General features: G+C 33.1%; 2 protein-coding genes, 2 long non-coding RNA genes and 1 other non-coding gene across 5 annotated transcripts; 4 read left to right on the top strand and 1 right to left on the bottom strand.

Moving 5' to 3' along the window:
* The first annotated feature begins 2,704 nt into the window (after window positions 1-2,704).
* LOC128033921 (protein ALP1-like) lies at window positions 2,705-3,254 on the top strand. The gene is made up of 2 exons (XM_052622423.1): window positions 2,705-2,924; window positions 3,016-3,254. Exons 1-2 carry the CDS (start codon window positions 2,798-2,800, stop codon window positions 3,252-3,254), a joined length of 366 nt encoding a protein of 121 aa, XP_052478383.1. The 5' UTR covers window positions 2,705-2,797.
* Window positions 3,255-6,508: 3,254 nt separating this feature from the next.
* Window positions 6,509-16,277, top strand: LOC105776322 (uncharacterized). The gene is made up of 2 exons (XR_001127956.2): window positions 6,509-6,944; window positions 16,139-16,277. It is a non-coding gene; the product is annotated as an uncharacterized LOC105776322 (long non-coding RNA).
* A 13,861-nt stretch (window positions 16,278-30,138) lies between these two features.
* Window positions 30,139-32,308, top strand: LOC128033922 (uncharacterized). The gene is made up of 4 exons (XM_052622424.1): window positions 30,139-30,220; window positions 30,493-30,545; window positions 30,717-30,912; window positions 32,238-32,308. The coding sequence occupies exons 1-4, from the start codon at window positions 30,139-30,141 to the stop codon at window positions 32,306-32,308; spliced, it is 402 nt and encodes a 133-aa protein (XP_052478384.1).
* A 5,008-nt stretch (window positions 32,309-37,316) lies between these two features.
* Window positions 37,317-38,394, bottom strand: LOC105775032 (uncharacterized). Its single transcript, XR_001127641.2, has 2 exons — window positions 38,052-38,394; window positions 37,317-37,620 (listed from the first exon to the last, which is right to left on the bottom strand). It is a non-coding gene; the product is annotated as an uncharacterized LOC105775032 (long non-coding RNA).
* A 9,476-nt stretch (window positions 38,395-47,870) lies between these two features.
* LOC128034285 (small nucleolar RNA R71) lies at window positions 47,871-47,977 on the top strand. Its single transcript, XR_008190415.1, has one exon. It is a non-coding gene; the product is annotated as a small nucleolar RNA R71 (small nucleolar RNA).
* Window positions 47,978-72,089: the final 24,112 nt, after the last annotated feature.

The following is a 72,089-nucleotide window of genomic DNA, read 5'->3' on the forward strand; positions in this document are numbered from 1 at the left end:
GGTGTAATATGATTTTTTTCTTCTAACTAAGCTATCTATATGTTTATGTTTAATTGTAGGTCCAAAGTTCGAATTCTATAGTCAAACTTATAATGTTTCATCGTAACATTTTAAAAAGCAATAATATTATTGCAAAATTCCTACAACTACCTTTTATCAACTCGTTATAGTCATTAAGTTCTATTGTTGGTTTTGAACTTATCAAAGTACATTGTGTTTGGATCATTTATTAAACATAATTATGTATTTTTCGCTAGTAATATCACAAGATAGATAATATCGAGATAGAAACAGTTTTAACCTCTGAGGTGGGTTAGCTTTGATACACATGGTTAGTTACATAGATATCAAATTTATTATGATTTCAATCTTGTAGGTAAGTTAAAGTACTTGTACATTACAAATTCATGTTTGAAGAGGTTATAGGCGATAAAGATTTTGTTGGTTTGTTCTGGACATTGTTTTGATAGTCTGCTGGAAAATGTTATTTTAGTTTGTTAGTGAGTAGAAGATGAAACTGTTGTGGAAGATGAAATGTTATTTTAGTCTGCTGGACCTTGTTCTTGATTTGTTAGTCAATAGAATTTGTTATTTTAGTTCTTTTGGACCTTGTCTGCTGGAAAATTTTGACTTGTTCTTGATTGGGACGAGTATAGGATTTGAAGAGCATGTGTTTTGAACATAGGTCATGATAATACAAAGGAAAAAGTCAACCATTAAAATAAGCAAGTAATTACTTTCAGGTTCAATTAGCATTCAAAATAAGCTTTCCTCATTTGCTTTCAAAAAAATGCTGATATAATATTGCTAAAACTTGTAAAAGCAAGTAATTAATTTCATTAAAATACCTTTCCTTTTAATTACTTTTCATGCCCTTCATGATGTTTTAGGGTGAAAGTTTGTAATCTATTTACCAAAGCTAAATTATAATTATATCTTTCTTTATATGACATTTCACCGACCAAAGTAAGCTAATTTAATGTGATTAATTGCTCTCTTTTTATTATGGTTTACGTCACTATCTCTCAAACCATATTCATTTCGTTTACTTTTGTCTCTAATTTTTTTACATTGGTATTTAAATTATTTATCGATTACTATTTTTAGTCAAATAATTTAACAAGTTTAAAAATAAATACTCCATCCGATTATTATTTTTATTCATATTTAACAATCTTATTGCTTATCTAGTTTATGACTTGTATAATATTTGTCATGAGAGCAATTTTAAGTTAAAATTGTCACTTAATCCAATTTAACAAAGTAAAAGGATTAAATTTTAAAATTATAAATAAATAAATTAAATTTTAAATGTGTAAAAATATAGAGACGAAAGAATAATTAAACCAAAAATGGGGCTTGTGACCTAATCTATCAAAAAAAATTCTTCATGCAAAGAAAGGTTGTTATTATTTAAAATAGTACAGGTAATTTATTATAAATTGATGTTTAATTAAATTATAAATATTATGATACTAATAATGAGAACATTATTAATAACATAAATATAATTGTAATTATTATAATTTTTATCTTTAATATTAATAATTTGAAATTAATAATAAACATGAAACCATTTGTTAAGTATTAATGTTGATATAATTTTATGTGAGAGAATTATATTTTATATTAATTAATAAAATTATCATATATATTTAAAATATACGTAAAATTAAAAGATTATACATACACCAACAATGTTTTTAGGGTAAATAACATTAAACCAACAATTATACATACACCAACAATGTTTTTTAGGGTAAATAACATTAAACCAACAATTATACATACACCAACAATGTTTTTTAGGGTAAATAGCATTAAACCAACAAGTAATTTTAGGTCAATTATACATACACCAACAATTAATTTTAGGTCAATTATACATGCTTTATAATTTCTTTATTGTTTGGGTGATTCATAAAGAAATGAAATTAAAGTTGCAACGATATCATTTAGTATCAACTATTTTGCTTCGTGTGTTCTAAATTTGTATTGTTTATTTTTATTTGATAATGTGTAATTGCAACTTCAATTCATTGATAGTGTATTATAATTTTAATATGTTGCAGTAATGGCTCGTCTGCCATTAATTGCACAAAGTGTGAGGCGTAAAAGAATTGGTCTTGCTTTGACATTATGGTTGGAAATCTGTAGAATTGCGATTTGGTTCTTGTTTAGAATGGGTGCCAGCCTTAGCCTACAGACTTATCAACCAAGGATTAGGTCCTATACCTTAGATTTTTATGCAAAACGGGATTGTGTGAAGAGGCTTGTATATGCTAGTGACGAGACTTGTATTGAACAAGTTAGGATGAATAGAACTGCCTTTTGTAAACTATGTGAGATGTTAGAATCGATAGAGGGATTGAAGTCGTCAAGGTTCATGCTTGTTGATGAGCAAGTAGCAATGTTTTTACATATCATCTCCCATCACCTGAAAAATTGAGTTATCAAGCATCACTTTAGAAGGTCCGGGGAAACTGTAAGCAGAGAATTTCATAGTGTTTTAGATGCTGTCATACGCTTACAAGATGTCTTATTTAAAAAGCCGGAGCCAATTACAGCCGACTCTTCTGACACAAGGTGGAAATGGTTTAAGGTAGTAAACTGAGTTTTATATATAGCTTGTACAAGATTTAGTTAACTTAGATTTAAATTAGTATTCTAACACAAGGTTTTATATCATGTGATATAGAATTGCTTAGGTGCTCTTGATGGAACCCACATAAAGATTAGGGTGCCAACAGTTGATAAACCTAGATATCGAACCCGAAAAGGTGACATAGCAACAAATATGCTAGGTGTTTGTACACCTGAGATGCAATTTGTTTATGTTCTTCCTGGTTGGGAAGGTTCAGTTGCCGATGGACGGGTGCTCCGAGATGCCATCAGTAGAAGACATGGACTAAAAGTTCCTCATGGTACAGTGTATACTTAGAGGAATTTGAATTATTCATTAAGATCAAACTTTGTTTGCTGAATTAATCATTTTTTAGCCAATTTATTTTATAGGTTGTTATTATCTAGTTGATGCTGGATACACAAATTGTGAGGGATTTCTTGCACCATTTAGAGGACAGCGATATCATCTGAACGAGTGGCGTCAGGGTTATCAGCCAAGTTCTCCGCAAGAGTTTTTTAATATGAAACATGCCTCAGCACGTAATGTCATTGAAAGATGCTTTGGCTTATTAAAACTTAGATGGGGAATACTTAGAGTCCATCGTTTTATCCTGTCTGGTGTACAATAGAATTATTATTGCATGTTGTTTGCTCCATAATTTTATTCGAACCCATATGAGTATTGATCCCATTGAAGCGGAGGTGGGAGAAGGATTACCTACTAATGTGGTGGATGACGATGAACCGAATATCACAAATATTCATCCATCGGATGCTTGGGCAACTTGGAGGATGGAACTAGCCAACCAAATGTTCGATGAATGGCAAGCATCTAGAAATTAGTTAGGTTTAGGGACAAATTCAGTTTGAATTAATTTGTTGATGCTATTTTATGTAACTAGTTTATGAAACTTTGGTGGTCTTTGATTAAAATTCTGTAATATACTAAACTTTGTTGAATTATAATTTAATTATCTTTTCATTCAGCATGTGTTATAAATTTAAATTTAGTATTGAACTACCGATATAATATTATAAACTGTTCACCCAACAATTAAATGATATTCAAAATAGTAAATAATGTTAATTTTTTTTCTTAAGAACAATATGTCAGGTGTTCCACCAACGGGTGCTTCTTCTCAAGCTTCTCGAGGAAGCAAAAGAAAATGGGTTCCAGAGGAGGATGCAGCCTTGGTTTCTTGCATGGTGGATTTGCACAATGTAGGAACATTTAATGTCGATCTAGGGTTCAAAGCGGTTATTTGAACGAGCTAGAGAAAATGCTAGAAAAGGCTTTACCAAGGGCAATGTTGAAGGCGAAACCAAATATTGAATCTCAGATTAGGTGCCTAAAAAGGGAATGGTCAGTCGTCTACGACATGCTTAATGGTCAAAACAACAATGGTTTTGGTTGGGACGAGCATAGGCAGCTCGTTGTTGCTGAAGATGCAGTTTGGGAATCATATGTAAAGGTAAAATGTATTTCAAGTATTTATTTGTTTTTTACAAAACTTATAACTTAAATGATTTCCTCATTTTTTTTAGAGTCACAAAGAAGCCTCTCAGTTCAGACATCGTTCTTTCCCTTACTACAACCAGCTTACTGCGATATACGCAAGAGATCGGGCGACTGGGAAAGACGCTCAAACAGCTGCTGATGTTCTTGAAGAAATACATGCTGAGGATGAACATACTACAGATATGAATGAAGAGAGAAACATATTCTATGACTGCGAAGCTGAGGTCTCTTTAGACGACATGGATGTTTCTAGTATAGATCCGCGAGGAGATAGAGACCAAGGGGGTTCCTCATCTTCAAACAAGAGAAAGAAGAAATCTGATGCTCGTGATAATGTGTATTCTTCATTTGAGGAGGCTGCCACCTTGTTGGGGGAAAAAATCCAGGCCGTTGGCGATAAAATCAGTATGAGTATTGCCTCCGAGGTGCTAGTTCAGCAGAAGTCAGAAGAAAAGATGGAAGAGAAATCTTCAAATTTATATTCAGCCTTATGGTCAATTGAAGGTTTAACCGACGATCAGCGGTATGATGCTTTGAGTAAAATTCCCGATCATCCAACTCAAATGATCGTTTTCTTGATTTACCTTCTTTGTCTGATTGGAATGGGTCAAGATTTCTTTCTCACCATTAAATATCAATGTTCAAACTTTTGATGTTGTAAAACTATATAACATATGGATTATGATGTACAATTTCATTTTCATCTAACTTTTCTTAGTATAAGTTAATTATGTTTATGCGAATATAATTCTCAAATTATCTTGATCTTAGTAAATTCATAAGAACATTTATGAAATTATATTTAATAATAATTATTTTAAATTGTATTTAATCATATATTTTAATTAAAATATATTTAATATTAATTATAGTATCATATATTATGATTTGAATAAATTATATAAGAATATGAATTATTAAGAATTTTATTAAATTATATATTTTAATTAAAATATATTTAATAAAAATTATGTTTAAATATGATTAAATTATTTATTACCTGATAATAATAATCTTATTAAAATTTAGATAACAATAACAATAATCATTTACCAAAACAAATTTATGCTAATTATAAGAATATTATTAAATTATATATTTTAATTAAAATATATTTAATAATAATTATGTTTAAATATGATTAAAATATTTATTATCGATAATAATAATCTTATTAAAATTTAAATAACAATAACAATAATCATTTACCAAAACAATTTTATGCTAAGGGTATTCTAGTCATTTTAGTTTTTTCCATTATGCTATTACACCTCTATTCCATTCAACCAAACACAAGATTACTATTACGCCTCTATTCCATTACATTCAACCAAACAATTGGATTAACTATTACACCTCTAATCCAATACACCTCTATAAATTAACACGAACAAGTTTTAAAATAATATAAAATAAAATAAAATGAATAGCATGCAAAGGAGGAAATTTAAAATTATCAATATGCAATAAATTACATGCATAAAATTTCGTCATAACAATATATATACGAGTTTGCAATAGAATTAAAGGAAAATAAAAGAAATACTATGTGAAATTATAATATTAAAATAAATTTTGAAGCAAATATATATAATATATATAATATACCAAATAATATACATACATTAGTCTAAATAAGTAATATATATATATATATATATAAAGTGAAAAGTTTAATAATAATATAAATAATAATATATAATGATATAGAAGTTTAATAACATATAGTAATATGTATATAAAAAAATGAAAATAAAATAGAATAAAGGACTAAAATACAACGTGCGAATTACATGGAGGGCCAAATGAGAAAATATTCCCTCCCTTCTATAACGCTTTAGTATGGACTAAATTGAATAAAAAAAGCAAATGCACGCCTAAATTTAAAAGGGAATAAAACAGTAAAAAAGGACCAGATCGCAATGCGCCTGAAAGGAGGAAGGGTCGTCTGCGCAAATAACCCGAATTACAGAAACACGCGGATCCTTCCTCGGGTCGGGTCACCGCGCGGGTTATTGAAGCTTAATGGCTAATACGGCGCCGTTTTAGGGCCACTGGAACAGGCCCTAAACGGTGTCGTTTTATGCACTAAATAAAATACCCTCTTAACCCTCAAATCAGAACCCTAGGCTAGCTTAAACACCAGCCCCCAAAGCCACCCTTTTTTTCTTGCGCCGCTTCACAATCGAAACCCCCCCAAATTCATTCCTATCTGAACGGAGGAGGGCTTCATCGACGTACCGACCCAGGTACCAACTCTAGTCCCCTTCTTCCTTTTATTTTTGTTTTTCGTATCAAAGAAAGAAGAAAAATCAAAAGAAAAGTGCAGTAGAAAAATGCAGAAAAAAAATAAAAAAGAAAAAATAAATGGTCAATCACCTTTTCAAAAACTCTGTTTTTTCTTTTCTCTCAATATTTTCTTTTCTTTTGTATTCAATCTGTGTATCCAAGAGAATCCTCTACAGTGTTTTTTTAATCGGCCTTATATCCGAATCCAATAGAAGAGAAAAAAATCAAAATCAAAATAAAAGAATAAAAATCCATCCCTTTTCTCTGCTATTTTTTCTATTTTATATTTTCTGTTGCTCTTGTTGGTGTTGTTTGTCTGTTTGCTTCGCAGGTACGCCAGCTGAAGACGCACGTGGCGTGGACGGAGGTGGCCGTACGGAGGCGCGTTGGCTGCGGCGCTGGAGGCTATCAGAAACCCTAGGGTTTCTGTTTTCGTTTTGGGCTTCAATGCAATTGGGCCGGAGTATTTGGGTTTGTAACCGGGTTTGGAGATTGGGCTAATTAGGCTTAGGTTAGGTTTGGGTTTGTAACCGGGTTTGGAGATTGGGCTAATTAGGCTTAGGTTAGGTTTGGGGTAGGGTTTGGGTCTGGTGTTGGGTTTCTCGGGTTTGGGTATTGTATTGGGTGTTAGATTAAAACAATTTGGGCCATGCTGGGCCCATGTCTTTGGACTTTGGACTTTTAAATGTTGATTTGGTTTATATTTTTTTGATATTTTTTGTTTATTTATTTTGGATTTGGGCCGCGTAAATTGGGCCTGTTACAGCTACCCCTCTTTGCTCATTGTCGTGTAGCAGGAATGAAGCAAAGACTAAAAATGGCCAATATTGCCCGGTCACACTGGATCTTGGTGATCTTCTTCTTTGAGTTGCCTCATTCCAACCTACTGCATCTTCAAGGTATAGGAATTGGTGCTTCGATCCACTCCACTGTAACATCAGGGGGATTGGATTCGTAACTCGTAACTTTGGAAAGTAAGATTCGCCATCGTGGATTTAGTCTTTTTAACTGCAATGTCGGGGAAGCAAGATTCACTGTTGTGGCTTTAATATGCTTTACTGCACTGCCTGGGAATGTAAGATCTGTAATTCTTCAGTCTATTCCACTATAATCTCAGGGAGATAAGACCTGATGCGATCTACTCTACTGTAACTTCAGAGAGATAAGATCCTTTATTTTAATCCGCTTCACTGTAATCTCAGGGAGATAGGATTACTAGCTTCAATTTGCTCCGCTGTAATATTAGGGAGATAAGATTTCAAGCTTCAATCTGATGCGATCTACTCTACTGTAACTTCAGAGAGATAAGATCCTTTACTTTAATCCGCTCCACTGTAATCTCAGAGAGATTGGATTACTAGCTTCAATCTGTTCCGCTGTAATCTCAAGGAGATAAGATCTGAAATTCTTCGGTCTATTCCACTCTAATCCCAGGGAGATAAGACCTGACGCGATCTACTCTACTGTAACTTTAGAGAGATAAGATTCTTTACTTTAATCTGCTCCGCTGTAATATCAGGGAGATAGGATTACTAGCTTCAATCTGCTCCGCTGTAATATCAGGGAGATAAGATCTGAAATTCTTCGGTCTATTCCACTGTAATCTCAGGGAGATAAGACCTGATGCGATCTACTCTACTGTAACTTCAGAGAGATAAGATCCTTTATTTTAATCCACTCCACTGTAATCTCAAGGAGATAGGATTATCAGCTTCAATCTGCTCCGCTGTAATCTCAGGGAGATAAGATTTGTCACCTTCGATCTGCTCCGCTACTGCTTAGGGAGACCAGATCTGTCACCTTCGATCTGCTCCGCTACTGCTTAGGGAGACAAGATCTATCCCTAAGATCTGTCACCTTCGATCTGCTCCGCTACTGCTTAGGGAGATAAGATCTGTCACATTCATCTGCTCCGCTACTGCTTAAGGAGACAAGATCTGCAATTTCCAACCTATTCCACTGCTGACCAGGGAGATAGGTTATTGTGATTTCACCGATCTGTTCTTTGGGGAACATGACCTGTATAATTCGTTTATGAACTTAATTATGCCTAATGATTAGGATGTCATGATCAAAATGTATCAAATGCTCCTAACTAGACATGTGTGAATGGTGTTTGCATGAATACAAAATTTTATTTTTCCGAGAATAATCCCGCTTAGGTTGTCATTACTCGAAGTTTATTAAGGCTTTGCGACTGACGTGCTGTAATGCGTTCTCGCTTGACCAGCTTCTTCAAAGAATCACTTAGTCAGATTGCCCCACTGTAAACCTTAAAGTTTAATTTATGGGGGCGCAAAATTTGTACCATCATTCTCCCACTGTAATCCAAGGGTAGAAATATGATTTTCCTCAATCCTCTCTTATCACAATTCAAGGATACATGATCTGAATCATTCTGGTTCCCTACACCATTCCCAGTGTGTCGTACCAAAGACTTATGTGCAAATGAAGGCTCTCTTCTCCGAGGTAACCTCTTCCTATTGCCTGATGATCATTGCTTGCTTGTTCATTTAAGCCTTGTCATTAACCCGTCATCTTATCATTTTGTTCAACCAATGCATTTGACAACGAAATTCAAAGAGAAAGTCTAAATTTAGACTATTCCTTCTCAAATTTCCAACCCTTAAATTTGGTGTGTTCTAAATAATAGTCCTGTTTCAGGCTCCTATATTATTTAGAAACGTTTCAGAGTAATATGCAAAACTTCCTTTGTGAAAGTTTTATTAGTCCATTAATCATTATTCCAATGCAACATGTTTGCAAAAAAAAAAAGGGTCATAATCAATGGATAAGACTAAAGTTGGTTCTGAGCATAGCTCAAAAGAACAAATTATCGAAAGTAGTAAAGAAGGATGACAAAGGAATTAATTGGGAATGTATATCTTGGAAAAGAAAAAGGTATTCCAAGAACAACAAATAATATGAGAATTGGGTGCCCCAGATATCGCAGCTTGAACTTCTCCGTACAAACTTTCTGAAGACCATTTTGAGTTGGACATGTGTTTAGGAGATCTACAGTGCTTTGTCGATGCCCCAAAATGTCGCTTATCCTTTCCTGTTGATTCAGGCATAGCAAGATCACCACATGCCCCAATCTGATCAAAATTTGGATTGCTCTGATCACATCATGCCCCATTCGATATTTGAGCTGCCCTTTTCGGGTTTTCAACTCAAATCCCCTTTGGCCTAAGGTGCCATTTGCGGGTTTTCCCCTTAGCCTCACCGTCGTCACTTTTCATTTTTCATTTTTCATTGTCATTTTTCATTTTTTTTGAAGAATCAAGGCACTCTTTGCAGGCTTTCATCTTGGTCCCTTCTCCTTCTTAAGGTGAAGTAATTTTTGACTGAATCTGAGTTTACAGGATTTGGCGAGTTTTACCATCTATCCTACTCAAGATCAGAGCTTCTCCGGAAAGCCTTTGGCATCCATTTTCCTCTAAAACCCTTTTGTGTAGGAAGAATCTTTATCTAGATTAGGTCCCCCTTATGGAATTCTCTGAGGTGACCCTGTTCATTATGGGCTCGTATCATTTGTTTCTGGTACATCCAACCCTAAAGAATAGCTTTTAACCTCTTTCCTAGGTTCGACTGATTACATCGCGATTGGATCCATTCTGCTTCATCCAACTCTAGCTCAACTAATACCCGGAGAGAAAGGATTTCAATAGGTAAAACTACCTAAACCCCGCAAGCCAAAGAGAAAGGTATTACCCCGGTACAGATGTTAGACAAGCAAGGAAGACAAATTGTAATTTCTCATGCCAATCCTTGTAAGTCTCAGTCATTTTCCTTCAATTTTTTATGTTCATCTCTAGGCAATTCAGTGACGAATCACAGTGTCCACTTCTGAATTGATTTCAGACCTCAGCTATCGTGCTATTGTCCAAGTTCAATACCATCTTCTCTGGAATTCTATATAAGCATATGATGACATTGACATATGAAACAGCCTCTAATGATTTCAAAGATGAAGCAATGCCCATTAGAAGTCTTCGATAACGGTGATGACCATGCCCCATTTTGCTCAAAATTTGAGTCGCCCTTTTCGGGTTTTCAACTCAAAACCACCTTTGGTCACTAAGCGCCCTTTGCGAGTTTTCGCTTTGGCCTCTCCTTTTCTTTTTTCTTTTTCATTCTAATTTTTTCATCTAGATTTCTCTTTTTTCATTCTTCTTTTTTTTTCTCATTTTCATTTTGATCTTGATTTTGATTGATTTTTCTTTTTTTTTTTTTGCTTCTGCTTTTGACTTTGATTTTTCTCTTTCTTTCTTTTTTTTTGTTGAATCTGGCCTCATAGAATTTGGCAAGTCCTTGTTATCCCTTTTTTACCAGAACTATTGCTTCTCAATAAAGTTTTACACATAAGATCTTCCACTTTCACGTCGTATGCGAAAGATCTTTTGGTACCAAATTTCTTTCATAGAGCCTTCTGGGGCGAAACTACGATAGAAAGCTTTGGATCCTCCTCTTCCAATAGGATAAAATCCAACAAAACTTGAAGAGGTGGAAACTCGACTTCAAATGGGCAAAGCTATGCTGAGCCAACGAGAGAGGCATTGCCCCGGCAATGAATTGCATCACTCATACTGCAAATTTCTGACATCGCCCTATTGTGCAGATTTCATTATCAGCGGTTAAACCGGGCATATCCTGGTATAACCATACAAAGGCCTATTTGAACTCTAGAGGTGACTCGACGAGGCCCTACTTTGTTTCTCCAGCCATGCACGTTTCTTTGAGGTCGCAATCTCTATTATCTCCTTATAGGGTAAAATTTCCTCTCTACCATCCTCAACAAGTCAGAAGATAGGTTACAATCCATGAAATTTTCAAAGTCACGAAATCCCTCTAAACACATGCATCGTTCAAAAAGAAAATCTAGGTCTGTAGCAGAGTCATTCACGTAATTGATATCTGGGAACCCATAATAAGTACCGAAGAATGTACAAAAGAATGTATAAATTCATGAATAATACAATATGATTATGAATGAATGAATGATGTGGAAGAAAATCCAAAAGAATAAAATAATCAGAAATAATTATTCGAAAAGAATGAAATAACATTAGCTTGAAAGTGATCGCAAAGATGTATTTCACTAGAATAATAACGTTCAGACATTAGCCTATTTCACAAAGGAAATCTCTATCATTTTTAGGCTAAAAACAACAAAAATGTTCTGAACATTACTCTAAATAAGTTCTAAAAACTACAAGGCTTTCTTCCGTAGTCTAATTGCTTAGAGCACTCCCAAATTTATAAGGGCGGATATCTAACAAGATCCCTTCTTCAGTTGCTTTTCGTCGATGTGAACATTTCCCACTCTTCTCCATGCATTGCATTCACCCCATTGTCAATCATGATTGGGTAGCAGATTTTCTACACGGGAGGAATCATCAAATTTGACGACGCCCATACTGATAAGCCTTTCAATTACTTTTTTAAAGGCAATGCAATTTTCTATGGAATGCCCCGTATTTTCCGCATGATAATCGCATTGTGCATTTGCGTCGTGCTATCTGGGGTATGGAGGCTGTGGAGGTTTTGAGTAGAGAGGGGCAACAATGTGCGCATCGAATAAGCTTTGATACAGCTTCTTATACGACATGGGAATTGACGTGAACTGGAGGTTCTCGGTGCCTTGTTTCACATAAAATTCTTGTCTTGATGAACCTTGTTGATTAGTAACCACCTTCCCTGGTTGGTTCACTGTAATTGACTTGTTGTATGTACTCACATGGTTCACTTCATTCTCCTTTTTCTTTGGGACTGACCTTCTATCATCCTCCTTATTCCCCATCTTCTTCGGGGCCTTTGTAGTATCTAGGTACTCCACCCTCGATTGCTTTATTTTTGCTAGGTTATCAATAGCAACAGGAAAATTGTTCCTCCAATTGGATCTTAGGCCCATCAAGCAACTCACTGGTGTTACTGTACCAGTCTGATATCGTTGAGATTTGATGGTAAAGAGTGCCCCTTGTGGGCGCCTATCTGGCTAGACCTGGTCACTTGTCGGAGTACAATCTAGGGAATAGGCGAGATCCTCATTATCAACCCCAAAGTGGACCACCGGGTCTTTCATTTTTTCTAACTCTCTAGCTAGCAGTCGGTTGAACTGGCTCATCATGGTTCTCTGTAATTTTAGCATCTGATCTCTCATCTCCTGTTGAAATTCTGTCAATTGCTCCTGCATCTGGATCTGCATTCACTCTAATTTTTCCAACCTTTGTTCCATGTCTCTAGCTTGGATACCATAAGGGTGTTTGGTTGGTTGGTTTTCCAGATTAGCTGAGATAAATTTACTCAATTAGACCCTTTCAATGGACTTTAATGCATGTAATGCGAATGCATGAAATGTATGCCTAAAGAGACGTTGATTCTGATCCAATTACATTTAAGAAACTTTTCTAGAAAGCAAATTCTTTTACATAAAATGGATACATGTACGACCTCACCCTCATATTCCAAGAAACAACATCGATCTTTTTCTTCATCCACACTAATTTCCAATAGACGTCACTGCTAGCTCCTTTTCTTGATCTTGGTCGCGATCCATCATCTGCCCCTCTTCAGAAAGCTCGTCAGCTTCTTTAAGGGAGTTGGAACGTCGAAGGCTCTTAGGCGATCACCTGGAATCCTTAGGCTACGGAGCAAGGTCACAAACTCTTCCATCGCCATTCTTGTGTTTCTCAGAATATATTCGGGAAGTCGTATTGTTTTCCACTTTATCAAGGAATTCGTATTCCATGACAAGCTTTCTAATTTAGTAATCGGACTTGAATCAATACATTTTTCCAAAGATACAAATGCAATGCAATCATAATCAAAGCACAACAAAAGGGGTTAGTACAAAATAGAAGCAAACAAGGAAAACAGAAAGTACCTAATCAGGTAACCACTAGGGATTTGGAGTGGCTCTACCTAGGTTAAGTTCCTAAGTCCACTATATGAGGGTTGGTTCTAAAGTCAAGATACCCAAACCAGCGGATTCCTCGATCTTCACCCATTATAGGCTCATACAGACCGAGTTCGGTTCAGGGGAATACATTTCCCTATGGCTGCACGGAGATGAAAATCTCACGAAGACATAGGTACGGATGTATCCTGAAAGTGATTCATTATCCTGAACGGAGATGAAAACCTCACGAAGGAGTAGCTTCTCACTCCCACTTAAAAGGACAAGACTAAACAGTCTTATGCAATATGATGCCAAAATATACGACTCAATTTACAATAATCATGCAAGCAAGTGCAAAGAAAGAACCGTAATTTTTCAAATCAATTTTCAACAATAAGACAGAAAATAATCAATTTTATGGCTTGACTTTCTAAATGTCCCCAGTGGAGTCGCCAAGCTGTCGAAACCATTTTTGAATTTGAAAAACAGGGATAGACTTTTAAAATGAAAACGGAAATGGGAGTCGCCACCGATATTTTATTGTGGTGTAATCGGATCACCTTGAAAATAATTTTAGGTCTGTGAATTTTGAGAAAAAAAAGGTTCGGGAGTCGGTTACGCACGAGAAAGGGTTAGGACCCTCGTAACGCCTAAAATTGGTCGTTTGATTAATGTCTTAATGTCGAAAATTTGAAAAGATTTTAAAATACGATCCTTTTATTTTGAATAAAATGAATTGGAATATAAATCTCATTTGTTTTTAAAAAATAAATTGTTACACTCAGTAAGTTAGAGTGCAACATTTCAAATCCTCAAAATTAAGCTTATCCTTTGATTTTTAAAACCTATGCATTTTGAGAAGGATATCCGATTATTTGGGTCAAATGAGAAAATCGAAACCCAGTAAGTTAGGGTTCGATTTCACAAAATTCCTAAATATTGAACATTGCCTTTATTTTTTAAAATCCTTATCTCGAGAAAATAACATGTCATATCCAATGCGTTAGAACACAACGTGTCGAATTTCCGAGAATGGGTTTTTATTTAAAATTTGTATGTTCGAAAAAATTTCGATTATTTAGATTCGACGAGAAAAATTGGAACCCAATACGTTAGGGCTCAATTCTCTCGAGGATTCCAAACTTCGAGTATTTTGAAGATTTTTGAATAAATTGGTTTTAATACTTAAACGATATTTGACGTAACCTTTTAAACGAATGAAGAACGATTGAATAATAATGTACAACGCGAAATAATTGTTCGTAAGCTAAAACGTATACTAATGAATGTCAGACAATCAATAAAGATAATATACAATACAACAATAATAAGAATCTCATATTATGTGTTGGGCAAATGCTAATATTAAAAGCTAAAAATTAAAAGGAATATCAAGTAAATTAACACGAACAAGTTTTAAAATAAAATAAAATAAAATGAATAGCATGCAAAGGAGGAAGTTTAAAATTATCAATATGCAATAAATTACATGCATAAAATTTCGTCATAACAATATATATATATGAGTTTGCAATAGATTTAAAGGAAAATAAAAGAAATACTATGTGAAATTACAATATTAAAATAAATTTTGAAGCAAATATATATAATATATATAATATACCAAATAATATACATACATTAGTCTAAATAAGTAATATATATATATAAAATGAAAAGTTTAATAATAATATAAATAATAATATATAATGATATAAAAGTTTAATAACATATAGTAATATGTATATAAAAAAATCAAAATAAAATAGAATAAAGGACTAAAGTACAACGTACGAATTACATGGAGGGCCAAATGAGAAAATATTCCCTCCCTTCCATAACGCTTTAGTATGGACTAAATTGAATAAAAAAAGCAAATGCACGCCTAAATTTAAAATGGAATAAAACAGTAAAAAAGGACCAGATCGCAATGCGCCTGAAAAGAGGTAGGGTCGTCTGCGCAAATAACCCGAATTATAGAAACGCGCGGATCCTTCCCCGGGTCGGGTCACCGTGCGGGTTATTGAAGCTTAATGGCTAATACGGTGCCGTTTTAGGGCCACTAGAACAGGCCCTAAACGGTGTCGTTGCATTAAATAAAATACCCTCTTAACCCTCAAATCAGAACCCTAGGCCAGCTTAAACACCAGCCCCCAAAGCCACCCTTTTTTTCTTGCTCCGCTTCACAATCGAAAACCCCCTCTAAATTCACTCCGATCTGAAAGGAGGAGGGCTTCGGCGACGCATCGACCCAGGTACCAACTCTAGTCTCCTTCTTCCTTTTATTTTTGTTTTTCATATCAAAGAAAGAAGAAAAATCAAAAGAAAAGTGCAGTAGAAAAACGCAGAAAAAAAGAAAAAAGAAAAAATAAATGGTCAATCACCTTTTCAAAAACTCTGTTTTTTCTTTTCTCTCAATATTTTCTTTTCTTTTATATTCAATCTGTGTATCCAAGAGAATCCTCTACAGTGTTTTTTTAATCGGCCTTATATCTGAATCCAATAGAAGAGAAAAAATAAAAATCAAAATAAAAGAATAAAAATCCATCCCTTTTCTCTGCTATCTTTTCTATTTTCTATTTTCTGTTGCTCTTGTTGGTGTTGTTTGTCTGTTTGCTGCGCAGGTACGCCAGATGGAGATGCACGTGGCGTGGACGGAGGTGGTCGTATGGAGGCGCGTTGGCTGCGGCGCTGAAGGCTATCAGAAACCTTAGGGTTTCTGTTTTCGTTTTGGGCTTCAATGCAATTGGGCCGGAGTATTTGGGTTTGTAACCGGGTTTGGAGATTGGGTTAATTAGGCTTAGGTTAGGTTTGGGCTAGGGTTTGGGTCTGGTGTTGGGTTTCTCGGGTTTGGGTATTGTATTGGGTATTAGATTAAAACGATTTGGGCCATGCTGGGCCCATGTATTTGGACTTTGGACTTTTAAATGTTGATTTGGTTTATATTTTTTGATATTTTTTGTTTATTTATTTCGAATTTGGGCCGGGCAAATTGGGCCTATTACACCTGTCTAAGAGCCCCACCGTTTGGCCTAATAGGCTCAACTTGATTAGGGTCGAGTTTGGACAAGAATTTTCGCACATTGAGTCAGCCTGGCCTAAATTAAATTTAAATAATAAAAATATTTGTAATTTTAATTAAATGAAAAAGTATTTATAATATTTATTAAAATTAAAATTTTTAATTTTTAATTATTTTATGAATAGTGGAATGGGCTTTTTGGGTGGGTTGAGCTGATTTGAAAACGGCCAGGGCTTGAAAAAAATTTTGAACTTGGCCTCGGCTCGACCATGGACACCTCTAGTGTAAACCACGAAATATGTATATTAGTTTTTTTTTAACACACATCTTCAGTCCTTCTTAATTTCGATATTGATTAAATTAGTCTCTCTAAAAAAATCAGAGCGATTTAATCCCTATCAAATTCAAAAGTGAGCAACCAAGGATAATTAATCACAATAATTAATGTTTCCTATAAATTGTACATAATTTTGATTAATATAATAACAAATTAAGGCCTCAATGTTTACGTATTCTTTCAATTTGGTTTTGATTCTAAAATAATTACTTGAAAAAATGTATAAAATTTTAAAAGTCTAAAATTCAAAAAATACATGTAAAAAAAAATTTAGCTCCTTATACATATAAATAGATAGAATGTGTAAACTTGAAGGGATAAATTTGTTATTGTACCAATCAAATTATTTAAAATGGATGAAAAACATTAGTGTTGTGATTAATTGTCCTTAGATGCCCATTTTAAAAAATGACAAGAATTAAATTGCTCAGATTTTTTTTGGGAGTGACTAATTTGCTTAATATTGAAATTGAGAAGGATTGAAACTCGCCATATGCAACATGTTACTTGGATGAAAAGTGTCAATCCTGTGGTTCTTCCAACTCCACATTTGAACATCTTTACCTCTATTGTAAACATCTTTTTCTTTTAGAATGCCTTTCCAGATCTAGGAATAAGATGATTTAGCTTTCATTTGATGGAAAGGAGTGAAGGACATAATCTATCACCCTTTCCAAATTACAGAGTTCCCAAATGACTAAAGCTCTAATTGTTGGGTCAATGGGACCCCCCCGTGGCGCAGTGGAAAAAATTATTCCAATGATCCAAACTAAGAATCCATGCACGAGGAAGGAACCATTGCTATTTTAATCCCATTCGTGTGCTGTCGATCCAAAGCCGCAACAGAGTCGTCCCGGCCTCTACGTAGTTCACCTTGTTGCTAATGAATGAACAAAAACTCTTACTGAACATTTTAGAGAGGTTTTTCGGAAAGAAATGCAGTTGCTAGACCTAAGTTCTTTTTCTTTTGTGGTTAATGTTGGTTAATACTTTTCTGCACCCTAGGATTTTATTTTATGATTCATTTCCTTTTATTTAATATTCCTTAAAATAATAAAAATGGAATCCCCTTTTTGGTGCCAGAATATATATGAAAATATCACACTGTAATATCATTTCCAAAAGGATATTAATTTCCATATTTTTATGTTTGACCGAAATTAATTATTATAATACATTATTTTAATAATTTCGTAAACAAATCATAATTAATAATTTATATGAATTAAATTCATACATTTATTTTAATTATGCTCTCTATTCTTGTACAACGAATTTGTACATATATTGTGTTTATTATTTAACTATCAAATTAAATTAATTCAATAATTAATATAATTCTCATGACAGTTAAATTTAATACCAACTGTGCTTAGATTCTGTTCATTTCAACCATAGGGTGTGACCTTGTAAGCTCTTGTAACATTGGTAGTAATACTGGAACACTTCTAACGTTACAAGCAATGAGTGGCATCTAACAATGCATCATCGCTACCCAGGTTACAAGAAGTCGTGGTTTAACATAACATTTCTATGATAAATTATCATGTATTATATCATTTTGTCCTTTATATCTTGATTAGACACAAGTCATAGAATAGTCACACTTGCAAAGTCCAATCTCATGTTTCTTGTTACCCGAAGTAAACTACAATAAACAAATGAGTGTAATATCTCATATTAGCTTATTTGAGCATGGCCATGCATTTCTAGTCTCACTTTACCAAGTTGCCTAAGATATATGACTCACTATGTTGATCAATCATATCCCACTACATAGATTGTGGCATACCCAACACCAGTCTTTATGGTACAACCTGTTACAGTAGACGTTTGACTGTATGAAAATATATAACTCGCTATGTTGAGACAATGATGATCTCAAGTGTAAGGATCGTATACATAGTTATCACTATGAGTAATGTTGTGACTGTTACGTAATAATCCAAGAAATATACTCATAACGGGCCAGTCCAATATGTCATTCTCTAACATATACTCATGTATTGATTTTGACAGCCTATGTTAATGACAACACTTTGTCATCAACCAACTACTTGTTAGTCTTAATGCATTATTGTTGTCCAAGCCTACAATAATACTCGACTAAGGACCTTTTAAGAATAATCATATTATTCTCAAGACATTATTATAAAACAATTTATTTATATACACGTAAAAGAAGCTGAAATAATAATTGCAATGCGTTATATTAATAAACAAGGTAAAACATGTATGTTATTACAATCATCTCATGATTGGTCTTTGGGCATACTCTAATACTAATAAACCCATATTTTTCAAATATTAAAAAAGAGAAGAAAGATGATCATTTGGTCTTCCATGGATCTTCATATGATGACCATAGCTTGATCCCGATTAATTCCACTAATTACTTGAATGTATCACAAAAAATGTAACCGACAATCAATGCTTAAAACATAATGCACATTTTAATTTATTGAAAGCATGATGAAAGCCTTACCAGGAGAGGTTTTGGCCTTAAGAACAACACCTTAGACAACCTTATGTATACACAATGAAAACTTAGAGAGGACCCAGATTAAAAAAATGCAAAAATTAAGGCAAAACAAATTAGTGAATAAATTCATAAATGAATTTAGAATAAATTCAACTTGGGTCATGTCTAATGTATCATCAATTGAGACAATCATATCTATGTCTCTATTTATGAGAGTCCATCCTACTCCGATAGCGAAGGCAAGCTATCTCTCCAACTGGACTTATAGATGACATAATAGTTCCTATTATTTGAACCATTTGCTCAATTTGATTCTACAAACTATGGTCAATTTAGATTACCTACTAAAATAATTTATCTTCTTGAATTACAATCCATCCATATAATACAACTTAATATTAATTAAACCTTAGGTAATCAATGAACCAATATTTGCTTACACATTTTGTTTTACTTGCAAAAACCATTAGGGATAGTATGCCATAGAAATAATAAATAACATCTATTTATTTTTAGAAATAATTAGTTTGGTCATTTCAATCAAATTTGATAAATTGCTATACTAAGGGCATAAAAATTCAAACATGGTTTAAAAAAAGCTTTTAAATGATTTTAAAATGGACTTAAAGTCTTCAAAATTATTTATATAAAAAATATATATTTCTTTAATTGTTTCAAAATTTGTTTTATTAAATAATTTTAAGATTTTTGCTACGTATGTGCTCTAGTGGCATCTCTCATTCGTATAGGACGTCGGGATGAGTGAGGGCTATTACAGGATGACATGCCAGTCTAAAGCGTATTCGTGAAGCAACACATTAGCAATCTCTATAAAGTGTTTTAAGTGCTTAGTGTGGGGGTATGCCTTATATTTTTGGAGAAGCAGATGGCGATGTTGCGATGAAGAGGATCACAACGTCGTGATAACGCAACTTGGGATGTCACGACGTGTTCTCCTATTTCACAGTCGCATTTTAGACTTGAAACATGACTTCTTCTTTCAGTTAGACTTTGATTATTCTAGGGATATTTTAGTATGATTAGAACTCTAATCTTAGCCTATTTAAAGGGGCTATTGTATCATTGTTTTGAGATGCCAATCATAAAAGGTTTTTTTAGAGGGAGACAAGATGTAGTTGTATATGAGCTTTCGTGAGAGTTCGTGGTAATTATGGAGAGTATTTTATACCCCTTTTGTGAGTGCCCTATGAGATTTAGAAATTTGTTTATCGGTTTTCTTTTTGGGATTTTAAGCTTTATTTTCAGGGTTTGGGTAATGTACGTTTAGTACATTTAGGTTTATTTTCTCCATATTGTACTCTTATTTGTTTACTCATTTAGTGAAAAGCTGAAGCCTCTTTTGCCCTTGGTTTTTCCCTCTTTGAGAGTCTTTCACGTAAAAAATTTGTGTTTGTTTTTCTTCACTTTTACTATCTCGTTGTTTATACGAGTCGATCCCCAGCAAACTAGTATCAGAGCCTAGTTCAGCATCCATAGATCGACTCGTTCTGTGACACAACAATGATTTTTGATATCGAGAAGTCTGACGAATCACAAATTTTAATATATGGCATGAATTGTTATTTTGCATATGTTTCATAATCACAAAATTGTCAATTTATCATTATTTGAGATATATGAGGTATGTTGGAGCATGAACTGTTATTTTGCATGAATTGTTATTGAGTATGGACTAATATTTCAAATGAATTATTATTTTGAGCTTTCGTTTGGTAAGAACTGTTATTTCATATGAACAAATGTTTGGTTCAAATTGATAATTTATGTGATCTCCCATTTTATGCAAATTACTTATTATATGTGCACTGCTTATTGTATGAGAACTATTGTGTTGTGTGAGTTACTATTTTGTGTAGATTGTAATAATATGTGAATCGTTATTGTTTGTCACCCTTTTAACCTAACTGATGTGTTTATTTGTAGTATGTTTGAGCACTCACTAATTTTTTTATAAGCTCACCCACTCTTTTATAATATTGCAGTGACTTAGCTTGTGAAGAGGTGTGGGAGTGAGCCATCCAAGTGATCCAAATCGAGGCTATATCTAGGTATGTCGTTGTGTTCCCAAACCCAATGAGGAAGGCAATGTAGGACCAAGTCATAGGATTTAGTATTAGACTTATAATTTTTAGGTTGTAATTGGACACTATGGACTATTTAATTTTTTGGTTTAAAACTTTTATCATTGAGTCAGATAGATGATTGAATGATGGATTATGATTGTTTGATAATTGGTTTGAATAATTGTTCGACTAACTTGTAACTGCAGGTTGAAGAGTCACTGGTCATCAAGGTAAGCCTTAGATGTTTTATGTGTGATTTGGATACAAGTGGTTGGTATGCATGAGATGTAACACAAAATTTGGTCAAGTCATGTAAATTGTTAAATGTCTACTAACTAACTAATTAATAATGTTATTAGGTTGTGTAAGATGCTTTAATAAATTTTCCAAAAAAAGACTTATACGTTAAATCATACATACTATTGCTAAACTTTGTGAAATGGAGTTTTTCCCAACATATTACTATATATTACATTTTAAATCTAATTATATGTTTTTAAACTAAACGGTTTTTCAAGTCCCTACAAATATAGCCTTTTTAAAAAAATACCCTACTGCATGCATGTATGTTTAACTAAAGTTTTCAAGGTAATTGTCTGTTAAATATTAAATTGTGAATTAGCGTTGTTGATTGTTGATCAGGGTAGCGAAACGGAAGCATGATATTATGTTTTTATTAAATATTTCATGATTAATTGTGTGGTGTGATTGGTTCATTGGTGTGTTTTATGTGGTTTAAATGGAGAGTCACTTCGGTGGCTAATGTGAAGTTCAAAATTTGGGCCGGACCGTCTTGACCGAGTTTGGGGCGCTACATTTATTATTGGCTTAATGGTTAAGGGAAAGTAAAAAGATAGTGCAATTATCTATAAGACCCGAGTTCGATTCTCCTCGCTTGCATTTTTAGTGTAACACCCTAGGCGAATCCGACATTGCAAAGCATGGAAGAGACCTAAGCTATATAAAGGAGTAGCAACACTTATGTGGTAATAAGCCTTTTGGGGGTGTATGGGCGTTCCCAAGAACAAAGCCGTGAGGGCCATGTGCACCCAAAGTGGACATTATCCTACTGGGCTGGGTGTTGGCTATGACAAGCTTGAACTTCGGTCTCTAGGGAGAACTCTCTAACACTTAGACATTAAGCCTAATTTATTTCTTGTCAAACTATTTCAATTAACCCCTCTATATTTCGAGGCTTGACAAATAGAGTAATAAATATGTGCTAAGTTTATACATACACATATATATATTTAGAGAATCTACACATATTTTTGGAGCAAGACTTTCATCCATTTTAGGAAGGTTAAATTCTACTATTGGTGCTTATAATTTATGAAAGTTGTGAATTTAATCTACATACTTTTATTTGATTTATTTTAGCCCCTATACTTTTTAAATTGGTGATTTTAATTTCGTACTTTTCAAATTTTGAAATTTTATTCCTAGCCCAAGCAAGAGCATTTAAATTCATTTGGTCAAATTCAATTACTAGTCCAGTACTATGTGCACAGTTATAAATTTAGTTCATTTTCTCCAATTGGATTATTTTAAGTCTCTATACTTTTCAAAATTTAAAATTTCAATCTTAACATAAATGATTGTTGGTAATCCATTAACTGGATTTTTAGTGAGTAATATGTGAAAATAATACGTTGACATGACATTACACATATGTTAATATGTTTGGGGCATCAAGTTTTGGAAATAGTAGAACTTTACTTAATGAATTTAATAGTCTTTCTTTGGTGATAACTAAAATTCTAGATTTTGAAAAGTAAAGGGACTAAAAGTAACTAAATAAAATATAAGAATTAAATCTATAACTTTTGCTAATTACAGGACTAATAGCAAAATTTAACTTCTAACATTATTTAATGATGAGTTCAGCGTTAGTGTTAACTACATGCAAGCTCAACATTTTTAACCATTATAGAACGTGGACCCATTTTTAAAATAAAATTTTAATAAATTCATTAAAAATAAGTATTTTAGAATAAATTTTAACATGTATTACTGATTTTTTTATCCAATTTAATAACCCAAAACAATTAAATCATTTTATCTTTCTATTAACATTCTTCAATTTTTTTATCTAAATTTTTTGTCCAAAAGATTCTACTAACGTTCTTAAATTTTTATATAAATATTTTTTGCCAAAGAATTATACCACCAATTAGTACTATTTTTGGCTATTGTTTAATTTAAATATATGGCTTATATATATTTTTACTTATTTAATATAAAAATAGGTTTTTTTATCAAATTTATACTGAAATAAATACAGAAATCTTAATTTAATTAATACAGAGTTTGAACAAAAGACATAATATAGTTTAGTTAATACATACATCCAAACTGATGCATTGTATGAGTAAAATATATATAATTCAAGAGGTAGATTGTTAGATAATATGAACCTCGCATATATATAATAATAATTTCATCTAACTATTTATTATAATAAAAGATGAGTCCAAATTAAAATCAATCTAATGCGATTGAAGTTTATTGAGCTTTAATTATAAACGAAATATAAGTCAAATATGTATAAATACTCAAGTCACTAATTTTAATTAAAGATAAGATAAATAGAAATTAAAGTTAATATGCAAATGTTACTTATTAACATTATACATATAACATTTTTTTTATATTTTATTTTCATAAAAGAGATGGTGACTTTTTTTCATCTTCATAAATTTTTTTTCTTGAAGCTAAAATATTTATTTTAATAACATGATTTCGTATAATTTTTTCCTTAGAAGTTAAAAGCTAAGATTTTGAAACCCTAAAAAAACCCTAAAGTAACTTGTGCTCCATACATTGAGTTTCATTTAGGCTTCCCTTGAATGCAATTGGACTTCAGAAAGTTAGCTTTCATGTAGGCTTTCCTTGGATGCAATTGGACTTCAGTAAGTTGGCTCTTTTAGGTTAAAAACATTGCAATTGAAATGTTAGTAAACACAATATTATTTAGAAAGCATTCTTTAATGCGTTGAGAATGCATTTCACCTCATTAGAGGCTTAAATAAAGACTAAAGCCTTTAGATTCAGTAAAAATTTAGCAACTCCAGTTGCTTTTTCTTTTCCTCTTTTACACATATTATTTCTTTTCTTTCTCATTTTAGAGTTGTTTCATTATTTTATATTTCATTAATGTTTTATTATTCTAAGGGCTTAATAATTTCAATAATCTTTCAATAACGATTTCGCCCCTATAATTAAATATATGATTAATTTTGAAATATTAAATAAAATAAATATTTGAATTTTTATCAAGTTTTAATTCATTTTAAATTATTTATTAATAAAATAATTATTAAAAATAAATATAATTGCAATAATATTTAATAATTTAATAATTTTTTAAATGTTAAATAATTAAAAAACTTCTATTATATATTATTTCTAATCTAATGTCCTTAATAGTCATTTTTTATTCTCACATCACCGCTACAACTGCGTTTGAATCCAAACACACACCCCACCGTTATTTCTAACCTTAGTGTTACAGCATCTAATCTCATCGCTACAATAACTAATCTCACTGCCACCGTTGTTTTTAACCTCAACGGAGGTAAACACACTGCCCATCCAAACTAGGCCTTAGACTTCAACTTTAAACTTAGTTTGGACCCTAATTTAGACAAAAAAAAAAGACTTTGAACCAAAAATAAATTAAACCTTAAAATTGGGCTTAAAATAATAATAATTAAAAATAATTTGAAAACAAAATCAAATTTTATTTAAAAATTAATCTTTAATTACTATTTTTCTTTTCGAGAAAGGATTGTACGAAACTGTCCTTATCCCTTTTCAATAGGAGGATGACAAATCAAATTTTTACTCTTTCAATTTTTTTTCCTGAAATAATTCAAATCCAACTGAAAATGCTAAAAATCAGGAGTAAAAATCTGATTTGTTATTCTCCTATTGAAAAATGATAGGGATGATATTGAATCACAGTTTCATACAATCTCTTTTCTTTTCTTTTCTCAAATCTAAATTATTTAAAATCAATCTCAAGATTAAACACCAACATAGTTTACCATGAAACGACACTTCAAAATTAAAACTATAGTAACATCAGTAATAATAGCGACACAAAGTAAGGCATAGCGGCACCTGCAGGTTGTTAATCTCCTCATCCGTGATTTGCAATCCGATAACAATGGCTTGTCATTCCTATCTTGTTGGTAAAGTTATCTATCAAGCTCACCTGATAGTGATGAAACAAAAAATTAACTACGAGTGTTGAAAGACTTTAGGTCATCATTCTCGTTGATATGGTGCATTAAGATCTATCCCTATTAAATTTAAAATATTAAGAACAAAACCTAGAAATCAGAAATTGCGTACATGAACTCCATTAAATCAGTTATTTGTGTTTTGATATCTATAAAGGATGGGATGAAGGAAGCCAATCAAACATGCTTACCTCAATTAACACCTTTTCTGTTATTTTGATAACTTTCGATTAAGCAGCTTAATCACGTAATGATGTAGATGAACATGTTGATGCCCTCAATCGTTAAATCCAACTCTTCCACTGTTAAATTCATTTTTTATTTCCTTTTCCATTTCTTTTATTTTATTTTTTCTCTCCTTTCATTTTCTTTATCTTTTCCCTTCTAACCTAAGAACTCTAGTTGCCGCCTCCTTTAAAGATATTGTCACTGCTTTTGTCGAACCACTACCAATGAGCTCAAAAATAGAAAGGCATCTTAAAATTAAACCATAGCGATGACAAGATTAACAGATCAAACCACAAAAATTCTAAAGCTTTAGAAGTGACCTCACAATTTTTTAGGGGGCTTTAGAGAAATCTAACTCTATAAATATGAAGAGGAAGCTTTTGACTTTACATTGATGGTTTTTGGATTGACAGTCTGTTTTCAAAGCAGACGTCGGATAATCACAACAATGACAATGAGAAGCAGTGGACATGGGTAAGGGAAAGAAAAGCAGGGAAATTAGGGACAAAGAAAAAGTGTTCTTTAGCATCGTTCATTAACAAGACGATGCTCACCCGCAGTGGTTTGACAAAGGAAGCAGTAACATCTTTAAGGGAAGTGGGGGATAAGGTTTTTGGGTTTGAAGGAAGAGGATGAAAAAATATTAGAGAAATAGAGAAGTAAAAAAGAAAAAGGAAAATGATAATATTATGTTAAATTTAACGATAGAGTGACTATTTTAGTCAATATCTTTAATTAAAGTGACCAAATTAATAAATATTTTTTTGGGTGACTAAATTAAGAATGACATAATATTAGAGTGATTAAAACAGACCCATTACCCAAAAAAAATCTGCATTTAGGCTTTGGGCTTTTACCCATTTTATCGAATGCATGAAAATTCACTCTTATTCTCTTAATTAGTTTCTAATGCACACGCGTTGCATGTAATTTCAAGCATTTGAGACTACTACATCCACTACTTATATATATTATGCTAATATGTCCACGGTCCATAATGCCTGTTGCTTTTCACTACAGGGAAAAGGACCCTCCTATAAATAATCTCTCAATGTCACCTTCTTAAGCCCTAAACTTGCCTTGAGCAATCTCTCATTCTAATAACCTATCATTTTGTCCATTTTTGACTCTCTGACTCTTACGGTGAACCTATCTCCTTAACACTATTATATACTCCTTATTCTTACTCTATCTCCTCTCTTTTTTATACATTATATAAACAATTATAATGTTTTAATAAATGTATTTTGTTAAAAATGTCTTTCTTACACTAATAAATTTTAAATGCAATAATAAAAGAATATTACACTCTAAACAAAATAACTCAAATTCAAATTATTAAAATAATATTATTTGTGACACCTTATACTCAACTCAATTGTTGGATCCGAATACAAAATGTCACATTTCGTTACTGAAACAACTCACTTTTCCATATTTTTTTTGAAAAAGAAACGTAGTGGTAAAATTATTTTATAAAAATTTCGGCAACATTTCTGTCTAATTTACGTAAAACCCCATGTAAAAATTTAGGTTTCACAATATAATCACATTCAAATAATCAATTTCCCACACTTCGATTTCTCAAAACATACCAATAAACTAGATTTTTATGCTTTAGTATTTCATCCAAAACATTAGTTATAAAGTACTAGGAAAGGAAACATAACGAAAATATTTATATTCAGTTTACGATATAGTATTATATATATACATGCCTAGGTACATGCTTTTTATATCAACTATAAAGTAAAATTTTTACCAACATTGTTTGAGCAGATCTTCGGTTCTTCGGATGCTGTTGAAATAACCTATTGAATCTAACTACCTGTGCATGAAAAAATAGACAAACCGTACGCTAGGCAATTTTTATGCTCAGTAATGCTAATATCATATAAATCGTTACATAAGTATTGAACATAAATTAAATGATAGAAATAAATTAAAACATGATTATAAATATTATTAATAACATCACAATAAAAGAAAATTATAATATTAATAAACTTTAATATTTTGATATTGACAAACCGAATAAAGAAAATAAGTTTTTTTAATCAAATTCAAAATCGCGTAATTAATTTAATTCACACAATATGGAAATACAAATAAATTCAATTTTTGCATTTGCTTTTCTTTCAATTTGGACTCTCTACTAAATTTTAGACTCATAACCAGATATATGAATCTGCCACCCCAAGTTTTTAGGCAATGATGGCTATCAAAGTAGTCCACAAACCTTGGGAATTGAGACTGCTCATGACCCTTGGGGATTGGGGCTAATAATAATAAAAATTGACCAATTTAGCCTTTCTTCCCTCAACCCTCTAGAATCGGGGAATTCAAAATCCTCTCATATAAAGACTCTTGAAAGCATATAATTGAAGAAAATTGAAGAAAACCATACATTATACTTGAATTTGAAGGAAAATAATGGAAGCAATCTTTTTTCTTTCCCCCCCCCCCTTTTTTGGGCGTGAAAAAGAAAGAAATGAGAAAGATAACATCTATTTTTCTCTTTTTTATGTATTATAATATTAATTAATAAAACACTATTACTTATTAAAATATTATTACTTAATATAATATAATTTAAAAGCCATCATGAAACTATTGATTTTTAAGTAATGGTAAAATTGCCATTAAGTCCTTTTCATCATAACAAAAATAAGATAATTGCATTTTAATCTCTATACTTTTCCAAATTATTCAATTTAGTCCCTAAACTCAATACCAAATTTTATCTTAACCAAAGGCTCCTACTAATAATCTTCGTGTTTTCATGTTTGATAGTTTTATCTAAAACGATTGTAATTTCTTATACTACTATTTATTTATAGGTCACTTATTCAAGGACTTTTACCATAAATATTTTTCTTTTTTTTCTTTTAAAAAGTGAGGATGTTACATTATTAAAAACCACACAAATTTTAAACAATCCTAGTCATGGAAAAACGAATGCACCATAGTTTAGTGCATAGAATCTTAACACAAGCAATTAACAATACAAGTAGGATGTTCTCATTTATCTTTTAAGATGTATGTCTAAATTAATTCTCTTTGAAATTCAAAAAAGAAAAGAAAAGAAAATTAGTAAATGAGACAATTTCTCATTAAAAATAAAAACAATTGGATGATTTAATTAAATAAATCAATAAAATGAAAAAGTGCATTAATAAATAAATTTTATAATGGGAAATTTATAATTGGTCACTCAATTGTCATAAGTTTTTATTTTATGCACTAAAATAAAATTTTGTAAAAAGAGCATTACCATTGCAAACCATTTTCATTATAGCCACCCGTCGTTAATTTGGTTGGGGTTAGGCAATTTTATTATATACTCATTTTAGTTACTCAACTTTAATATGTTTTTATTTTGGTCACTCTTTTCTTAATTATTTTTATTTTTAAAAATGAGTTATTACCGAAAATTGAGTTATTCAACTACAAAGATGAAACTCAAAATTTTCCTATAACTTAATTCCTTGTAAAACTCAAGTTTTTCTTGTAAAAACCTAGAATTTCTTATGTAAAAATCCTCTTTTTGAAAAAAAAATGTAAATTAATTCTACAAAAAAACTAAAAAAAGAGAAATAAATGAAATTAAAAATATAAAAATGGTTTTTTTATTATAAAAGCCCAAGTTTTTCCTATAAAGCTGTAGGCAATTCCTTTCAGTACTGCATTCCATCCTCAGACTGATGGTCAATCTGAGAGGGAACCTTCTTGTTGTACTTAGCCGTAGGCTAAGTACTAGCTTTTGGTTTACTTCCTGGGTCTCATTGAGTTCACTCTATTGGCCTGATAGAGTGAACCCAATGAGTATTAGATAACACCCCCGAGGGGTGAGGCCCTCCTCTCCTTCTGCTTCACCAACCGCAATGGTATAGGATTTTTTGAAAAAAGCTTTTAAGCCAAAATCAAATTCCCACCCATTGTGTTTGCGGTATGGAGCCAGCGTCAGTCGAGTATGACATGTGCTTTTTAGGGCATGCAACTTTAACACAGGTAGGCTAAATCATTGCCAAGAGGATTCCCTACCCTCTACTATGCCCGATATTCTAAGAAAAGTCCCCTTTTACATAGAAGAGGTCGGCTTAACATAACATTTACTGGAGGATATGCTTCGGAGTTGTGATTGATTTTCGAGGTAGCTGGGAGGATTTTCTATCATTAGCTGAGTTCGCCTACAATAACAATTTTCAGTCTAGCATCTAGATGACACCTTACGAGGCTCTGTATGGTCATAAGTATCACACTCAACTGTGTTAGACTGAGTTGGGTGAGTGATAGGTTTTGGGTCCTGAGTTGGTTTCTGAGACCGAGGACAAAGTTAGACTGACACGGGATCGTCTTAAAGCGGCTTTTGATAGATAGAAGTCCTATGCAGATCTGAAAAGGATGGATATCGAGTACTCTATGGGTGACTTTGTCTTTCTTAAGGCATCTCCGTGGAAAAAGGTTCTGCGGTTCGGAAGTAAAGGCAAGTTGAACCCTAGGTTCATTACACCTACAAAGTTAACTGTGTTAGACTGAGGACAAAGTTAGCTGAGTTTGTCTACAATAACAATTTTCAGTCTAGCATCCAGATGACACCTTACGAGTATGGTCGTAAGTGTCACACTCAACTGTGTTAGACTGAGTTGGGTGAGTGATGGGTTTTGGGTCCTGAGTTGGTTTCAGAGACTGAGGACAAAGTTAGATTGACACGGGATCGTCTTAAAGTGGCTTTTGATAGATAGAAGTCCTATGCAGATCTGAAAAGGATGGATATTGAGTACTCTATGGGTGACTTTGTCTTTCTTAAGGTATCTCCGTGGAATAAGGTTCTGCGGTTCAGACGTAAAGGCAAGTTGAACCCTAGGTTCATTAGGTTGTATCGTATTCTGATGCGTGTGGGTCCAGTCGCTTATTAATTAGAGCTACCTCCAGAGTTAGACAGTATCCATGATATGTTTCACATCTCTATGTTGAGGCAGTACCGGTCTAATCTATCTTACGTTGTTTCTGTTGATGAAATCGAGGTTAGACAAGATTTGACTTTTGAGGAGGAGCCGGTCCAGATTTTGGATCGTGATGTAAAGATTTTGAAGAGGAAGTCTATTTCGTTAGTTAAATTTCTATTGCGAAATCATGACACTGAGGAAGCCATGGGGGAACCTGAGGATTCGACGCGTCAGCAGTATCCTCATCTGTTCGAATTAGGTAAATTTCGAGGCCGAAAGTTTTTTAGGGGGTAGAGTTGTAACGCTCTGAATTATTCCACTTTGTTTTTATAAAATTTGTCATAAATAAGTATCTACTTCAGTGGTTAAGTGTTCTAGATGTGTGTTTGAGGTCTTGGGTTCAAGTCCCATTTATGGAAAATTCTGTTATTTTTGGTCCTAGCCTTATCCTTCTTATGTGGGCTTTTGTTATAATTTCGGTAAACTTATATTAGAATGAGTCTGTTGGTTTGAGTGGTAATGAGCTAGTTTGTTGAAGGTCTTGTGTTCGAATTCTCATGTGAGCGTGGATATTAGTTTTTGTCTCGGTTGTCTGATAGAGTTTGGGTGGAGCTAGAGTTCTAAAGTGGTTGGATGTGGTTAGTGGGTGCCTAATTTGGTGGGCTAAGGTTGGTTAGTGGATATTAAGGATATTTTATTGAAATATTTATTTTTTAAAATTTTTATTTTCTTTTCTCAAAAACTTTTCCCTTCTGACGTTTTTCGGTTCTCCTCCTGTCAAAATTTTCTTTTTCTTTTCTTTTTGATTTCTGTCATAACCTCCCTTTCAAATCGAGGTGCTTCGGTCTTCCTATTTTTCGTACGACTTGGTAAGTAGTGGTGGAAAGGTTTTGCTCTGGTTAGGGGAGAATTCTTTTAAAGCTATTTTTCTTTTTAACGATGTTTCCTTTTTGGTTAGTATTGATTTTTGAGTTATTGGCAACAACGAATTGTAAGGAACGGAGCTCTCCTATTGTGGAATTGTAGAATAGGGGTCATTCTGGAAGTTGGGTAAATGATGAATGCTTGATTTCCATTGTAGTCAATTTCTGTAATTCGATTTAATTAATGAGTAAGACTGATTTTGGGAGAGTGTATTGTGATTGTTAGGTTCTGGTGGTCTGGGGATTGCTTTCACGTAAAAAATGAACCAGGTGTGTAATGAAAACATGAAAAAATAAGGTTCGACGAAAGCTGAAAAAGTAGCCTGTCGACACCACACGGGCGTGTGCGACACACGGCCATGTGGGCCAATTTGGGTGTGTAGGCCAAAAATTTTGAAATTTTCCCTAGGGTCGCACGTGTCGTTCCGATCGATTATGGGCTTCTGTTGGGTCGGTAAGGGCTAATCAAACCCTAATGTATGAGATCTGTTAATTTGATAGATTGATTGAGTTTAGGAAAAATCGATATGTATGTTTGATTGATTTGCATAAGTATGTATTATATCTATATACGAGCATGTTAATTTTGTTATACTCATATATCTGTATTTTGTATCTGTATATGGGGCAGGATTTGTATATGTGGAGGAAGTGTTCTATGAGGCGACATATCGTCGATATATTGGCAGCTTGTCTGCATAATATTCTGATAAGTGTCGTTTAGACATTATGTGGTGTGCAGGAATGGGTGGGTGTTTTATACCCCACATGGTGTGTTAGGATGGACGGAGATGGTGTGTAGAGGATGGGGGTAGGACTCTATATATCTGCATGTTCTGAAAATCTGATTCTGATATGATCTGACTCTGTTAGGGACTTATGTCTGCCTTTGTTCTGAAGTACCGAAAATCTGAATTTTATGGATGTATATTTTCATAAGTTACACATTAAGTTTATAAAACTCACATCTGTTTGTTTTGTTTTGTTCAAGTAATCCTTAGACATAGGCGGGTCGGTGCGGCGGAGGCTCAGCAATGACCACTAGTATATAAACTATCTTTTAATTATCGGTTATATATTATTATTTTGGTTTTTCTTGAGAGTTTTGTAAATTTTGGACTCTCTGGATTTTTGGACTGTTTGTTTTAAATTTTTGGATTTTGATGCGTTTATGATTTCTAAACTGTGATGATTGTCAAAAACCCGATTTTACGCAAACAAATGTTTTCTAATAACACGAACTGGGTTTTCAAAAGTAATAACGGTTTTTAAGATTTCAGCTGCAAATTATGTTTTAGTAATGAATATGTTTTGCAAAACTAAGACTCTTTTTAACAAGTAACTATACATGGTTTTTATCAAAGTGACATTAGTTTCGAAACCCTTCTTCATAACACTCCCTGATTCGGCCATAACGTCTAGGCCGGTTTTAGGGTGTTACAAATATTTTTTAATATATAATAAAAAAAGCAAAAATCCAAAAAATAGCAACATGTTAGAAAAGTCTCAATTTAAAAAAAAATCAAAAAAGTATAGAAAACTTTCAAAAAAATTAAAAAATATATATATTTTTCTTTTTTAATATATACACCTTCCTTCTAAATATATAATACAAAAATAAAAATTAAAAATTAGAAAAATTCTGAAAAAAATTAAAAAAGCTAATAACCACACAATAAAGTTAGTTTTTTCTTAAACAATCTCATTATAGGCTCTAATCACATTTACTCTTTTTGACATAATGCTTAGAATTATTAATAGTTTCTCTTCAACTTATAAATAAGAGGATAATGTGCTTCAATGCACTCAAACTAACATCCTCCTACATTAACAATGACGCATTAGTTGCTGAGGTTGAAAAGTGTTGGTTTGTATAAACCCTACACTTTATAAGAAAATTTTAAATTTTTTTATGTGATTCAAACCTGGTCCACCGTAGTATGCATGCCCCACTTTGCACTAGTTGTTGAGGTTGAAAAGTCTTTACTCAGCGTATCTTACAACAAATCTCAATATGAAATCTATATTTTTCTTGGTGGGATTCAAATCCCATATTTAAACATAAATCACCAAGCTAAGAAGCCTTGATTGAAAACTAATTTTATTTTATATTTTTACAATCAAATATGTAAATCCCATATCTTGCAACCAACTCATAATATTGTGTTTTTAATATATATATATAATATTCAAATATTTATATTATTGATTTACTTGAGTAGTTGTCTAACCTAATCAAATTTTCTATTTTTAATTATTATTGATTTTAAATTTAAATTTAAATTCAAACTCAAGCACAGATTCATGCATAAAATGGAACATATGAATCAAACTTTTTTTTACATGATAAACGAGCTTAATTAAGTGAAATTAAACAATTTTATATTTATCTTGAATCTAGCTTAAGCATTAAAATTGACGCTGGATAACTAATTGACAAATTGAGCTTCAACTTGGCTAGACTCTACTAAACTTAAAATGGCTAAAATGAGAATTTTCATATAGTACAGGGGCTAAAATGGTATTAAGCCCAAAATAATTGATCTATTAATTTTCAATTAGATTTTAAAAGATATATGTCATAAATTAAAAAAATAGAGAATTAATCATTTATTTCAAGAATAATTTATTTTATCAATGTTAATATAAAAATTATACAAAAAATAGTCAATATTTAATTTAATATAAATAATCCATTAAGAAAATTTAATTTTATAAGGATTTCAATTTTAATGGTAATACAAATAATTAGTTTTCTATTTAAATAAAAAAAAAACAAGGATTGAATTCTATGGTAAATTTACAACAATTCTCTCTCTAAAACAATATGTTCTTATAGGTGTATAACAGTCATCTCTATAACAAGCAAAATCTAGACAAACAAATAGGATTACTATAAAATGGTTGACTGTATTATTAAACTAAACTTTTCAATTTCATAAATATTTTTTCACAACATTTTTCAAAAGCAATGATATACTAGCCCTTAGACTAGCATACAATGCCACTATCATTGTGTTTCTTAATTAGTTCAATATTTAAAAAAAAAAGTAAAATTTCAAATTTAAATATTTTGAGAAAATAGAAGGTTTAAATATATCAGAGGTTATTGTACTATTTCTGTAACCCCCAAAAACTCGACCTCAATATTATGTTCGAATTGTGAAAGTCACATGGAACACCTAAACTACGATTCTACCATATTAACGGTTGGAAACCATAAATGCACTCTCTTTTTAATAAAATCATGGTTACATTTGTTATTTTGAGAAAAAAATGTTCATTATTAAAAATCCAACCTTTATTAAAGCAATTCGTAGCACTGGTGTGGTTTTTTAAAAAACTCTTTGCATATCGTTGCTTTTGGAATATAACTTTGGCATGCTTTAATTCGATCAATTAACAATTTCCCCAAAATCTAAACCGAAACTACACACTACACACTAGCCCATAATCAACCACACTTACGCTTCCCAAATTGTCAGATTCCCAACTTGTCAGATCTGAGTCGCCGATTGATCAAGATTGATTTTTTTTCTAATTTACACATGATTAAAGGCTGATTAGGAAGGGTTCACGAACCCAAGATATTGCTGGAAAAACATGGGAAAAATTAAAGAAACAACAGCCCCCTTTCTAGCCTTTAGCTGCACACATCACCACCAACGATTGCCAATTTGGGGTTGATTTGAAACCACATTTAAAATCACTTGGAAGGCTTGAAAAATAATCTTTAAATCCTTAAAAATAACCCTAATTCCAGATCTGGAAATTTGGGTACTCATCTTACAAGATCCATCAAGAAATTAAAAGAAAATAAAAACTTACACAAGCTAGGTGAAAGGTGCCGCAATGGCTCTTCTTGACAACAATGGGAATTGTTCTTGGAGGTCCAAAATTTCAGATTTGGGGATAGAAAATTAAGGGGAAAATGGCAGAAAGATTAAGGGGAGGATGGTGCAAGATCTTGTGGCAAAATAAAAGAAAAAGAGATGGTGATTCAAGGGGTTTGGGCGGCGACAACAAGTGAGAAAGAAAGAAAAATTGAAAAGAGAGGATGAGAGCAGGGAGGGACGGCTAGGGTGAAGAAATTGGGATTAAAGGCTGATCAAATTTGTTAAAAATAATATTTATACCTAGGTATAATTAGACATGGGTGGCACACACTTGAAAAAGAAGAAAGGATTTTGCAAATTTTAATTATTTTACAAAGGAAGAGATTTGAACCTGGAACATTAATCTAATTTTCATGCTTTTTCATTTATCAAGTAAACATTAGGCTATTTTCTTATTTTGAAATGACTTTGCATTCGCATTAATCCAAAATTTGGGATGTTGCATTTTAAAATTTCAAATTTCAAATTTAGTCCCTGTACTTTAATTTTGAGACATTGAATCCCTTTACTTTTTTTTTACTTAAAAATTGTTGTCCCTCCACCTAATTTTCCATTAAACTTGTTGCCACATCCCGAAAATTGGGTTAGTAGAATTGGGGAGGTAGTTAATTGAAAACAATAATTGGGTTAGATAATTAAAATAAATAGGAATAATTAAATAAAATATTAATGTAATTAGAATTAATAGTTTTAAGTTAAGAAATTAAAATTGACTGTTTGGGAATTAATTTGGTTAAAACAGATTTTAAAAAGCGAGATCGAATTTGCAAATAATTTTGAAATTGGCTTTAACTAAAAAATAATTACCGATTTGGAAAAGGGAGAAAATTAGAGGTGGTTAAACGGGAACGACCCAACTTTTTTAAAAAATGGTTTCCTATTTAACAACCGTTGCCTAACCCTCGGGTCTTCTTCTTCCCTCACATTCATCATCCTTTTCAAAATTTTGCCAAATACCAAATCAAAACTTTTTTCCCAAAATTAATTGATAGTCATGAAACTAACTAAAAATATGACAAAGGCAAGTGCACCTATCGATAAATAGTACATCTACAGTGAGTAAAGATATTGTACCCACAAGGACAAAAAAACACTAGTAATTACCATTTTCCTATTATTTAACCAACAAATTTGAGTGATTGGTTTAAACTAAAAATTACTAAATTAATTAACTAAAGAACTTGACGGAGAATAAATCGAGAAAATAATTAAATAATAACTAAGAAGCTAAACAATACCCAGGAAAGAATCCACCTAGACTTCATCTATCATTATGAATCTTAATTAAACGATTTATTCACTTGGTATCTTGATTCGTAGAAATCCCAAAATTATGCTATTATCTCTTTTGAGAGTAAAAGCAACTAACTCTAGGTTGATTAATTGAAATTTCTTTCTAATTAAAACCCTATTATCGCATTAACTCGATTTATGAATTCTCCTATTAGATTTGACTCTAATCCACTAGATTTATGTCGTACTATTTCTAGGATTGCATGCAACTCCACTCAAATATGCTAGATCTCCTCCTAAACAGAGACTTTTCCTCCTCTGATTTAAGCATATTAAACATGAATTAATATTTTGGAAATATTAAAACAAAAGATAAGCACACATAACTGAGAACAATAAACAAGTATTTATCGTGTAAAACAGAAATCAAATAATAGAATGCATCATAGGGTTAATCTTCCCTAGGTATCTATAGAATTAGTTCATAATTGTAAATAAAAACATCTCAAAGTTAGTATAACCTCAACAGATAAAAAAACTCATAAAGAACTTCAAAGAAATTAAAAAGAGGTTTTCAATCCTGATGGAAATCTGCTTTGTACCAACCCAAATTTGGCCTGGCATTTTAAAACTAAATTAAAATAAAAATCAAATAAAGTGTCCAGTTTAATGTCTAAATACACAGGCCCAACCTGGCCCAACCCGTTTTAACCCAAATTAACCCAGCTCAAACCTAAACCCAGCTATCATACAACCCAAAACAGAAAAGAAACCGAAAAGCCCTAGCAGCAATGGCTCGCAGCGCCGCAGTAGTGACACCTTTCTGCTTTCCCTCGCACGCGTGCAATGCCTTCACTCGCCACGTCCACCCTCCGTACGCCGTACCTGCGTAGCATGCAAACAAACAACAAGAGAAGTGTAGAAAAAAGAAATAACAGAAAAAGAAAAAGAAAATAAGTTTGTATTTTTTTTCCTTTTTGCTTTTCTTTCGGGGGCTATAAAAAAGCCTTTCAAAAACCTGTAAAGGAGGCTAGAAAAAAAAGAAACACAGAAATATTGAAAGGTTGATTTTAATCTTCAAACTGCTTTCTCTCCATTCATTTATTTATTCATTCTTTTTCTTATTTCTTAAGAATAAATCTCAATCAGACGAACGTTTTGTGAACAAGATATACCAAAAGCAGAACAATTTTTAGAGGATTTTTCCTTTTTGTTTTTTTTTGTATTATTATTTCAGCATATTTTATTTTACTTTTTTCTCTTCTTGTGCATTCAAAAATAAAAAATATAAGAAAAGAGAAGTAGGAGAAACTTACCTTCCCGTGGTCGCTTGTCGTCGGCCACCGGTGATAGTGGTGGTGTGGCAAACCACCGAGGTGATTCATCAGTTGGCGACGGAGTTCCTAGCCTTGGAACCCTGGAACAGAAAAGGGAACCCCCTTTTATTTTTTGGGATTCTTAAAAAAAAAATGAAACTGCAGAAGGTAGATTTTTTAGGCTTTTATAGTGATTAAAACGGCGCCGTTTAAGGGGGAGACCTGCGCACTCTTGCCCTAATGGGTAATTTGCGCCTTTGGTCCCTCCGATTCTGCGGCATATTCAATGCAGCCTTTTATTTTATTTAATTTTGGCCACATAATTTTGCACCTGCTCCAATTAGGTCCGGCGCAAAACGTTGCGTGTGCGGGACGGGGAATATTGCACAATCGATCCCCCACGTCCTCAGCGCCTTTTATTTCAGCTCCCTAGCCACCTGTTTCATTTATTTACAGTTTCGACCCCCAGATTTTTGTCCGTTTCCAGTTTCATCCTTAGTTCTTTAATTTCTTTAATTTTTATTTTTCTTTTAAATTGCTCTTGTTTATTATTATTAGTTTTGTTTGTTTTGATTTCATTTTCATTTTCTTTTTAACCGTGTAATTTTTTTCTTTTATATATATTATTACATTTAAATAGTTTTATTTCATTTTACTTTTACGATTTATTTATATTAAACATTTTTGTTTATACATATCCTTTTCTATATAACATTCCAAATTTTTTTATATGATATATTGGTTTGCTTTTATTGTTTATTTTATTTTATGTTAAGATGTGTTATATATGTATATTAACTATTATAAACTGTTTTTATTTTGAATTCATTTTACGCATCATTTCGTTGAATTCGTTTTATTATTTTAAAATTGTTTTATATACCTTTTTAAACGCAACTTATTTATTTTTAAAATGCTTCATTTGTTTTTCTTTTCAAAGATTTTTCTTTTCTTACATTACGTATCTTATACTTATATACATTTTAAAAAATTGACTTATATATTATTAACCTTAAATTTCTTGTTTGGCATTACTTATTTTAAACTCATCACTATCATTTTAACATCGTTTTTACATCTTATTCGATTTTACTTTGCTTTTACATTTCTTAATTGTTTGTCTAATTAATGGGTCTTTATTTATTAATGTTTGTATTTGAATGATGAATGTTGTGAGATTTTTGCTATTGTGTGTACCATAATTAGTGTACTCGTATTTTCATATTATTGTCATACATTTGTGTAATTATCCATGTATCATTATTCCATATTTATTATTATATTGTTATTTCACGTCATCATATTGTAAATTAAATTCGACATAGTTATCCAACTTATGTTACTTTATTTTATTTCAAACAAAATAAATGCTTACCTTCAAATAAATTACCCACTATTATTGAAATGGAATTTTGCTAAATAAGGCAATATTTTGCATTTTGGAAATTCGAGAAATTGTACCATAACTTACTGGGTCTCGATTTTCTCGTTAAACCTAAATAGTAAAATATCCTTTTAAATTTCCAAATGCATAAAATTTCAAAAATAAAGGTAATATTCTATATTTAGAAAATTCGAGAAATCGTGCCCTAACTTACTGGGCTTCGATTTTTCTCGTTGATTCTAAGTAACCGAATATCCTTTTAAAATTAAAATAAATGAGGTTTAAATAAAAAGAAATGCAAACTTACTCTCAAAATATGAGGTGTCGGGTCCTAACTTACTGGGTGTAACGTCTTGTTACTTCGAGATAAGGAGGCATTTTCCAATTTTGATTTAATTAAAGCATTTTAAAATCAACATTAATAAAAGAGAATCGTATTTTAAATCTTTTCAAACTTCCAGCTTTCGACATTAAGACATTAAATAATCAACTAAGGTACCAATTTTGGGCGTATCGGGGGTGCTAACCCTTCCTCGTGCGTAACTGACTCCCGAACCCGTTTTCTAAATTTTGTGGACCAAAATTGTTGTTTTAATAAAATCAAATCATTTATTAAAAACAACATTTTTTCAAGGTGATCCGATCACACCTTATCAAAAATGATTGGTGGCGACTCCCGTTTTCATTTTCAAAATCCAAGTCGACCCCGTTTTCATCAAAAAATGGTGTCAACATGCTTTAGAGTTGGCTTCAATGGTGTTCTTCGAGTTGTTTTCTTCAATACTCTTTGATAGCTCCCTATTCTCTTTTCTATTTGGTATATATAGGTTTTAGAATGCCTGAAAAGCCTAAAAATTGTATTTTTTGCGTGTTTGGGATGCAAATCGTGAAATCGACACGGTTTGCATATGGTCCTGTGCTCGCCCATGTGGCTTACACGACTGTGTGTCCAGCCCGTGTTGGAAGGCCTAGCCCGTTTTTTTTGCTTCTTTTGCTCTCAAATGCTCTTTTAAGTATAGAAACATGAATTTAAAGGATTAGGACCATAAAAGTTACCAATTTGCACAAATAATCATCAAAAAACGCATTAAGAATAAGATTAAAACATGATACTTTTATCACTTATCAAATATCCCCACACTTAAGCCTTTTTTTGTCCTTAAGAAAAATCCTAAACCAACATTAAAGTTAATCTTTCTCAACTTGTAATTCTTATCAATAATGTCTCAAAAGTAATTTGCGAACAATCATGCATTGTCAATTCAACTAAAAGGACACTAAAGACTCAAACAATCCAAGCCTACATTTTTAAAGCACGAAAACATAGGTGTCTCCCCTTATTTAAGTAATTACCTTTAATTCAAAATCAACAAGAATTGACATCCTCACTAAAGATTCACTCAAAGCACCCAAAGTGTTTAAGGTTCGAGAAATATGCACCCAACAATTGAACAAGAAATGTCATTACCATAGGCTTGCTTGAAAATTAAATCTCCACCACTCTAAAATGATGTGGCACACCAATCAAGAAGTGTTTACGAGGTTGTAATGGGGCTTAGGTTAAGGGTATGGAAAAAAGCTAGAAAAGTTGGTTATAATCGAGATTGAGTTGATAAATTATCAAACTAAAAAAATCAAATGCCGAATTAAAAGAAAGTGCATCAATCAAAAAAATTTTCAACAACAAAAACGAGCTTTTCAACACAAAATGAAGCTAATTATTCAAGTTCAATCATAATTTTGATATTTTTTTTAGAACAAGAAGAAATTCAACAATTCAAATAAAGGAACATAGTTAGGCAACTAACCAAATCAAATCTCTTCAAAAAGGGAGTCAATAAAACAGGACAAAGTCACAACGAATAAATGGGTCACGGGTTAACATTCATAGCTTAATCAAGAAAAGGTGTGTTTGGCTCAACGAGGTTCACTAAGGGTTAATTCAATAGGTAAGCTTTTTTACAGGTTAAGTGGGTTAAAACCTAAGTGACTGCATCATCTCAGTAAATAAAATCAATGGTGTAGCCTTAACATGCATAATTGAAGCAAGTTCTAGAATAACAAATCAAGTTGACACACTCATAACCAAAAATAAAATGAGCATGAAAAATGCATTCTTTATAGGCTCAAAATCTCACAAAAAATTATGGTTTTGATGTCAAGCTTGCAAATTCAAAACTTCAATATAATACCTCAATTCAAGGAAACAACCTAAAATATTTATTTCTAAAAAATAGCTTATAATGCTTGACTCTCTCATGTCTTAAAGTTTAAATCAACTAATGCACAAATATCTACAAATTAATCCTAAACAACATCAATTAAAATCTTAAATAAAAACAATTCACTCTAATGGATGTATGAGAACATTACTTAAACACAACAAATAATTTAGGGATTTTCTAATAATTATATAAACAACCTCCCCACACTTAAGATGTACATTGCCCTCAATGTACAAATAGATATAAGCACAAAATAAACAGAATATCAAAAGAGAGGGAGAAAACTGACACTGCCCTGAATATGGATGAAATCACCAGAATAGTGGAAACCAGAATTGTGGGAAAATGTAAGTGCAGTGCAAGGTTCCAAATAAACTAATATGAAAATAAACACAAATAATGAAGAAGATTAATGGGATACAAATTCAAATGAAACAACCGGAGAAAAAATAAAAATAAAAACATAGTTCAAAGGAAAATAAACGAAATAAGCCTAAGAAATAAAAATAAAACAACCAAAAACAAAAATAAAAATAAAATTGAAAAGAAAATAAAGAAAGCAGATCAGTGATCTTCATTGTGAGAGAAATCTGGATTGTGAGGCGCAGGCTCAGTAGAAGAAATGTGGAGATATTGACAGATCTGCTATAAAGTAGCATCAATACTGTCAAACCACTCAAAGCAACACTGCTCGAAATGGGTGAACCGCTCGGAGAGGTCCTTTAGTGTAGCAATAGGGACGATAGCAGGGTGACTCCGAGGTGGATGATTAGGTGGATCCTCATGGTGGAAAGGGACATCATGAGGGAAGTCCTCATGCTTATCCTGAAAGTCAGAATGAGATAGTCGGTATTGAGGAGGACCCACTCCATGAGAGCGCTCAATCATCTGCATATGACACATAATGGATAATCCTTGTGGGATCATCTGTCCGACCAATGTGAAGGAGGAGGAATGCTCTGATGTGTTAAGGAGGCCAAAATGTCATGCTAGACGCGTCACGTAAGGGCCCAAACAAATCCCTTCCTATTACGCTCAGTCTGGTGGTGACAAGCAAGTGCGATGAAGTAAGCGAGATCGAATGTGCACTGCATCATCATGTTCTAAAGAAAATAAGCATCGGATGTACCAACGACCCTGACACTTCCCCTCCGACCAGTCAATGTGTGGGCCAAGATGGCATAGATATAGCGCAAGGCCGGAGGTAGTGAAGTCACCTTTAACTGACTCCAGTCATAGGGTGTTGTACTAGCAGTAAGCTTTGTTCAACATAGAGACGGTAAATAATAGATGTACCGATATAAGGTAAGGAAATCCTTGACACTCATGAACTCCTCAGAATAGAACCGAAGGGCAACACTGAAGTCAGGGACGCTAAGATAATGCGTCGTACCACCGAGTTGGAAGGAAATAGTAAGCGACTCATCGCGGCTCGACATCATGTGCTGTAGAACGAATACCGAACCAAAATCTAGTGTCAGCTCCGAGTAGGTAGGCTTGAAAATAGAGAAAAAATGGTCCCATGGATCTATAGCAATCAGTGCTCGTATGCTATCGGCCAAGTGGATCTACTCTAGGGCCGCCCACCCAATCAATGCAATGGTCCAATCCCAATGGTTGTTGTTTGAGATGCTGATATAGGTCCTCATGAGGGCCCTATGAAAACTGTAAAGAAGGATGGTGTGCGTCGGAGGTAGGGCCTAATAATGAGGTCGCGCCTGGAGTATTCCACTTTTTCAAAGCGGGAATGACGTCTTTAGTCTTACCTCACGTGCTAGTCATGATGTACCTGAAGGAAAATATAACCCCAAAAATCACCATGAAAGAAGATGGACGAAACACAACAATCATAATAAACATAATAACACAATCCAATAAAAAACACAACGACCACCGAACCTGAACTAACAACGAATCTCAATGAAATACTAAAAACATAATAAATAATAGAATGATACAATGCAAATGATAATAAAAAGAAAGAACATAACAATAAAAATGAAAACTAAATTTGATATGCAAACCAATACTAAAAAGAAAAACATATAATCGAACAACTAATCCTAATAAATAAATAGAATAAGAATAAATCTAAAACAAAACTACTAAAATAAGTACATAAAAAACAATAAGAATAATAATAAATACCAATATGAATACAATAAACATAAATAAGCAAATAAATAATAATACTAATAATTACTAAATATAAAAAATAAAATAAAATAAAATAAAATAAAATAAATAAAAAGAAAAAGCAAAGGGTAAGGGCCAAACGGTAGCAGAGACGCAATGTCGGTGTGAGGAACAGAAGGGGTAAGGGCATTGCGGGTTGGAGGAAATTGGTTGACGAAGGTGCGGGGAGCGGAAAGGAAAAAGTCAGGAGAGTTGTTTGTGTATGGGAGGTGGATGGTGGAAAGAGAAAGGAAGGGGAAAGGGGAAGGTTGCACACGACAGGGATAGATAAATGTGCGACGAGGGACGAATGGTGATAGGGGTAGTGTGCGGGATAGAGAGCCAAAGTGGACTGGTGTGTGATTAAGGCTGAAGGCTGAACTGGCGAGGGGCTTGGTAGAATAGTGGCTAGGGTTCTTGGAAGAGAAAAAAGACAAAACAAAAAGGAGAATTAAGGTTTAAAAGGGGGACATGGTCGTGGTTAGGTCCGTGTTGGGCCATAGGTTGTGTCACAGCTCTTCTGGGAATTAAAAAAAATTAAGCCCAATGTTAACACGGTCATAAAGATGCCCGTGTGCCCAGACTGTGTGCCACACACGACCAAGTGCTAGGCCATGTGTGATTATCCTTCACTTCTCCCATGCCCGTGTGCGAGATCGTGTGGAGCACAAGGTCTCACACATGCCCGTGTGATAAGTCGTGTCTTACACACAGCTGTGTCTCTGGCCCGTGTAACTCACTGGTTGGAAATAAAATTGAAAAATTCACTTTAGTGTTCATACGGCCGTGGACACACCTATGTGTCAATGACGTGTTTGTCACATGGCCGTGTTTCTAGGCTGTATGGACCACCTCAGGCCATGTAACAATCAAAATTGGAAAAATTAAGTTCCAGGACTCACACGGCCCAGGACACGCCCGTGTTTCCAAGTCGTTTGTCCTACACGACCATGTTTTCAAAGTATTTAACTCACTGTAAATTACTCTATCGTGCATACAGCCTGGGACACGCCGGTGTGGGTTAAAAAAATTTAATTTAGAAAATTATAAAATAAAGAACATAACATAAAAAAACACGTAGGTTGCGTCCCAAGAAACACTTATTTAGAGTTTAAGCTAAATTTTAGCCTGTATGTGCACGGTTACGATGGTTCTCGGAGTCAAAACTCCTCTTGCTTGTTATTAATTTTATCACCAAAATGAGGTTTAAGTTAAGTGTTGTTTACGATGTGTTACCTCTATTGTCTTGTATGGAAAAACATTTAGTACCAAAAACGGAGTAGATCCTTTTGACTTAAGCTCTGAAGGAAAAATTCGGTCTAGCAGTACTTTATCCCCAACATTGAATTGGTTTGTTCTAATCAAATGCATATCATGGTGTCGCATTGTTTCTTCATCTTGTTTTCTTGATTTCTCCTCAACATGCATTCACCATACATTTGTTCATCGAGTTGTACCATTCATTCTTCATTTATTGCTTGGTTCCTGTCACCTTGACTAAAACATGGTTCCAACACGTTTTTATGAGGAATTTCATGAAAAGAATGTTGAGCCACATCATTACTAACATTAACAGGACATTTAGTATCATCTTGCTCACTAGAGACTTTTACAAAATCACGTGCTTGCTGAGTAATCTTTTCATCACCTATACGAAGCACAAGTTAACCAATACCAACATCGATAATAGTCCTAGCAGTGGCTAAAAAGGGTCGACTTAAGATCATAGGTAGCTCACTATCCTCATCAATGTTTAATACAACAAAATCAACAAGGAATATGAAATTATCGATTTTCACAAGTACATCCTCAATAATATCCCTAGGAAATGTAATAGTTCTACCCGCTAGTTGAATACTCGTCCTAGTGTGGTTGGGTTTCCCAAGACCAAGTTGTTTAAACATTTTGTAAGGCATGAAATTTATACTAGCCCTTAAATCAGCCAAAACATTTTCAATATTTAAACTACCAATGAGACAAGGAATAGTAAAACTCCCTAAATCTTTAAGTTTGTTAGGTAGTTTGTTTTGTAGAATGGCCGAGCAAACTAAATTGAGCTCCACAATAGACGAGTCATCTAACTTCCTTTTATTTGTTAACATCTCCTTTAAAAATTTTATATAATTGGGCATCTACGAAAGAGCTTCAACAAACAGTAAGTTAATGTGTAATTTTTTTAAGAGCTTGATAAATTCACCATATTGTTCATTTGTGTGGTCTTTCTTCAACGTGTTTGGATATGGAAATCGAGGTTTGTATTCTTAGACAATTGGCTTATTCTCTTTCTTATCTTCCTTAATATCATCATTGCTCACCATAACTTCTTGCCTTGGTTTCTGTTCAGGTTCACATAACCATTCCATGTCTCGAATAACAATTGCGTAGAGCTGCTCTCTTGGGTTAGTTTCAGTATTGCTAGGCAAACTACCATGTGCTTTTTCTGAAACTAATTTAGTAAGCTGTCCCATTTGATTTTCAAGTCCTTGAATTGATGCTTGCTGATTTTCCAGTCTTGCCTTAGTGTTTTGAAAATGAGTTTCTGACACCGGGATAAAGTTTGCCAACATCTCCTCAAGGTTCAGTTTCTTCTCTTGCTGATAATATCACTGAAACCCCATAGGGGGTTGTGTTCTCTAATTTTCTTGACCACCTCAAGAAAAATTGGGATAGTTCCTCCACCCTACATTATAGTTATTACTATAAGGGTTATTTTGAGGTCTAGAATTGTTACCCATATAGTTGACTTGCCCATTCTTTGTTCTAGAACGAAGGGTAAACATTCTGAATTAATCATTCCATCTCTATTTGCATCGTATTACATCACTATATTACATCACTGGATTTGTTGGAATGCCGGTACCCGAAGGGTAAACATTCTGAATTAATCATTCCATCTCCATTTGCATCGTATTACATCACTGGATTTGTTGTAATGCATCATTGCTACTTAAGTTACAAGAAGTCATGATTCGACATAACCTTTTTGTGATTAACCTTTCATGCATTAATCCTTAAGTCCTTTATCTCTGGAATGGACACAAGTCATGGAATAGTCACATTTGCATAGTTCATCCCATGTTCCTTGATATCTTGAGTAAACTATGACATATAAATAAGTATGACATCTCATATAAACTTATTTGAGCATTACCATGCATTTCTAGTCTCAATCAAGTAGTCTAAGATATTACTCCCACTATGTAGGAGGGGCTTATCCTATATTGATCAACCATATCCCTCTACATAGGTTGTGGTATATACAACATCAGCCTTTATAGAACAACCAGTTACGGTGTACGTTTAACTGTATCAAAATATACAACTCACGATGTTGGGATAATGATGATCTCAAGTCTGAGGATCATATACATATTAATCACTATGAGTAATGTTGTGACAATTACATAATAATCCAAGAAACATACTCATAGCGGGTCAGTCCAATATGTTGTTTTCTAACATACATATTCATGTATTGATTTTGACACTCCATATCAATGAGAACTCTTTATCATCAACCAGCTACATGTTAGTCTTAATGCATTATTGTTGTCCTAGTCAACAATAATACTTGACTAAGGATCTTTTAAGAATAATCATATTATTCTTAGGACATTATTATAAAACAATTTATTTATACACATAGAAAAGAAACTGAAATGATAATGGCAACGCCTTATATTAATAAACATGGTAAATCAAGTATGTTATTACAACCATCTCATGATTGATCTTTAGGCATACTCTTACAGGTTCACCTACGTAGAAAAATATAAATAATCAATTTCCTTATTCAGTGCTTCCATTTGGTTCGACAACATAGTAACTGCATCCAGATTAAAAACATCGACTACTTTCATCGGTTTAGTTCTCATGACTTGCCACTAATAATTATTCAGTGCCATCTTCTCAATAAACTCATAAGTTGCCTCAGGTGTTTTGTTATTCAATGTTCCACCAGTTGCTACATCAATTAATTGCCTAGTCGAAGGATTCAAACTATTGTAGAAAGTTTGAACTGGTAACCACAGAGGTAACCCATGATGAGGGCACCTTCTTAATAAATCATTGACTCTCTCCCATGCATTATATAATGTCTTTAAATCAATCTGGACAAAGGAAGAAATGCCATTCCTCAACTTAGTTGTTTTAGCCGGTGGAAAATACTTAAAGAGAAACTTCTCTGTCGTTTGAGCCCAAGTAGTGATAGAACATCGTGGTAAAGAATTCAACCATTGTTCTGCCTTGCTCCTCAACAAGAATGGAAACAACCGTAAGCGAATTGCGCCATTAGTGGCCCTATTAATCTTGAAACTACTGTAAATCTCTAGAAAATTAGTCAAATGAGTATTTAGATATTCATCTTGCAAACCGTCAAATTGAACATACTACTGGTCCATCTGAATTGTGTTAAGCTTCAACTCAAAAATCTTTGCAACAATAGTAGGTCTCACAATACTCAATTCAGCCCCAATTAGAGTGGGATTGGTGTAATCATACATAGTATAAGGGATAGGATCTATAGGAGGTAGCTGATTATTCTAATTATTACCCATCGCCACTATAATATTATTTTCCTCTTGTTCGTATTCTATATTCTGTTGACTTTGCCTTGCTTCTCTAACATCTCTACCATTTCTACGAGAAGTACTTTCAATCCCACTGTAAAAAAGCAACGGTCCCAACAAGTTTCCTCTAGTCATAAACCAAAAGAAGCTGTTAGAAGCAAACAAATTGAAAATTAAAATCTAAAAATTAAATTAAAACAAAAATAAAAAATAAAAAACATAAAAATGGCTAAATTAATAGAAATAAAGTTTTCCTAATATTTTAGTCATCGACAATGACGCCAAAAACTTGATAGTCACAGAACTAACTAAAAATACGATAAGGGCAATTGCACCTATCGATAAATAGTATAGCTGCGGTGAGTAAAGTTATCGTATCCAAAATGACTAAAAATATTAGTAATTACCGTTTTTCTATTAGTTAACCAATAAATTGGAGTGATTGGTTGAAACTAACATTTACTAAATTAATTAACTAAAGAACTCGACAGAGAATAAATCGGGAAAATAATTGTATAATAACTAAGAAGCTAAACAATAACCAGGAAAGAATCCACCTAGACTTCGTCTATCATTATGAATCTGAATTAAACGATTTAGTCACTTGGTATCTTGATCCGTAGAAATCTCGAAATTATGTTAATATCTCTTTTGAGAGTAAGAGAAACTAACTCTAGGTTGATTAATTGAAATTTTTTTCTAATTAAAACCTATTTTGTTGCATTAACTCAATCTATGGATTCCCTTATTAGATTTGACGCTAATCCGCTAGATTTATGTCATCATATTTCTGGAATTGCATGCAACTCCACTCAGTTATGCTAGATCTACTCTTAAACAGGGACCTTTCCTCATTTTATTTAAGCACATTAAACATTAATTAATATTTAGGAAATATTAAAACAAGAGATAAGCTTTCAAAACATTTAATCTATGCGAAAGCTTTTAAAACAGATTGCGTAATCGTGAGTATTTTGTTAAAACGTTTGGTTCTTTTGAAAACTCAAGTTTTCCTAAAAACTAGTAGTTATAAATTAAGAATCCCAAATTTAAGAAAAATCCATAGAGGCCATATTTATAATAAAATTTCCAAATGAAATTTAAAATCATAGTTAAGTACGAGACAGAGTCAAATAAGGTTGTGTGGCCACCACTAAGTCCTCCGCCGCACTGATCCGTCTAAGCCTAGGGATTACTTGTATAGATAAATTAGAAGGGTGAGTTTAGAAAAACTCAGTGTATAATTCCCCATATAGAACAGGCTGGGCCTAGGCCCTTTTAGTACGAGATTCAATTTCAGTTTTGGCCTTAGCCCATTTTAGTATAGAAGCAGTGATGCATTAGGGTCTTGGCCCATTACAATTTTAGTAATCAGTACAGTAATAGATATACAATCATAAAATCCTACCCAGCCAGCCTCTACACACCATTTCTGTCCAACCTTACACTCCATGTGGGGATATTATCAACCCACCCATCCCTACACTCCAAAAAGTACCAAATGCAGCATTAAACAATGGTTTGCAGCTGAGCTGTCAGTAAATTAGGTCCGAGGACTTCTAGTACACTTCCTCTGCATAATACCAACCTCCAACCCAATGCACTGCAATAAACAATTATGACATGCTATATCATGGCAGCAGTGCATACAATGTCAACTTATTAAATATCATCATGCTCGATAACATGTAAATGTATATATCAGTCGTACAGTCATTTCAGTCAATTAGGGGTCTAGGTAAGCTTACTGACCCTACAGTAGGTCCACAGTCGACTCGGGCGATCCGTGTAACCTTAGTAATAAAATAGTGAAAATGGGCCTACAAGCCCATGATGTTCACCCGGGCCTGTCGACCCACATGGCCCAAATTGACCTTGGCCATATAGATCACATGGCTTGGTCCAAAAATCCCACATACTTAAGTGGGGCCCACAAGCCCGTGTGGCCTACACGACCTAATTCGGTCCGGCCCGTGCATCACACACAGCTTACTTTATCGATCACATACCCGTGTTCTATCACACAGCCTGCCACAGTGGCGACCACATGCCTGTGTAGCGTCAACAGCCTCATTTTCTGGCTTTTCGCCATTTACTGTTTTTAGTGTTGTGGTTACACACTTGTAACGTTTTTGAGGCAAAAGCAACTCCAAGCAATCCCAAACCTATAATTGACCAAAATACTACTTAGTTAGTCACTTAACTGATGAATTAAAACCAACCCGAATGGGTTACTCAACTATTAAGCGATTGAAACTTACCCCTAACGCTTCAAATCGATTTGATTATGAAGTAGTACCAGAAGAGTCTCGATCCAAGTGAAAAGATGTTGCCCAAACAACATAATAAACCCTAGTCAGAAACTTAACATTCTCAACCACTAACCACATAAAATCACTTACCGAAGTTGTCCACGAAACGCCAAAAGAAGGAACAAAAGTGCAATTGTATTCGAGATGAAAGCAGAAGTGAAAGAAAAATGGGAAGAGAACGGTAGGTTTCAGCAAAAGAGAGAAGAAATCCCAAAGGAAAATCGACAGAATTTTTGGAGAGAAACAACGTAAAAAATATGAGTACTTACCGAACGATCCTAGTTAATCAATGAACGACACAAGACACAATGGAAAGAAGTTGAGAAGAAAAAAGAATGGGTGAGCACAAGAATTTCAACAGTAAAAAAATAATAAAAAAGGAAAACGGCAGCAGAAAGGAGGAAGAGGAGAAGAGAAAACTGAAAATTCTATCATTGAGGAAAATAAAGAAGATAAAAAAATATGAATAGAATAATTCAATAAGAATCTCGATAACCCTAAAATCTCTTAATTCACTACTAAATTCTCTCCGTCAAACTTCCACTACCTAATTGGGATAATTTGAAACTCCTCCATCCCTTATTTTTCTCCTCAAATCACTCCAACACCTTCCAAAACTGTACCACCCAAAACCCGACCTAGGAGTTATGGTTGAATTTGGTGGTGTCATATTGAGGTTATTAGTGTTAAACTTGTTTTCATTGAAATCCTTAAAATCAATTAATCATTTTGTTATTAAACGGTGATTCCAAAACGGGTTGTTCATTTCCAAGCCTGCATCATTGAAAGCTAATCACTTTTAAAACATTATAAATTTTCCAAGATCTCATTTATTACGAAAGTTTTTTTAGAAAATGTTGCGAAAACGTGGTGTCTTTGAAAATAGTTACCTTTTAAAACTCGTCTTTTTCTACAACTAGCAGCTTATATCAAACTAAATAAATAAAAACCCAATTTAAAGTTATAACTTTAAAGAGGCATTTTTACGTAAAAATACCCAAATTCAGTCACTTATAAATCAAAAGCTAAAAATGAAAGCTGATGCTGTTGTGTGGCCATCATCGAGTCCCTCACAGCACCGACCCACCTACAACTGGGGATTACCTGTACAGTTAAATAGAGGGGTGATTTTACGAAAACTCAGTATGTAATCCCCTAACAAGCAAACAGTGAATTAAACAGTAGATAAATGCAGTTTGGGCCTGAGCCCGTTACAATAACAATCCAGTTCAGTGTGGGCTTAAGCCCTTTCCCGTAACAGTAAACGATTGGGCTTGAGCCCATCACAATGCCAGTAATCAGTAGGGCATTTGCTCAATTTCAGTAATAGTATCAGTGGGGCCTTAGCCCATAACAGTAACAGATATCAGTCATGCAGTGAACAGTATGTAATATCATTAATCGATGTAGTAACAATACAAAATCATTAATCAATGCAGATATGCAGTTAGAAATCCTACCCAATCCAGCCTCTACACACCACTTCGTCTCGCCAAACACATCATGTGGGGATAAAATTGACCCACCCAGCCAGACACACCGAGATTAGCACCGGTTGCGGCACTAAACAGTATTTCAGCAAAGCTGCTAGTAAAATAAACGGCATATAGCCATCAGTAGGTCCACAGTCGTCTTGGGCGACCCGTGCAACCTTATCAGTAGGGTACACTTCCTCCAAATATAACAACCCATCCCCATGCAATATATCGTGACATAATATCATACGTGTATGCAAAATGTCATGCTCAATCATAGTCCTACATATCATAGAGCAAATCAGTCATACATAACATAAGGCCATAACAGTCATTTCATCTTCTAGGGTATAACAGTCATTTTACCTATGGGGGTATTTCGGTTATTTTACCCTATGGGGGTATTTCGGTCATTCTACCCTATGAGGGTATTTCGGTCATTTTACCCTATGAGGGTATTTTGGTCATTTTACCCTATGGAGGTCTTTCAGTCATTTTACCCTATGAGGGTATTTTAGTTATTTTACCCTATGGGGTATTTTGGTAATTTTACCCTATGGGGGTATTTTTGTCATTCTACCCTATGGGGGTATTTTGGTCATTTTATCCTATGGGGGTATTTCAGTTATTTTACCCTGTAAGGGTATTTCGGTGATTTTACCCTGTGGGGACATTTTGGTCATTTTACCTTATGGGGGTATTTCAGTCATTCTACCTTATGAGGGTATTTCAGTCATTTTACCCAATGGGGGTATTTTGGTTATTTTTCCCTGTGGGGACATTTTGGTCATTTTACCCTATGAGGATATTTCGGTCATTTTACCCTATAGGGGTATTTCGGTCATTTTACCCTATGAGGTATTTCGGTCATTCTACCCTATAGGGTATTTTGGTTATTTTACCCTATGGGGTATTTCGGTCATTTTACCTTACAGGGGTATTTCGGTCATTTTACCCTATGGGGGTATTCCGATCATTTTACCCTAATAGGGTATTTCAGTCATTTATCTTATGGGCTCGAAAGGTCCACAGTTGCCTCGAGCGACTTAGGTAACCTAAATGGTAAAAATAGTATAAATGGGACCAAGGCCCATTACTCGGCCCAAGTGGGCCCACACGTTTGTGCGTCCCGTTCAGCCCAGAATTCGCCACGACTATGGGATCTATATCGCCGAGTTCAGTATTAGCCACAATTCGTGGATTTCATCCGTGTGGGGCCGACGAGCCCATTGAGCCCACACGGCCCATTTCGGCCCAACGTGGCCCATTACGGCCTAAGCCCATGAAAATGCTTATGGAGGCCTCTACAGTCTATCTCCCATGTTTCGCGGGTTGGGCTTACCACAGGAGCGATCGCACGCCTGTGTGGTCTTAAACGCCGTATTTTCGACTTTGCCGTTCTACGATTGCAATGGGGTGTTTCCACACCTGTTTACGAGAAGATGCACAGACAGTCCTCGAACACTTCCGAACCTATGTTCACCCATAACACTCGATTAATCACATATCAATTGAATTAAAAAAAAAGAATCCTATTCATTACATATAACTTCTTGATTGACAATCACTTACCTTGATTGAACAACCGAATCCCTAAGCACTTCACTCATCGGAACAACGTTGGTCACTAGATCTCGGGGTTATTACCTGCAATCCAGTTGAATCGCTTAATATCAATTATCTATTAGAACGATTTAAGTCAAAACGAACACCAACTTACCGAAAGTATAAAACCTTAGAATAAGATGGTATACAAAATCGGCCAAGAGCAAGGAAATAGTCAGCACAAAAAGGGTAGAAAAAGGAGAGCAAATCTGGAAGAAGGGAGGAGAATGGTTAGGGGACGAGAAGGTTTCGGTAGAGGGTAAAGAAAGAAAGAATGAAAAAGGTGAGAAGATAGATTAGCCACCAGTGGAATTACTTGGAAAAGAAAGAAAAAGAGACAATGGAGAAAGCCACTATTCGGCCAAAGAGAGGTTGCCAACACCAAACAAAACGAGACAGAACAATATGCACAAACCCCTACCACATCAGCCTTCAAGCAAAAAGAGTGAAAACTTCTCACAAAATCGAAATGGAAGTATACCAAAAATGAGCAAAAATCCCCTCTGGCCAATCTTTCCTGGGTACAAAGTCCAATTCCGGCACACCTCTCCTCTCCCCTCATATCCCTTGATTTTCTCCTCAAATCTCTCCTCTTATCCCTCATTGAATCACTCCACCGATTTCTCCTCAACTCCCCCAACAACTCCATTCAAATTCCATTCAAACTCCCCTTAGCTGTGTTTCAGTCCAACTCCACTACCTACACAGCTCAAGCAGCAAAATAAATACTTCATTGCGCAACCCTAGACTTGAACCTCAAACCTTATAGTTACACAACACGCCACTTTGCCACTAGACCACCAGCTATTTTTGTGTCATAAAACAAGCACTATTATTTATAAGGCCTATATGTCAGTGTCCAAATTTATTTAAGAGCAAAACTAAAAATTCTGCAGAAGCCAAAACTTGAACCTAGGCTTCTCAAACACTCCCAAACACTTCTAAATCACTTAACCACTGAAGCAGACATTCATTTATGTCACTTCCATGCACAACTAAATATTTATGTGCAGTCTGCTAACTGTTCCCTTGTTCAAAACCTGTTTCTTCTAGGCCCAAAATTCGAGGTGTTACAAAAACCGTCCACCACTTCCTCTCAACTACCAAATTCAAATTCCACTCAAACACTTCAGCATTTCGGCTAAACCAAAACACCCACACGTCACAAGCAGCAAAAGAAATCCCATTTGCACAAACAGGGGTTCAAACTTCAGACCTCTTGCTCCTTTGCTCTCCACTTAACCACCAGACCAATAAGCCCATTCTGACATATTTTACCAATATTTAATTAAAAGTCTACTGACTAGTGATAGGTCTTTGTTTAAAAAAATACAAAAATTTTCCCAAGACAAGGCTTGAATTTGGGACCTCCCAAACACTCCCAGAACACATAACCACTAAAGCTGACAGATATTTATGTCATAAATACACAAAAACAAACATACAAACTTTAGGGTGTTACATGTCTCTTAAAATATGTTACATTTGTTTGATTTTCGCTCGTTTTTAGCTCCTTTTGCTCCCAAATGCTCTCCTAAGTATAAAAACATGAATTTGAATGATTAAGATTATAAAATTCACCAATTTGCATAAATAATCATCCAAAACACATTAAGAATAAGATTAAAATATGTTACTTTTATCACTTATCATTAATTCATCCTTTTTGATTTCCAAGCTCTCCAAACACAAAATCTCTCTTCAATTTTGAAGAATACTCATGTTTTCAACCTCAATTCCTCTAAAGTTCTTCACACATTGAAAACTTGAATTAGCTTCATACATCGTCAATTTTGCAAAATTTAGGTAACATTCTAACTTTTCATGATCAAACTAAGTGTGTTAGCTTTTCAAATTGAGTTTTAATTTATTAAATCAAGATTTTAATAAATCATTTGATTTTAAGTTGATTTTAAGCATGATAATGGTGGATCTCGTTTTAGTTAGGTAAGTTGCAGTGTCAAAGTTATTCTCAACTTATATCGATCCTATTAAAAGGTTTTTAAAGTCAAATTTAAATATCTTTAAGAAATTCAAAGAATTTGGACGTTTTCCCCTTTTTAATGAACATGTTTAGCTTGATTTTTTTTTTGGAAAAATGAGATCCATGTAATTGGCCTAAATTGAAGGTTTAAATATGTAATTAGGTGATATTTAGAATTTTTGGAATCAAAATTAAGGTTTAGTAGCTAGATTTGAGTGGTGAAATCGCATTTTTGACAAAACTAGCTAGTTTTCGGTAAGTATGATAGGTGAGTTGTGGTATGCATTTTTATATGATTTGAATGTATTTGAGGTTATTTATAATGTGTTTGTAATGCATTTAATGTGAATGCAAAGCGTTAGACTCATCGAGAGCTTCCATGAGCAAGGTGAAAGGGAAAGAAAAGCTCGGTTGACATTATTGTGCAAGAAGTATCGACAAGGTGAGTGGTTTGGTGTGCTACAATTAAGCACAATTCAAAATGTTAAAGGGGAGCTTAGGAAGCCTAATCACCTATCCTAAGTTTCATGAGTAAGTGTTTCTAGTTAAACTAATGATGATTTGTAAATGATGCTTAAATATGAGATGTTTTGTGATGTATATTGAGATGACAAAGAAAATGTTATGTGTTTATGACTGAATATGATATGAGACTTGAATATGTGATATGAACATGAGTTGTGTGATATGTGAAAGTGTGTGCATAAAACAATAAGTATACATGTTTAAATGGATGTGTTTGGAGGGTATATTTGGTTGTGTGTTTGGAGGCTATGTTTGGTTGTGTTTGGTGAGTGATAGCTTTATGCTACACATTATATTGGTCGTATTTGGAAATCTAATTATCCAATGTAATATATTTTGTATATATGCTTCATAATCACATTATGCCAATGCTATAAATTATGCTTGATTGCTTACCATGATTTATTGTGGTAGTATGCTCTCTTCTAACTTTGGATATTGTGATTACTTGTGGCGACCTTTGAGCACTCACTAAACTTGAAAAAGCTCACACTCTTTTATGTTTAACAATGCAAAGACATAGCTGAATCAAAAAGGAGAAGTGAGCTACCAAGTGATCCAAAAAGCAAGGCAATTTAACTTGAGATGTTTGATGTGTTTCCAACTCAATAAAGAAGGCAATGTGGGACTAATCTAGAAGGTTTTAGACTTTGAACTATTAATGGTTTGTAAATGGACAATATGGACAATTTTGATGGTTTTTAGAACTTTTAAAATTGGTTGGGATAAATGCTTTCAACATAATGCTTTGAAAATTTACATGACTAGGTTTTGTATATTCAATTTTAATATGGTAACTTCATATTTCTTAAAATGGTTTTACTGGGTATTTTGAATAAAATTACGATGTAGTCTTTAAACTTTGTTTTGAAATTAAATGAGCTTTAAATGTTGTTTTGAGTTGTAATTTTCTCTAATGGTTTAAAATAAATTTCCCAAGACACTCGTGGTATTAATTTTATGATTTATGTGTTTATCATTGATGTTGTGTAAAATGATGATTTTACCCTCGGTCCTTTTTGTTATATTATGACAAACGAAGCATGGTTTAGGTTTATTTTTTGTTTAAAAATAACTTATATAAGAATGTTTTAGATTTGTGTGATGGTTGGTTTGTGGTTTGTTGGTTGACTGGTAAGTAGAGTCACATCAGTGGCTAATGTAACGTTCCGAATTCGGGTCAGTCCATTGCAGCCAGGTTTGGAGCGCTACACTTGTTGATGTGGTAATTATAAAAAAGGTAAATAACTTTTTTATCCCTTGATGTTTGCAATTTTTATTAATTTGTTCCATACTCTTTAGAAATACGTAGAAATAAAAATATAATTTAAAAAGATAAAAATATAATTTTTTAAATTAAAAATTTTATAAGTCCATAAAAATTTTCAATTTTTTCTTTTTAAAAAGTTTTTAAATTTTTTTATAGTTTTACATATAATTTGTGATTTTATTAAAAAAAACTAATAAATTTCAAAGACATAACAAATCTGAAGTGAAAACTTAAAACGAACAAAAAAGAGTTTCACGTTTTGATCTTTATCTACTTGAATCCTTCGACTCTCCCACTAAAAATTGCCACAAGTTTCTTCTGTTTTTGACACAGGTTGGATGAAGTAGGTACATCAGCCTGGGATAGTGGAGATGGAGGCACAACAAGGTAGGAGTGAAAACATCAAGGCTAGGGCAATCAACCTAGGTAAAAAGCTGCAATGATGAGCAATGAAGGGTCGATGCAAGGGAGAGGCTAGTACTGGAGAATGCGAATCGATCAAGGCAGGCAACAGTGATGTAAGAACGGCGTAGCGGTGAAACGAAGAAAAATAAAAAAGATGGAAAAGGAGAGAAAAGACCTTCGATTTTGAGTGGGACTTTTTGGTTTTTTTTTGTTATTTTCTCGTGCAAATTAAATTCATATTTATAGTAAAAACAAACTTAAGAGTTCTAGATTAATGTAACTTAATTATTTAATCAATCTACAAGATGAAAATTGAAAGTAAATAAATAAAAGCTTGGTAGGCTGTCGAGACCTTCAAAAATAAATCTTGCTCGTAAAGAAAGAAAAACAAACTGTTGTAGAGTGGTGAGAAAGGTCGAATCCGTGGGAAGTATAAATGTGAATAAAATTGAGGGGGGTTTAATAGTTCAATTTGGAATAAAAACTAATAACAAATAATGTAGTAAAAACAATAAGATTTAGGAAAATACAATGTTTGATAAATATCCAGTTAAGGGAAAGCGTAGTTTTTAATTATTGAATTGATCATTTTTTTTGCAAATAATTATTGAAACATCTTGAAAAAATTGATTATAGCTACTCGAGGCGCTCTAATAGCCTAATCACTCCTTATTTTCTCAGTAATCAAAGAGACGCTTGAATGATTTCTTCTCTTGTTGATAAACAGTCCTGTGGAGACGCTCTTAGGATTTAACTTACCAATAGCCTTATGATTTATGTAACACCCCTAACCCGTATCCGTCGCTGAATTAGGATTATGAGGCATTACCGAACAAACACAACCATCCTTAATAAACAAAGACATTAAAATCTAATTAATATAGACATTGCAAACTAGCAAATCCATAAGAAAATAAACCATTTTAGTATGGCTATTATAATCATATACAAAACAACAAAATACGACCTTCAAAACATTTATCTAATCTATACATGCCCTAGTTAGAATTTAAATATTTAAAATACCGAGATAATAGATAGGGTGATGAACTTGTTGACGATCCCGAGCTTGAAGCTTGATCTAAAATCTATAAAAGCAGAGACGTAAGCGAACAAAGTAAGCTTATATAGCTTAGTAAGTCTATAACATAACTAAAGTATATATATAAGTCATATAATTTCCAAATCAAATTCAATGAAGTCGTAAATAACACAAATAATTATTATATTAGCATTTCTTTGTCTTTAAACCATTTTATTTATAATCAAATATATATATATATACCTAATAAACATTATAACCGAATGCAAACATATTCATCAAAAACTTATAAGCAAATGTATATACACCTCAAATACATATATATATATATACTTATCAAATGCATTTGCGAATATATATATATCAATTGCTTATCAAATGCATATACCTAATGCATATATATTTAATATATGCATATACCGAATGCACACATATATATATAATAATTACTTAGACCGAATATACATATGTTCATCAATTTAATATAACCAAAATCATATGATTGAACATTTGTATACTCGTCAAATATATGTAACTGAAAAAAAACATATCGAATATTTATCTATTCATCAATTCCACATAATCAAAATCATAGCTATATCAATTGCATATTCTCACATAATTTAAACAGATTCACCGGCACTTAGCCTACTAGGTATTAAAATCTGATTTGGTACACCGGCTTTTAGCCTGCTAGACTTATAGTCCGAAACGTATCACCAGCATTAAGCCTACTAGACGTATAGTCTGAATAATTTCACCAGCATCAAGCCTGCTAGACCTAAAGTCTGAATTATTTCACTGGCAATAAATCCGATTGGTACTGAGCTTTAACAAAAGAATCTCAATTCACAGAAGTTGTATCTCATAATTGTATACAAAATCCACTTAAAATTCAGCTCAATATTCCTAACTTATATCTTTGAAACACATGGATATAAATCCCAATCATCAAATCTAACTTTAATAATTCAATAATTCGACCGAAACACATTTATACAAGTAACCTCATACTTTAGATTCCACTACTAATATCATAAGATTTAACTTATAATATACTATGTACCTTTAACATTCAATTCCACATATACCTATATAATTTCATATACCATTTCAATACAAGACCTTATACACGTACATATATACATATTCGAATCTAACAATATATATTACTCTATACTTATATTCAAACAAGAACTTATACCTATATACTCATACATATTCAATTTCATACTTATACTCAATATAAATATTTATTCATAAGTATACATGCTTATTCGTTCCAACTTATACAAATATTTTATACTAAATTCACACCTTATTCACACATACATGCATATGTTGAATATATCTCATACCTTTGTAATTTCATACCTAAATTCATTACAATAAAATTTACATGTATATATATGTATATATTCGAATATAATTTATACATACCTATATATTCATACCTAAATTTATTACAAGGACATTTATATGCATATTTATGTATTCATGGTCATTCAAACCTAACACATATATATATATATACATAATTACATACGTTCAATTCGATTTTCATACTTTTAAATTTAACTCAAAAAAATACAATTGATATACATACACATATACTAATTTAATAAAATTAAATAGCTAATAGACTTACCTCGACAGCAGTAATCAAATGTAGCGATTAGTCAACAACTTTAGTCTTCCCCCAATCCAAGTCCAATTTCTTTAATTCTTGATCTAAACACATTCAAATTGAACTCATTCAAACATAATTTCATTCAATTTTGTCCAACAACACATAAATGGGCAATTTACCATTTTGCCCGTAATATTTAACATTTTTACAATTTAGTCCAAATTGTACAAAACACAAAATATTCCAAATTGACCACACTATGTTTTGGCCGAATATTTCCTAGACCCACATAGATCCTTAATACATATTTTGATCAAAAATTACTACTTAAAACATGAAAATCTAACAACATATATTTATTTTCCATCATCTAACAACATAAACAACAAGCTCTCTTCAATGGCATATCACAAAATACACAACCAATTCAAAAATTCAAGCATGGGCTTTGTAGTACTCGAAGCAACGATCTCAAAAACGTAAAAATTATCAAAAACCAAACAAAATTCATACCTCAATCAAGCTTGCAAGTGCCGAATATGTTAAAGCTTTTAAACAATCTTCTTTGTTCTTAGTTTCGGCCAAAAGATGGAGAAATAATGCTTTAATTTTAATATATTAAACATACACTAACATTAATAATTAGTTTACTTTATTAACCTTTATATAAATATATATATACATATATATATATAAGGCTATACTTGTACTTTGCCACCCACTAACTATATTTTGGCCTTATTACATCATAAATCCTCCATTTTATAACGACAACAACAATTTGGTACCTTTAGATTTAGCCCCTAAATTTTCATTTTACGCGATTAAGCCATTTTCTTTAATCGATCTCTTAAACGACAAAATTAAAACACGAAAATTTCACACAATTAAATTCACACATCATAAACACACAAAATAATATTAAAATATTTTTTCTAATTCAGATTTGTGGTCCCGAAACCACTGTTCCGATTAGAGTAAAAAAATCGCGCTGTTACAACTCTCCCCCTTAGGGATTTTCGTCCCCGAAAATCTTACCGGTGAATAGGTTTGGATAACGCTCTTTCATTGTATCTTCTAACTCCCAAGTTGCTTCTTCAACTCTGTGTTTATGCCACAATACTTTAACTAACGGAATTTTCTTATTTCGTAATTCTTTGATCTCACGAGCCAGAATGCTAATCGGTTCTTCTTCATATGACATATCAGAGTTAATTTCAATCTCCGTCGGACTAATCACATGTGAAGGATCAGATCGGTATCTACGAAGCATCGAAACATGAAATACATTGTGAATCTTTTCTAACTCCGGTGGCAGTAGTAATTTATAAGCAACCAGCCCGACACGCTCTATAATCTCATATGGTCCAATGAGTCTCGGACTTAATTTACCTTTGCGACCAAATCTGAGTATTTTCTTCCATGGTGAGACTTTCAAAAACACTTTGTCCCCGATCTGAAATTCTATATCTTTTCTTTTCAAATCCGCATAGGATTTCTGACGATCCGATGCTGATTTCAGACTGTCTCGAATCACTTTCACTTTCTGTTCAGTCTCTTTAATCAAATCGACCTCGTGTATCTTATTTTCATTGAGCTCGGTCCAATATAATGGTGTACGAAATTTACGACCGTACAAAGCCTCGTAAGGTGCCATATTGATACTAGATTGAAAGCTGTTATTATATGCAAATTCAATCAAAGGTAAGTATCGTTCCCACGTACCTTCAAACTCGAGAATGCAACATCTCAACATATCCTCAAGTATCTGAATGATTTGCTCGCATTGGTCATCTGTTTGTGGATGAAAAGCTATACTAAAATGTAGTTTCGTACCTAAAGCATCTTGTAGTTTCTTCCAAAATCGCGATGTGAATCTCGGTTCTCTGTCCGAAACAATAGAAATAGGTACTCCGTGCAATCTCACAATCTGAGAAATATATAATTCAGCAAGTTTATCAAGTGAATAATCAGTACGAACCGGAACAAAGTGAGCCGATTTTGTCAATCTATCAACAATAACCCAAATTGCATCTTTCTTGCTCGGTGTCAACGGTAAACCAGATACAAAATCCATCGTGACTCGGTCCCATTTCCATTCAGGTATCATGGTTGGCTGAAGCAATCAGAAGGTACCTGATGCTCGGCTTTTACTTGCTGACATATTAAACATTTCGAAATAAAGTCAGAAATGTCTCGTTTCATACCATGCCACCAATAGTGCTATTTCAGATCGGTATACATTTTTGTGCCACCGGATGAATAGAAATTCGACTATTGTGAGCTTCATTCAAAATCATCTGAATTAACTCTGAATTTTTCGGAATACATAATCGGTTTCTGAATCTCAAACAATCCTCAGCATCAACTAAAAACTCCGAATTAACATTTAAGTGACACTGAGCTCGTTTTGCAATTAAATCATCATCGACTTTCTGAGCTTCACAAATCTGTTGAACGAATAACGGTTTTGCTTTCAACTCAGCTACTATCGTACCATCATCAGACATGGCCATATGCGCGTTCATTGCAAGCAAAGCAAATAGTGATTTTCGACTTAGGGCATCAGCAACAACATTAACCTTTCTCGGATGATAGTCAATCACAAGCTCGTAACCTTTTAGCAATTCTAACCATCGGCGCTATCTCAAATTCAGATCTTTCTGAGTCATTAAATACTTCAGGCTTTTGTGATCGGAATAAACATGACATTTTTCGCCAAACAGATAGTGACGCCATATTTTCAACGTAAATACAATAGCGACCAATTCCAGATCATGCGTCGGATAATTCTTTTCGTTCAACTTTAACTGTCTAGAGGCCTAGGCTACAACTTTGCCTTCCTGCATCAAAACACAGCCCAAACCGTTTAAGATGCATCACTATAGATAACAAACTCTTTACCCGATTCTGGTTGAACTAAGACTGGAGCTTCGGTCAAAAGAACTTTCAACTGATCAAAGCTTTTCTGACTTTTCTGACCACTCAAACTTAACGTCTTTTTGTAGTAGCTTTGTCATCGGGGTTGCAGTCATAGAGAACCCTTTCATGAATCGTCTATAATAACCAGTGAGCCCCAAAAAGCTTCAAACTTCTGAGACATTTCTCAGAGGTTTCCAATCAAGTATAGCTGAAATTTTACTCGGATCAAACCGAATACCCAATGCTGATACAACATGGCCCAGAAAACTGACTTCGCGTAACCAGAACTCACATTTACTGAGCTTTGCATACAACTGTTTATCTTGCAAAGTTTGTAACACAAGTCTCAGATGTTCGGCATGCTCAGTTTCGTCACGAGAGTAGATCAAAATATCATCTATAAATACTACCACAAACCGGTCTAGATACTGTCTAAAGATCTGATTCATCAAATCCATGAAAACAACAGGTGCATTAGTAAGTCTGAAAGGCATAACCAAGAACTCATAATGTCCGTACCTCGTTCGGAAAGCTGTCTTTGGTACATCAGAGTCTTTAACTCGCAACTAACCTGATCTCAAATCTATCTTCGAAAACACTGAAGCCCCTTTTAGCTGATCGAACAAATCATCAATACGTGGCAATGGATATTTATTCTTTATAGTCACCTTATTGAGCTACCGATAATCAATACACATTCTTATCGTTCCGTCTTTCTTTTTCACAAATAGAACTGGTGCACCCTAGGGAGAAAAACTCGGTCGTGCAAAACCTCTATCTGTCAATTCTTACAACTGTGTTTTCAACTCTTTTAATTCAGTCGGTGCCATACGGTACGGAGCTATTGAAATTGGAGTCGTCCCTAATACTAGCTCAATTCCAAATTCTAGCTCTCTAATAGGTGGCAAACCCGACAATTCTTCAGGAAACACATCTGAATACTCACACACAACTGACAGAGATTCAATCTTCTTTTCGGTCACTTTACTATCAAGAACATATGCAAGATAAGCTTCACACCCTTTCTTCACATACTTTTGAGCCAACATCGAAGATATCACTGCTGGTAAACCATTTAGATCATTAGATTCAATCTGAATAATCTCTTCATTCAGGCACCTTAAATCGATAGTCTTTCTTTTACAGTTAACCACAGCATCGTTTAAAGTCAACTAGTCCATACCCAAAATTATATCGAACTCGTCAAATGGTAACAACATCAAATCAACCAGAAAACACAAATCTCGAATCATCAAGGGACAATTCTTACACACTTTGTCGACCAAAACACACCGTCCCAGGGGGTTTGATACTTTAATTACAAACTCAGTAGACTCAATAGGTAGAGTCTTACTGAATAGTAAGGTCTCACACACATAAGAATGAGTCGAACCAGGATCAATCAACGCAATAACATTAGTATCATAAAGAGTGAAAGTACCAGTAATAACATCTGGAGAAGAAGCCTCCTCTCGAGCACGGATGGCATATGCTCTGGCAGGTGCACGAGCCTCAGATCAAACTGCAGTGTCCTTTGTCCCTCTCTGACTACCACTTACATTACCCAAATGCCTTGGCGGTCTACCTCGTATTGACACATTACTCGGACTGGTATTCTGCACAGTATTTTGCTCAGCTACCATCGGGCACTCTCGAATGAAATGATCCTTTGAACCACACTTAAAGCAAGACAGATCATGTAATCTGCAATCTCCAGGATTCCATTTCCCACAATGCTTGCACTCTGATCTATTTTGTCGAACACTACCAACGCTAGCAACTGAAGTAGCTCATGAACTCACAAGGGGTCGATCTTGATCATGTTTAGGAAACCCTGCAGTAGCTTTAGATCGGCTATGATCCTCTCTGAATTTCCTTGAGGCTTACTGGAACGATTTACTAAATGATCTTTTACGAGAATCTCGAGCTTCATAGTCAGCTTTTCTCTTCTCTTTCCCGAGCTTCTCGGCTTTACAAGCTCGTTCAACAAGTACTACGAACTCTTTTATCTCAAGTATGACAACTAACAGTTTAATATCTTCATTCAGGCCATCTTCAAATCTTTTACACATAATAGCTTCAGTCGAAACACACTCTCGAGCATATCTACTGAGTCTCACAAATTTCCGCTCATATTCTGTCTTTGTCATCCGACCCTATTTCAATTCAAGAAATTCCTTGCGTTTCTGATCAATAAATTTTTGACTGGTGTATTTCTTACGAAACTCAGTCTGAAAGAATTCCCAGGTCACTCGTTCTTTCGGAACCACTGATACTAGTGTATTCCACCAGTGATATGCAGTGTCCCGTAGCAAAGATATGGCACATTTCAAGCACTCATCAGTGGTGCAAGATAACTCTTCAAACACTTGAATAGTATTATCGAGCCAGAATTTAGCTCGCTCAGCATCATCATCATTAGTGGCTTTGAACTCTTCGGCCCCGTGTTTTCGAATTTTATCAACAGGAGGCTTAAGTAATCTCATCGAATCACTCACTTGAGGTATAACAAGAACCGAAGATGGATTAATCGAGGGTGGAGCTTGTTGTGTAGCCGGATTAGTAGAAGGCTTGTTTAGCATCTCCCTCCTGGTTACTCGAGGTCGGTCTAGAATCTACCGTCTCTGTCCCTTGCACGAGAGCAGGCGCTATACTCTCAACATCATCAGCTACGGCTCGATCGGGATCCATTACTATACGAAAACGTATTTTTAGATGTCAGAAGTCATCACACTATCTCAGTATAAAATATGGCATGTATAGCTAGACTCATACACGTTACGTTAGTCCTAGAATCGACTAAACCGTAGCTCTGATACTAATAAAATGTAACGCCCCTAACCCGTATCCGTTGCCGAATTAGGATTATGAGGCATTACCGAACAAACACAACAATCCTTAATAAACAAAGACATTAAAATCTAACTAATATAGACATTGCAAACTAGCAAATCCATAAGAAAATAAACCATTTTAGTATGGCTATTATAATCATATACAAAACAACAAAATATGACCTTCAAAACATTTATCTAATCTATACATGCCATAGTTAGAATTTAAATATTTAAAATACCGAGATAATAGATAGGGTGATAAACTTGTTGACAATCCCCGAGCTTGAAGCTTGATCTAAAATCTATAAAACAGAGAGACGTAAACGAACAAAGTAAGCTTATATAGCTTACTAAGTCTATAACATAACTAAAGTATATATATAAGTCATATAATTTCCAAATCAAATTCAATGAAGTCATAAATAACACAAATAATTATTATATTAGCATTTGTTGTCTTTAAACCATTTTATTTATAATCAAATATATATATACCTAATAAACATTATAACCGAATGCAAACATATTCATCAAAAACTTATAAGCAAATGTATATACACCTCAAATACACACACATATATATATATACTTATCAAATGCATTTGTCGAATATATATATATATATATATCAATTGCTTATCAAATGCATATACCTAATGCATAAATATTTAATTTATGCATATACCGAATGCACACACATATATATAATAATTACTTAGACCGAATATACATATGTTCATCAATTTAATATAACCAAAATCATATGATTGAACATTTGTATACTCGTCAAATATATGTAACTAAAAAAAAAAGATCGAATATTTATGTATTCATCAATTCCACATAATCAAAATCATAGCTATATCAATTGCATATTCTTACATAATTTAAACAGATTCACCGGCACTTAGCCTACTAGGTATTAAAACCTGATTTGGTACACCAGCTTTTAGCCTGCTAGACTTATAGTCCGAAACGTATCACTGGCATTAAGCCTACTAGACGTATAGTCTGAATAATTTCACCGGCATCAAGCCTGCTAGACCTAAAGTCTGAATTATTTCACTGGCAATAAATCCGATTGGTACTGATCTTTAACAAAAGAATCTCAATTCACAGAAGTTGTATCTCATAATTGTATATAAAATCCACTTAAAATTCAGCTCAATATTCCTAACTTATATCTTTGAAACACATGGATATAAATCCCAATCATCAAATCTAACTTTAATAATTCAATAATTAATGAAACACATTTATATATATAACCTCATACTTTAGATTCCACTACTAATATCATAAGATTTAACTTATAATATACTATGTACCTTTAACATTCAATTCCACATATACCTATATAATTTCATATACCATTTCAATACAAGATCTTATACATGTACATATATACATATTTGGATCTAACAATATATATTACTCTATACTTATATTCAAACAAGAACTTATACCTATATACTCATACATATTGAATTTAACATATGTATATATATAAATATAATTTCATACTTATACTCAATATAAATATTTATTCATAAGTATACATGCTTATTCGTTCCAACTTATACAAATATTTTATACTAAATTCACACCTTATTCACACATACATGCATATGTTCGAATATATCTCATACCTTTGTAATTTCATACCTAAATTCATTACAATAAAATTTACATGTATATATATATGTATATATTGAATATAATTTATACATACATATATGTTCATACCTAAATTTATTACAAGGACATTTATATGCATATTTATGTATTCATGGTCATTCGAACCTAACACACATATATATACATAATTTCATACTTTCAATTCGATTTTTATACTTTTAAATTTGATTCAACAAAAATACAATTGATATACATACACATATACTAATTTAATAAAATTAAATAGCTAATAGACTTACCTCTAACAACGGTAATCGAAATAGAACGATTAGTCAACAACTTTAGTCTTCCCCTGATCCAAGTCCGATTTCTTTAATTCTTGATCTAAACACATTCAAATTGAACTCATTCAAACATAATTTCATTCAATTTTGTCCAACAACACATAAATGGGAAATTTACCATTTTGCCCGTAATATTTAACATTTTTACAATTTAGTCCAAATTGTACAAAACACAAAATATTCCAAATTGACCACACTATGTTTTGGCCGAATATTTCCTAGACCCACATAGATCCTTGCATGTCATTTATTTCACATTTTAGTCCCTCAATTTACACTTTTCTTAATTTAGTCCTTAATACATATTTTTATCAAAAATTACTACTTAAAACATGAAAATCTAACAACATATATTTATTTTCCATCATCTAACATCATAAACAACAAGCTCTCTTCAATGGCATATCACAAAATACACAACCAATTCAAAAATTCAAGCATGGGCTTTGTAGTACTCGAAGCAACGATCTCAAAAACGTAAAAATTATGAAAAACCAAACAAAATTCATACATCAATCAAGCTTGCAAGTGCCGAATATGTTAACGCTTTTAAACAATCTTCTTTGTTCTTAGTTTCAGCCAAAAGATGGAGAAATAATGCTTTAATTTTAATATATGAAACATACACTAACATTAATAATTAGTTTACTTTATTAACCTTTATATAAATATATATATATACATATATATAAGGCTATACTTGTACTTTGCCACCACTAACTATATTTTGGCCTTATTACATCATAAATCCTCCATTTTATAAAGAGAAAAACAATTTGGTACTTTAGATTTAACCCCTAAATTTTCATTTTATGCGATTAAGCCATTTTCTTTAATCTATCTCTCAAACGACAAAATTAAAACACGAAAATTTCACACAATTAAATTCACACATCATAAACACACAAAATAATATTCAAATATTTTTTTCTAATTCGGATTTGTGGTCCCGAAACCACTGTTCCGATTAGAGTAAAAAAATCGGGCTGTTACAATTTATAAGACCTTATTTTAGCCAACCATCTCACACTAGCGCAAATGATTTAAACTAGAGTCTACACCTTCATAATTTGAGTTATTCACCACGCGGATTAAAACCTTCCCACAATTACGGATGAGAAGATTCCAATTGGTTGTATATTAATTTGACAAATTAAAGAGTGGTCAGTTCATGCAATTCACAAATCAATAATAATATGAAGAACAGAAGATGTAAAAAATATTCAAGAATCTAAAAACATGAAGAGCGATAATCTCAGAATTCAATGAATCAAAACCCTTGATGAAACCCCTGACTACAATGAAGAATTTAACAATCTATGAAGAGAAAAATAATATTAAAATGAAATGTGAAAGTGTTGTTCTCCTTTTGTCATGCCCCAAAGCCTCTTTAAATACCCTCCAGGAGCTCTTGGATAAGAGTTCAAAATAAAGATTAAAATTTAAAATATATCATAAAATCCTAATCAATCCCTAAAAATAGGGCTTTCAAGAATTCTTCCAAAAAAATAGAGATTTGTTGAAAGCTGTAGAAAAATCATACAGTTTTGTTTTTCCAAGCATAGGCCGTGGGCACACCTTAGTCTATGACTTTTTCTGCCATCTTATTAGTCCACAAAAAATCATGCACCTTTTCTTCGAGCATAAACTATGGGCACGCCCTATTTTCTGACTTTTTCTACACATCTTTTAGTCCACAAAATACCCAAACTTCATTTTGTCCATAAAAACCTCCATAGGGCTTCCAAATGATTCTGACTCACTTTTTATCCTAGAAAATACAAAATTTAACCAAAAGATGAGTTTCCAAGCATATTATATCATCAAAACACATTGGAAATTTCTCCAAGTGTATGCAAAATTACACTCTAACTAAGTTATTTATCTAAAATTAATCTATTTTTTTCTAAAAAAAATAAAACAATATAAGTATATAGAATAATACTAATTTATATAATTATCCTAATTAATAATATTAATAAAATCCTTCAGTATCCTAATATAATTCTAATAATAATCATCCTATACTAATAATTATCTTAAGAAAATTTAATAACATAAAATCTTATTTTAAATAAACTATAATAATAATGTTATAAAATAAATAGACAAAAGTAAATAACAAAGAAACGGGAGAGCAAAGAGAGCGTAGTTTATTGATCAATGGGAATATTTACAAAGCTTCTTCAAATTCCCTACTTATAGGCATAATAAGTATAAATCAAGTAGAGATCTACTTCTAATGACTATTAGAATTTAAAGTACATCAAAATCTATCTTAATCTTGATGGATATCGACTTAATAATATATTCATAACACTCCCCCTTGGATATCCATTGGTAGATAATGCGCCTTGTTAAAATCTTATTAAGATAAAAATACTAGTGAAGGAAAAAGAGTACACATATCTATAATACACATAATATGTTGCCTCATTAAAAACCTTACCAGGAAAACCCAATGGGACAAAACCTCGGTTAAGGGAAAAAGAGTACAGCACGTATTTACTGCCCCTCACGAAACATCACATACTTTCTCATATTCTACGTATTCAATCTTGAATACTAGTTTTTTAAATGACTATTTGAATGTATTTGCTAAGCATTTATATCACTATTCTTTTGAAAGTCATGAGTGAGGGAAAATTTGGGAGAAATATATTTTAATCTTTTTAGGAGTTTCAACAATAATCATCACAAACTTTAATCATGATTCTTCTATAATAACACAAAAAAAGTATTTTTGATTATTTTATAATCTTCCTTCAACTACTATTTATCACATATGCTGAAATTATTTCAATTCATATAAATGAACAATTTCTAGAATTTTAATATGTTTCTAACATCCTAAATCCTTCAAGATTTTAATATAATTTTTACTATATAGTAATTCATAAAAGATTGTAACTGTAACAACCCAAAATTTGGTGTTACAATTTTGGGGTTTATAATTAGGATCAGTGAGTAGGTCGAGCAATTGGGTTTGTTTTTGCATTTTAATGTCAGAATGAGCCTGTTGGTTTTGTGGTAGAGAGTGTGTTATAATTAGCTTTGGGTTCCATGTTCGAATCCTTAGGTGTGTTTTGATGAATTAATTTTATTTTTGTTTTGTTTTAAAGTCTAAATACTTATTTATTTATTTTATTTTATTATTTTTAATTTGAAAGGGGAAGTTACGTTAAAATTTTTTTCATGTTTCCCCCCACTTTTTGGCACGTTTTTCCTCTGCAATCTTTTTTGTGTTCTCCCCAAATTTCTATCTCTTGTTTTTATTGTTCTTTTGTTTTTACACTTTTGATTTCGTTCATTAGGCAAGGGTCTTCACATATCCGTTTAGTTGGTTTTGGAATCGGGTAAGTTGTGTCTTTTGAATTAAAGAAAGAATTGCTTTCGTTTCTATTTGTTATGTAATTGGAAGTCTTATAGTCTGAGTTTGTTTGTGTAAATTTGAGGTTTCGAACAATTTTGTGGAAGCAGGTCGATCTGTTCTTGGTGTCGGGGTTTCGATTTAAGGTGTGTATTCTGAAACTGTTGACTTTGGGTATTTAATTGTTGAGGAAGTGTAGGTTATTCTACAAATTGTGATATATTTCTAATATACCAAAGGTTGGGGACTAATTTGATGTCTAAAATTGCGATTTTGGCCTATTTTGGTGTGGTTTCGTGACTACACAGGCGTACGCCGCACACGGGT

The sequence above is a fragment of the Gossypium raimondii genome, chromosome 10 (assembly GCF_025698545.1).
Source record: "Gossypium raimondii isolate GPD5lz chromosome 10, ASM2569854v1, whole genome shotgun sequence".
NCBI lineage: Eukaryota > Viridiplantae > Streptophyta > Magnoliopsida > Malvales > Malvaceae > Gossypium > Gossypium raimondii.

Excerpts from the sequence above, each read along its gene's own strand:
- LOC128033921 (XM_052622423.1), top strand. The coding sequence starts at position 2,798 with ATGCTAGGTGTTTGTACACCTGAGATGCAATTTGTTTATGTTCTTCCT. Across the intron at positions 2,925-3,015 it reads TGGACTAAAAGTTCCTCATG|GTTGTTATTATCTAGTTGAT; the intron begins GTACAGTGTATA and ends TTTATTTTATAG.
- LOC128033922 (XM_052622424.1), top strand. The coding sequence starts at position 30,139 with ATGGATATCGAGTACTCTATGGGTGACTTTGTCTTTCTTAAGGCATCT. Across the intron at positions 30,221-30,492 it reads TCTGCGGTTCGGAAGTAAAG|ATCTGAAAAGGATGGATATT; the intron begins GCAAGTTGAACC and ends AGTCCTATGCAG. Across the intron at positions 30,546-30,716 it reads GTGACTTTGTCTTTCTTAAG|TACCGGTCTAATCTATCTTA; the intron begins GTATCTCCGTGG and ends ATGTTGAGGCAG.